This window comes from Amblyomma americanum, chromosome 9 (assembly GCF_052857255.1).
Source record: "Amblyomma americanum isolate KBUSLIRL-KWMA chromosome 9, ASM5285725v1, whole genome shotgun sequence".
Taxonomy (NCBI): domain Eukaryota; kingdom Metazoa; phylum Arthropoda; class Arachnida; order Ixodida; family Ixodidae; genus Amblyomma; species Amblyomma americanum.
The window spans coordinates 152,026,782-152,087,738 of NC_135505.1; the positions used below are offsets into that span (position 1 = coordinate 152,026,782).

At 46.7% G+C, this 60,957-nt stretch overlaps 1 protein-coding gene across 1 annotated transcript; it reads left to right on the forward strand.

Moving 5' to 3' along the window:
- Window positions 1-3,086: 3,086 nt before the first annotated feature.
- On the forward strand, window positions 3,087-49,247 carry LOC144104895 (ADP-dependent glucokinase). Its single transcript, XM_077638128.1, has 5 exons — window positions 3,087-3,531; window positions 13,214-13,501; window positions 32,698-32,834; window positions 39,297-39,567; window positions 43,232-49,247. The coding sequence occupies exons 1-5, from the start codon at window positions 3,197-3,199 to the stop codon at window positions 43,650-43,652; spliced, it is 1,452 nt and encodes a 483-aa protein (XP_077494254.1). The 5' UTR covers window positions 3,087-3,196; the 3' UTR covers window positions 43,653-49,247.
- Window positions 49,248-60,957: the final 11,710 nt, after the last annotated feature.

Consider the following 60,957-nt stretch of genomic DNA (forward strand, 5'->3'; position numbering starts at 1 on the left):
CGACATCGTAGTGTGAACAAAGCTTCAAGATATCGAAACCGAACCTGGTTGTCTGATTTCAGCGTCGTCTGGTAGCCCAATACACTTTTTAAAGCATTGATTGCACTGTAGAATTATTAAAAACATAATGCCCGTTTCTAAAACCGTAAACGTTGCCACGAACTAGAAACTTAGCATAGACATTAAGCAGCTTTATCAAAAGGTGCCAAAAAACGCTCTCAGATTTCAAAACCGAAAGTGTTGGCTTTCATTTAGCAGCAGCGGAGGGTTATACAGTGTTGTTCGTTTTTATCGCTTGCACATTCAAAAATTTCCCCGCCTCAACCGCTTGCTCATTTTTGGTGAAACTGCACACAGAGCTTGCGTAATATGGTAACTTTTGTATCGTAGCAAGTTTGACAATGGTACTTACTTAGTTCAGGCGCACATGATGCGAAAACGTAAGCGTCTACGAGAGATCGGCGAGCCAAAACCCGCAGACGACGCTTTTTCGCTGAAGGGCGGCAGCGGCGCCATCTGTTTGCGGTAGCGGAAAGCGTCACGACTAGGCCGCCGAGGCGAGCGTTGCAAGGAGCGCGGGCTCGCCTCTTTAAATCAGTTGTTTTGATATTTTTCCGCTGAATTAGCCGAAAATGTTGTAAGCGCTTCAGTTGAAGCAGACGCAAATGCTGAACGGCATATTCAACGGGCCCGCGCTTCGCAGCACAGCGCTTCGCATTCGCAGCACGAATGGCAGACATAGCGAGAATGTTTTGCAGGTTTGATTGTAGAAACGTAGCATTGCTTCGTGTGCACAAGACTTGGAATCTATAGGCTGGTTCGCAGCAACGCGGTGTGCAGCGACTCCGCTCGCTACATTCAGTAGTAACACGTCACTTTCAGCAGACAGAGATGACAAGTTAAGCTAGCTAAACGAACAGATACGTACTACTCAATCAAAATTGCCGTTTGGGCGAGTTGGTTTTATATGTTTCCAATAGACCGGCGTGGAAACAGACAGGGACACGAGAAAAAAAAACACTGACGACAGGACGAGCGCTGTTTTTTTTTTCGTCCTGTCGTCAGTGTTTTTTCTTCTCGTGTCCCTGTCTGTTTCCACGCTGGTCTTTTCGAATCAAGTTTACCTACTCACCTAGGTGAAAAACGGCACTTCGGCCGTTGGCACCCTCAGCACGGATCTTGGGCTGGACCGCTTGTCAAGCAATTACACCCTCTTATTGATTTGCATGGTTTAATTCCTTGGCCTGTCGGCAAACTTACGCCGTGCACAAGGCGGGGCTCAATATCGGTGAATTCAACGCACAGCCGCAGTCTTGTAGCACGTCGCACACCGCGCCGGCGCCTCTACGTACATTCCTATACGGGTCGACATTTCCACAAAGTGTAACCTTTTCAGCGTTCCTACTCTTTTCTGTTTCGCGCAGTCCACGGCGTATCCACTCAGTCACACGGTGTTACGGGTCGTACAGAAATGATCGGCGGCGAGACGCTAAATACACTCACATTTCACACATAACAAGCTAGGTAAATGCTACGGCTGCTGCACGCGCGACCACCAACATGGCGAATGCCGCGACGGCCGCTAGCGCCCCTTGCGGATGACGTCAAGTGAATACCTCCTGTATGCTCCCGCAGGGAGCAAAGTTGCGCGACTGTTTTCCCCGCGCCACTCGTAACACTATTCGCGGAGCGGCGATCACGTGTTCACGCTGACGTATTTTGTTCCAAACCGTGTCTGCTCATGTCCAACACATGAGCGGGAGGGGGACAGCCGCTCCCATCTTGAACACAGCCTCCTTTGTTATCCGGCTGAGGGGGTATTGTGAAGCCCCCACTGGGAGGATGATGGGGTCCGATGTTCCCCGTCTTGAGCGCAGTCTGCTTTGTTATCCGACTGAAGGGGTATTGTGAAGCCCCCACAGAGATAAGGAGGGGTGCTTCTAAAGGGCCGTCTCGTGAGGCTCCTGCCACACGAGAAGCAGCTTTCCCGCAGAGCTTGGAACAAAATGGCGGACCTTCGCGCAGCTCTGCTCCCTGCGAGAGCATATTAAGACGACCAGGTTCAGTTTAGATATCTGAAAGCTTTGTCGATCGCTGTTCGATGTCGCTTTTTCATTTTTTTATAATTTCAACCTCTAATTATTTGTTTTAAACAGCGAGTATGTTCCTGAACACCTTACATTGCACCAAAAGCTCGAAAAGAGATATATGGCCCACTGAAATCTGAAAGCGTTTTGTAGGCTCCTTTTGATAATGCTGCCTGATCTCTATACCGAGCTACAGCGAGCCTACGTCGGCATGTAGAACCATAGCCTGCACGCGGCTTACCTTTCGGGATTGACACGCACCGATCTCTCAATGGTGGTGTACAATGATCCGATGTCGCAACACAAATAAACTAGTGAACATACCATGCTAACATATGCGCGGTGACTTCAATCTTTAACGTAACAGTCAAAGAGTTGTAGAAAATTGGGACCGGAAACAGCTGGCAGATTATATTTCTCGATCATGACTTCGGAACCGCACCTCATGTGCACGCATATTGCTGTAATACGTACGGCCGCAGTTACCAATATATTTAATGTGCAGCACGGTGAATGAATGAAATTTTCAGGGAACCTCACGGTCGTGGCGCAGCAATTAGCAGGGCCTCTCAGCCGGCTCTCGATCAGCACCGGATCCGAGACCGTGGAGAGAATTTTGTGGTAAGCTAGCTGATGCCGGATAATCAGTCTTTGCTTATCCGGGTCGTGGCTCCGGATCAGATCTTCCCACGTGGCAAGGTCTGGGATGCTTTGTGAATTAGCCTCGGGAGAATCCTGCCACTCCCGAATTAAGTGATTTTGCGAAGTCATTCTAGCTGTGACAGCTACTGCATGCAGAGCTTAGGCTCCCCAGTGTCTGTCTTCCGGATAGGTCACTCACTCCAAACGAGTGCAGGGTCTTGAGGAGGCTTCAGGTCAACAATGTACAGCGGTACTAAAATTCTCTATTAACGGTCGAACTGCCTGCTTTAACACGAATGGCAAAAAAGAAACCGAAACTGCCTCTTGCCGCACTATTTTCTGCTCGCGACGTCGTCGTGTTAGCATCACGTGATCCGACATGGCGGCCTGTGGCTGCTAGCTCCTCCAAATCTCGCTTATTTTTCCGCACCTAAAATTGGGCCCGACTCCCGCCATCTGCCCGCATCATGACGTCCAAGTGGACCGTCTCCGTAAGCACCCTGATATCCGCGCTAGTCATTTTCTACGCCGTATACTATAAGAAACAAGCCAACGATGTTCTGCGCGAGCGGCTGCAGCTAATACTCGACGGACTGTTGAAGGCGGAGAGGCAAGTCTCCGTTGCCCCCAAGACTCGCATCGCCATTGGTTTCGGCTCCTGTCAAGACTTGATCGTCCAAAGCTCCGAAGTGTTCGCCCACATAGAGCCGCCGGACGACCCGCAGCACATCGACGTCATCGACACAGAGCGCGATCTTCAGCGCGTCTTCGCCTACTACTTCCGCCACGGAGCTGCGGCTGAGTAAGTTTGTTGTTTGCCTCGTCCACTGCATTTCCATTGCCGCTGTGCCTCGGTCGGGATAAGGTGACAGCGCCGGCATGCCAAAACAAGCGTGTTGATACTCAGTTTACTTAAGAAAACACAGTTGGTGCTGGTTATTGACCTCTGTTTTCAGCTTGGAATTTGAAATCATTGGCTCGTGTGCTACGTGGACACTTGTTGTTGGCCGCGTACAAATGACGCATATCGTTTTTTTCTTTACATTCTAATCTGCACCGTCGGCCTTCGAAAGCTGAAAGCACCGTTGCAAACACTCCGAACTGAAGGCCGATGCAGCGTTTTCACAAACGGTCCCATTTCGACGTTTTGTGATCGGTCCGTATGTTTTGTGTCAGCGCCGGCGTGCTGTGGAGTTGGTCCACATCTAAATTGCAATGAAAGGGAGGTGTGTCGAAATGCCCCTCATGAAGGTGACATGCGTGCGCTTGTCTTTATCCTTATCGTTTCGACGGACGGGGTCAACCATTGTTTTCTGCGGGTTTGACGCCTGCTGGTTGGGGATGCACCTGTCGCGTTATCAGCGGTCAGTCAGTCCGGCCGTCGAGGCGGATCAGCACAAGGCCTGACGACCACAGTGCGTGGCGTCAGTTATCGCTGGAGTGGCGGTTGGTGTTATCAGCTTTTTGGCAGAGTAAAAGCTGTTCTCACCGCGCTTTCGTTGTTGGCGTTTTTTTTTTTTTTGCGCGTGGCGATAGGATGCAATCAATCCCCCAAGTTCACTGCATCGTCAGGTACGAGATTTATACGCATATTAACACTGCGGCTTAATTTAGATGCGGCGTGGGCAGTCATTGAAACATCATGCTACGCGAGATTTTTGCCACGGTTTTAATGGCATATTCCAGGCTAACGATGGAATCATCACAGTGTATCACTGACTTGCTGCTGGTTTTGATATGTGGACAAAATGCCATTTGATGGTCTGTAGCTGCATTTTTAATTGTTGCGCACAACAGCAGCAGTTGTGTTGTTCTGCTGGCCGCCCACAACGCGTGCCGGTCTTGGAGGTCGCTTTAGACTGTAAAAATACATGGATAACAGGTGCATGCTAGCGACAAGAGCAGTCAGTCACACTCCCCCCCGGCCTTTTCTTTCCGAATGGCATTCTATTGTGTGAAGAGGTCGGATAAAATTCAGCTGCTGATTGCAGCCATCTCACAAGCGAAGTGAGGCAAAAGATATGCCCAAGTTGAAGTATTTCAGCAGCTGCTACAACACCAGCTCTGAATCCTACCCCAGTTCCTGCTTTCCTTTGTTGGCATAGCCCTGCAAAAAAAAAAAAAGACGCACACTGATGCAAATTGTTTGCGTTCAGAAAAAGAGTTCTGGGTGCAGCTGCGGGCAAAGCATTATGCGTTTTTCCCTCAACCTTTGTTATACATGACCAGATTGTATCAGATACATTAAAGTGCTCTCGAATTAGTGACTTGGTGTACAGGGTGTTTTTGAATGGTGCACCTACCTCAGTGCTTGTGGTGCTGAGCATAATTCATGGCTGACGCGTTTCAGTAGAGGCGACTGTGCGATGTCGGTGCACGGGAAAAAAGCCCAGGTGGTCGAAATTTTCGGAGCCCTCCCATCCCTCGGAGCTCGTTTCTTGTATTAGAACTTTACACTCCATATATCATTGCAACCCTTGTCACACAGGCACCACAGAGGCCTATGAGAGTCATGTCCAAAGGTGTGCACCTGCACACACAGATATTGCACCTTTGCTGCTAAGGGCCTTGGAGACTAATGTGCCCATCTGAACCCTTTCAAGCCCAAAGGCATGGCCTTCGAGAATCTGCCATCCAACATCAAAAAGTAAAAGCAAAGAAAAAATCTAAGCAGCAACCTATGTTTGAAAATATCTGATGCATATTTTATTTATTAATTAATTTATTTATTATACCGTCAGGGCCACTATGGCATTATAGAGGGGAGTGGTTACAAAAAAGTGAAATAAATTTAACAAACTGGAGTTAATGAAACAGACAAGGTACAAACATGACTTCTACATATACATTGTTAGCCAAGGCGTTGTGGAGAAAATAAAGATACCACAATATAAAATGCATCCTAGTTATACAATGTTAGCCAGAACGTTCTTGAATAATTGATGATCGGTGATGGTGGCCGTCGAAGAAGAACGGTGATTCCACTCATTTGATGTGCGTGGTACGAATGACTAAAAAAAAATTTTTGTTCTGCAGAAAGGGATGCCAACCTTATGAATGTCGTCAAGTCTCGGCGATACATACTCAGGTGGTGAGATAAGTTTGGTACGAAACTGCGGGTGACAGAATAATTTGTGAAAAAGGCACAGACGAAAAATTTTGCGACGTGATGACAAGGATGATAAGTTAAGGCTAGATCTCATGGCACTGATACTTGCTGTTCTGGTATAGTTAGAAAGAATGAAGCGAGTAGAATTATTTTGAACCATTTCCAATGCCTGTGTTAGGTTTGTTTGACCTGGATCCCAAATTGACGCGGCGTATTCGAGCTTGGGCCGTATTAGATTTTTATAAAGGACTAATTTTAAAGAGGAAGGTGCTTTGGAAAGGTTGTCGTAAGTATCCGAGCATCCGGTGAGTGCTGGATGTTATATGCGTGATGTGAATGTTCCAAGTTAGATCAGAGGTGATGTGAAGGCCGAGATACTTGTAAGTAGTTACCGGATCTAACGGTGCTTTGTTAAGAGAATACACACGAAATTCGTTAGCGTTTCTTGACACCCGCATAAATTTGCATTTATTAACATTCAGTTCCATTAACCATAATTTACACCATGTAGAAACAGCATTAAGGTCTGATTGGAGCCTGGTTATGTCATCATCACAAGTTATTTCGGTGAAAATTACACAGTCATCAGCAAATAAGTGAATGTGTGAGGAGACGCAGGAAGGTAAGTCGTTAATATAAATGAGAAATAAAAGAGGCCCAAGCACAGAGCCTTGTGGTACACCCGATTGCACTGGACATTTCCTTGAGGTTACGTCATTAACTGAGACAAACTGTGAGCGGTTAGTAAGGAAAACCTCAAGCCAGTACAGAATTTTGGTATCAAGTTTTAGCTGATGCAGTTTGTAGATTAATAAACTATGACACACCTTATCAAATGCTTTTGAAAAATCTAAAAAGATTAAGTCAGGTACTGTGGAGTGATCAAGCATTAGGTGCAGTTTATGTGTGAACGATACTAGTTGGGTTTCACATGAGTATGTTTTGCGAAAGCCGTGCTGAAATTGTGAAAAAAAAAAATGAGTTCGCTTCTAAGAAGTTGGCAATCTGAGAAAAGAGAATATGTTCAAAAATTTTGCATGGTATACTGGTTAAAGAAATGGGCCGATAGTTAAGTGGGCAGTGTTTTGTACCTGATTTGTGAAGTGGAATCACCTTTTCAACCTTCCATTCAGCAGGCAGTGAACCTTTGTCAAGTGATTGCTGAAAAATCGTTGACAGTATAACAGAACAATATGGGTTATTGTTCTTCAGTAACTTTGGATTAACTAGGTCACAGCCTGGAGCAGATGAAAGTTTCAGTGATGTGATTACTTTTTCTACGCCAACTGGTTCAATGGGTAAATGGATAAAGTCATAAGAATGTGTAGTTGGATTAGTGGCATGGGCATGTTTCGAAAAGTTGCGTGTAAAAACTTCATTAAAGATGGATGCAGAATCGGCCAGCGGGATGACGTTTTCATCGTCATCGACAAGGGTTATTATGTTCTCATGCTTTGGGTTTATGGTGCGCCAAAACTTTTTCGTGTTAGTAGGTAGCATAGATGGCAATGTGTTTCTTAAGAATTTATCTTTTGCATCCTTAAGGGCTGTGATGTAGTCGTTAGATGCACGTTTGTAGGCTGCCCATTTTGCACTGTTAGCAGATGTTTTAGCTAATTTATATAAGCGTTTTTTTTCTGTTAGATAAGCGCTTGATGTGAGTGTTGTACCAGGGAGCATGACCGTTAGAGGAAAGAGTGTATGTAGGGATAAAATTTTCTGTTAATTCACTGGTTTTAGCAACAAACATGTCCCAGTTCGCTTGCACACTGCGGTCGTCGAAATCTGTGAGGAAAGTGTCAAGAAATATACACAGCTCTTTGTTAATGGAATCAAAATCTGCTTTCTTGTAGTTCCGAATGGTCTTGGTTTTCTTTCTGATTTTTGGCTTTGAAATATTTATGTTGAAATTAATAAGAGAATGGTCGCTCAGGGGAGGTAAATAACTAATGTTGGAAATAAATTCGCTCCGAGTTGTAAGCAGTAGGTCAAGAGTATCAGCATCTTGTGTGGTTCTGGTAGGCTGTGTTATGAGTTGACTGAAAGAGAATAATGCACACAAGTCGAGAAAATCTTTTGCCAATGTAGAAAAAGGGTGTATGATAATGGGTTCGTTATCCATGCGATGTTTGGAATATTGAAACCGCCAAGCAAAAACGGGCAAAAAAGGATGGCGTGTTAAGACGATGTTGATCGCATCTTGTAATTCGTCAGCAAAGGAGGCAGAGTGAGTAGGAGAACGATAGCATGCGCCAATAATTGTTTGAAAATTCATTTCAATTCTTTTATTGTGGGGTCGCAGCGATAAACAGAGAAGTGATGAGCAGTTAAAAAAATTTCGTGGTCATGAACATGCGCATGCAGCCAAGTTTCAGTAAGTACAATGATATCTGGGTTACAGGTGTCTATTGCAGAAGTGAACGAGTCGTGTTTGTTTTTAATGCTTCGAATGTTAGTAAACAGGACAGATACGGGGGATGAACGACTACCATTGCCCCTCGCGCCTCGCTGCGCACTGTCAGGGGATGAAGTGCACTGTTGCGCATCAACATGTATTGTTTGAGAGGAACATTCTGTTACGCTATCGTTCACATAGTCGTACATATACAGTTTCTTGTTCACGGATAATTTGTTGTAGCGCAGATGAAAGAAGGGTGTTCCCGGCAAACTCTTTGCAAAGGCTATCCATTTACTTCGAGCATGTCGGGTGGCAGATGAGTAGTCATCAGGTATTGCTATGTCTTGTCCTTTTAGTTCATTACGTATGGAAAACACTTTTTCATTTAATTTGTAGTGGCTGAATTTTGCAATGATGGGGCGGCATTTGTTAGGCAAGTACGAAACGAGACGATGAGCGCGTTCTATTGCCATATCAGGTAAGTTGACGTGAAGACTTGTTAGCATGTTGGCGATAAGGGATTCAGATTCCTCCCATGATTCCCGAGAATCAGGGAAACCGTGAAAAATTACATTATTTCTTTGCGATCTGTCCTCCAGGTCATTAAAGCGAGATTTCACAGAATCAAGCTGAGCGTTGCAGGATTCCAAAGATTTCTGGAAACCTGCAACCTGCTCTTCGAAGTCATCAAAACACTTTGTTTTTTCTTCAAGGACGCCAAGTCTTTCTTGGATGCAGCCAATCTTAGTTTTGATGTTGTTTTGGCTAGCCTTGATTGCTTTAACATCGGCAACCAATTCTGTTTGACACTTGGGGGACTGAACAAATCGCATTTGAATATCCTTGAGAAGTTTGAAAAGAACGGCCATCTGTTCCGAGGGTTCATCAGGTAATGTCAGTGTTTCAAGGTGAAATTCTGAGCGGGTGTTGGGTCTAGGATTGGATTCGATGTCGCCACAGCAAAGTAAGAGCACGGACATATGAAAACACTCGCAAATAATTTCAGAAAACACTTGTGGTCACGGGAGCAGCAACAAGAAGATATTAACGCTTCTCTTAGCGTACAAGGAAAAGGGCTTACACACCTGTGAAGTGCAGAGAGACGGAATGTAGGCCATGTTGCTGTTGCTACTCCGGTGCCCACTGAAGACGGTGTCGCACGGCCAGGAATTTAAATAGGCGCTGGGTGTCAACGTCATCGTAGGTGACGTATATGCGCCGTAGGATGGACGCATCTGTCTGGGTGGATTTAGCGGGGCGTAGATATCGGGACCGGCGGGGTGATTCGGCGATGCCACACAATCTGAACGGCTTGGTGAAGGGGCGGTAGCAAGCGCTGACCAGAGCAGAAAAGACGTCAGGAACGCCTGCGAAGTGCAGAGAGACGGAATGTAGGCCGTGTTGTTGTTGCTACTCCGGTTTGTCTTGTTTTTGCATTTTTTATGGGTGTTATGCTCAGATTTCAAGACAGCAAAATTATTGGAGCAACACAGAGTGCCCTTGGTGATGAATGCAATCAACAAGACCCGCTGCTGCTGATGAGAGTAGCTGTTGATAGTTATTTTAAGGAGGCAATAAAAATAAAAAAATGTCTCAGCCCAATGAAGAGGACACCTCGTGCACACCTGCAGGAAGGACTCTTTCACTTTTGGGCTGCAGCGCCTTTGGTGAAAAGAGGCACCTTTCCTAGAAAGGCCTCCAAGGAATGCTATGTGACAGGAATATTATTCGGTGCTGCTTAAATAGAATAATTTGAAAGCTTGTTACCTAACATGCACAAATGTGGTGAAGTGAAGTAGCGCTTTGCAGCTATTACATCATCTGTATTGTTATAGTGTCTGTATAATAGCATCTATTGTAGCAAAAAGATTAACACTTTAAATAAAATGAAGCAACATGTATATTAAGCAGCCAGACATGTATTTACATTAGTTTGCAGGTGTTTGTGTCATTTGTGATAAATCTAAATCTGAAGAACCTCTTTTAGCAGTTATTCTGTGGCATCAAATTTTTTTTTTTTTTGGCTGCTCAATAATAATTGGAATTTTTTTTTTTTGGCAGTGTAGTTTTAGCTCGGACATTCACTTTATCTGAATTGGGCCTTTTGCACTGGCACAGCCATGTACCATTCTGTTGCTTAACATTGTTGTTTCCAAGATAGTTTAAAGCAGCTCTGAAGTTTGAATTTCTGGAGCTTTCTTTTTTTACATGTTTTCCCCCACACACATAGGGAGGGAATAGGATGTGCCCTTGTAAACATTCCTCTACTCCAAGCACCCTGTATCATTAGTGGAAGTGGCACGCTCAATTTCAGCATGTTATTTTGCATAAAGTGTGGAACTTGCAGTAACAAATCATCGGTGAATTGGGATTTTTTTTAAACCTAACCCATTTTTTTACCTTGTGTTCATGTTCGTCTGCCCCAGTATATATGCGTACCTCTATCCACTGATTGCCTGCTCTGGATCCGGTGTCGTGCCCCGCCTCCCTTGCTGACTCGTTGACTCCTGTTGCCAAGCACGAGATGGTGGCTTTGTTTTCTGCCCTTACTAGCTGTGCTTGGGGGGAAGTGAAGTGCAAAAACAGTTTTGTAATAGCTTAGTCGACCTTAAAAAATCTGAGGCCCTCCACTACATTGTCTTCCATAGTGGTGGTGGTAGTGGTTTATTTAAAATAACATAAAAGGAAGGTAAAAGATTTTTGCTAGCCCGGCATCTGCTATCACATGCTGCGGCACCTGAGCTGGGGCAGTGGAAAGAAAGGATAGCAGGCAGGTGGGAGAAATGAAATAAAAGAGGTGAGGGGACAGAAGAAAGACATGGGGGGAGGTAAATAGTACACTACATAAAATAGATATACACTGCATAAAAACATTAAAAGTGAACACTATAAATGCAAAATAAATATACTATATACATTATTTACACAAACAGTCAAAAAGTCAGTTGTCTTCGCGGCGCGCGTGTGCTGATGACGGGAAACTCGGCAGTCAATGGTCACACGCGCGCCGCACTTTGCACGCAACAGCTGGTGTGGGGCGCCCAGCTGTTAGAGCGTCCGAGGTAGCACACACGAAGCGTCATGGCACAGTTCTGGGAAGTAAAATAGAATCTAAAATGTCCTGCCCATCTCTCTTGTAAACGACACTGTCAGTGCAGTATTTTCCAGCAGGGCTTTGCTCTTCACGGGGGATTCCTACTGAAGAAACCTTTAGTCATTTCCATGCTGACGCTTGACTAGACTACTGCATTCGATGCTGCGGGTTGCTGACTTCCTTCACAGCCAATGGCTGCCCAATCCTTGGGCAGTCGAGAGTGTGCTCTTTTCTGCCATCTTTTTCTTCTAATTCGTCCCTCATTTTTTTTCCTTCTTCATGCCCATGTATAAAATTGTGGGTGCTCCTTTTCTTTTCTTATACCCACTGGAGCCTGTAATTGCATTTGTGCCTGGATGTGCATGGGATGAGCACTGAGGGCAATTCTGCCCGATGTTTGTTCTTGATGAAAACCCATTCTACGGTTATTTGTGGGCATGTTGACATTTGTCTGGCTGCAGAACACGCATTTTATATCTGACAAAAATGCATTTTCCCGCTACTTGCTTCCAACTCATGATCAAAAAGGGCATGGCTCTGCAGCCTCGCCTGCTTTCCTCACCACTTATGGAAAAGGCCGCCTGTGTTGACCTTCGCAGTGTTGGCGGTAACGCGTTACTTTTTTCGGTAACTTGGTAACATACTCGTTACCATTTGGGAACTGTAACGGGTAACATACTTACGTTAACATTTTTGGTAACGTGAGGTGTCACGTTACTAGTTACTTTTTGTTCCAGTTGTCCCCCACTCCGCCCCCTTTTTTTAGAAAAAAAAAAGCGCAGAACACCTAAAGTGATGTTGAAAATAAACAAACCGGTGCTGTCGAAGACGTTTTTGCGGCTCGCACGCATGCCAGGAAACACCTGCCCTTCACGACGCACCCAACTAAAAAAAAAGACAGAATAGCCATAAAGCACAAAACACGTGCACGAACACGCATTCGCACTCTTGCCTTTGCCTAGCTCCCCTTCCCGAACCACACACACACAACGCTGTACAGGCCACCGTGGTGGCTCAGTTGTTATGGCACTCGGCTGCTGACCCGAAAGACGCGGGTTTGATCCCTGCCGCAGCGGTTGAATTTCGATGGAGACGAAATTCTAGAGGCCTGTGTACTGTGCGATGTCAGTGCACGTTAAAAAAACCCAGGTAGTCGAAATTTCCGGAGCCCTTCACTGCGGCGTCTCTCTCTCATAGCCAGAGTCGCTTTGGGACGTTAAACCCCATAAGAAAAAAAAAAACGCTCTGCAGAGCAGAAGCATGCCGAGCATTTTGGAACATTACATTTTTCAGAATTACTTGAAATTTGTTGAGAGTTTAGCGATGTTTTCTTTGTGAAGTGTCATTTTGTGTTATATGTCACATCCAGAAAATGGCTTCACCATGTGCCACAGAGTTAGAATTTTACACATGTAACTCTACAGGCAACTTTAGGTTACTCTAACAGTGCTAAGCTCCTGCACATTTGTGCAAAGTATTCTCGTTCAATCAGGATATCGCATAGAATGGTTGTTTGGGCTAGAAGTTTTATGTGAAATATGAGCTTTATAAAATTGTTATCGTGAGTTCTTAAGGCGAAGATGCACTAATTAAATTTATGGCCATGTAGTAACGGCAAAGTAACGTGTGGTACTTTTTGTCGGTAACGCATAACTTTTTTTAATAGGTAACATAGGGTGGTAACGCGTTCCTTTTTTCTTAATGTAACGAGTAATGTATTTAGTTACTTTTTTTCGGTAACGTTTACAACACTGGACCTTCGTGACATTTTAACAGCACAGTTTTTAGTGAAAGTAGTGTCTTTGTCATACAGAGTTTAGTTCGTGCTCACCATCTCTTCAAAAAATGTGTTCCTGCATTAAAAGTCATTCGTCACTGCACAGGCGCTATGTGTCAAATGCGACTCTCTTCGCCGAGCTGGTCAAGGTGGCGAAGAGTGCCAACAGTGCAGAGTACCACATCGGGGGAAACGCACCACTCATGGCCCGGCGATTCGCCCTTGAGGGCTGCGAGGTGCTGCTGGGCGCACACATGTCACAGAAATTGCGCGCTGAGCTGCCAGAGGGCATCACGGTAGCGGGCCCGGAGGTGGCCGACGACGACATCCACCTGCTACTAGAGTACCCAGCCGGCGAGCGATGGGGTCACCTTCACTCACCACGGGCCAACAGGTAGGCAGACAGCATATCGTTTTACACGTTCTCATTTCTGGGTCCTTCAGCAGGATGGTAAAGCTGGGCCGCTTCATGCAGACTAAACGCGTGGTGTACAGTATCATAGGAAGACGTTGCACGAAAAATGCTGTTGCATCTGCACATTTTTTTTCTAACCCAGTGCCCACTGACTCCGGAGTTCTAAAACTTGGTTACCCTTGAGTTCCTCAGAGTGCTTTAACAACGATAGCTGTAAATGGCACCAACCCCTGGATCCTTAGCTGTCGTCACAACAAAGGAGTGTGAGGGGAGAAGGGGTACTTTAGCCAATAACAAAGGACGGCATGGGTGCAGGGGAATGAACCTGGTGCTTTATTCCATGCTAGACTTATAGGCAAGGAGGGTGACCTCTCCCAGCGAAGCTGATTGTGTGCGCATGTCCCAACGATGATTCAGCTACCGATACAGCACTGTGCAGCGTCGCTTCCTTTTGCTGACATTGTTTTCATTTCGCATGTAACAGTGTAGCTGCAGTTGCTGGGTTCCCCAAGCATCTAAGCCCGTGCCTGCCTCTACTCCCACCTTTCTTTCACACCCAATTTATTTTGGGACTGACCACACTGATCTGTGACAGAAGCAAGATGCAGTGACTTTGCTCTCGCCGACTGGGGTTAAGCTGGTGTTACGCCCCATAGAAATAGATGTAAACAAGAGTTTTGAAGTAAGTTTTCTGATTTCACAGTCAACCTACAAGGCCGCCCATTCATGAGCAAAACCTGAGTACGTCTTAGAATGGAACATGAAGGTATGAAAGGTCATTTGAAAGGTATTTTTAAAACTCTGCGGTACATGTGCATGGGTTTGCTTTCCCACTGGGGATATAGGGAGGGAACACGACCCAAAGAAACACATGGAATTTTCCGAAATTTTTTTCTTGTTTTGCAGTGTGCCGATAGAGGTGGCCGTTCGTTGGCAGTTGGCGAGTTCTTTGAACGAGAGAGTGACAAAGTATGCTGTGTCATTTCGAAGCTATCTGTTTAAAATGTGATGATAGATATGTGCTGTGAAGCTGGGCAATACCAACAGCAGGCACTTTATCACCTGGGTGTCTCTCTGAATCGCTCAGGCTTCTCGTGGAGTCTGACATGTTGCCACTACCTTTGCTCACTAACACAGTCGTTCAAGTTGGGCAGGCTAGATAGCTGTACATGAAAAGTGGTTCTCAAACGGCACAATAAGCTAGCTAACAAAAGCAGCAGACCATACGCCATGCAGCAGATGACGGTGCAGATGACACCCCCCATGAGTGCCCTGCTTGTTTGTGAAGCCAGAGCTATGTGTCTGCGTGCCCTCTGTTGTGCTTCACGTGAGCAGGGAATTTCCAATCATGACAGGGTCCATTGCTTCTTCCCTATTTTTGCAAAAAGCCTGTGGACAAAGTCTGCTATGCCGAGTGCAATTGATGAGAGCATGTTGGATTGTTTAGATTTTTGCCTCGGCAGTAATGCTGATGAGCTATGGAATAAGTTTAAAACACTGTGCGCTCACTGCCTTGAAAACTTTGCCTTTTAAAATAAAAAAATCTCGCAAAGCCTCTCTCTGGTTCATGCGTCAAGTCCTGCAGTTGAAAAGAAAAGTAAAATGTTTGAAACGAGCAGGCTCCATTATTCAGTCTTTTCAACCAACTCTTAGTGCAGCTGTGAGCTCTGCTAAATGTCATTATTTTGAAAATAAACTGCCGAATTTCATTCAAACTTCAGCTGAAAAAATTTGGAACCACAAAGAGAAAACCTACTGACCGAATAATGCATTGTGTCACGCCCCTCACAGTTTAACCACTACTTCCACAGTGTCTTCGCTAATGCAAGTGGTGAACCTTGTTGTGCTATGCCGTCTAATATGAAAGCAAGACCTGGCATTGTTGAATTACTCTTAAATCTGAAAACCAAAGAGTAGCCAGGCCCTGATAAAATTCCCAACGCTTTCTTGCGCCAGTATGCTAAAAAGCTTCTTGAGTTTCTGGTTGTCATTTTTCGCACATTTTTGTCATCAGCTGTCATTCCTTCAGAGTGGAAAAGTGCACTTGTTGTTCCTGTTCTTAAGAAGGGGGACGCCTCACTGATATCGCATTATTGTCCCATTTCTCTCACTGTTGCAATTTGCTGGAGCACATCATCGCCAAGTACATCATCGGTTTTCTTGACAACAAAATCCTTTCCAACGTTCAACACGGGTTTAGGAAGGCCTATTCTACGATAACACAACTAACATCGGTTGTTCTTAGTTTCCAATCTGTATTTGATAAACCCAGCCAGGTTGATATTATTTTAGTAAAGCATTTCACCTCGTCTCCCATTCTAAATTAATTGACAAGCTTAAACAAGTCGGTCTTCCTAACTTTATAGTTAACTGTTTCAGCTTACTTATCTAACCGAGAGCAGTTTGTTAGTATTGATGGTCATTATTCAACTAGCCTTCCTGTCTCTTGTGGTGTCCCCCAAGGAAGCGTCTTTAGTCCTGTGTTTTTAGGCGGAAAATCTCCAAGCGCCGACCAATCGTTAGAAAGATGACGTTTCGGCCCCGGCTTACGGGGGCCTTGTTCACAATCTGAACATACCCGACCATGAACATACCCGACCAGACGGGTTTCCGTCGAGCCCTGGATTTCTTCGTGTTGTAAAAACAACACGAATACAGTCAAGCCCGCATATATCGAACTCGCAAAAAAAAAAAAAACGGAATTAGTTCGATATATCGTGTAATTCGATATAGAACGTTTAAAGAAATTGACAATGTACAAAACGCACTTCATCAAGAAGTGTTCTTTAATTCCTAAAGACATGTACTGCGTGCATATTAGCGCGAGAAATAGTAGCCGATCGTCTTCTGCTTTTTCGCTTTCAAAGAATTGTTTAGCATGCACTTTTCAATGTTGTCGAGTGACTGGGAACAGCCGAGTCCACAGCATTCTATGGACGTGCAGTGGCGATGAACAACGCTCAGCGCATGAAGTGCTTCAGAACATGTGGGCGGATTGGAACTCGTTGGGTCCTCGCAGTTATCATCGCTGGCGAGATCCCTGGCCAGATCGGCAACAATATCTTCGTCAGCGAGCTCTCCGGTAGTCGCAACATCGTCGTCAACGGAGACAAAGTCTGTAGCTGCAGTCCCATCACAAACGGCACCTGGGAACTCGTGACAGCTGTGTTAACAAATCGTCAAGTTCCTCGAGTGGTTCATCGATGTCGAGGGGTTCATCGCAACTTTCAGTTGAGCTGGCGCCAGCTTCACCGGAAGCAGAGAGTCCACAGTGACGGAAACAGTTTCTAATTGGTTGTTTTTTGACGTCGTTTCACGATGCATTCAACATCGTTATTGCGCCTAGGAGGTCAATTTTCAACTCCCGGCCAGTGCGGAGATTTAGCAATAATCGTTGCGCAAGGCGCTTTCTGTAGCCTGCCTTCAGTGCACGAATGACACCTTGATCCAAAGGCTGCAGCACCGACGTTGTGTTCGGTGGCAGGAAGCGAAGCTCTATGTTGCTGACGCTGACCTTACAATGGTGAGCAGAACAATTATCAACAAGTAAGCAGGCCTTTTTGCCTTTGCTTACCAGGTCGTCGTCCCAGGACTTCAGCCACTTGCCAAAAACTCCGCTTGTCATCCAAGCTTTTCCGTTGGACACGTAGGTCACCGGAAGAGAGAGTGCATTCTTCAGGCACCGCGGCGATTTGCTCTTGCCAATCACAAGTGATCGAAGCTTGCTCGATCCATCGACGTTGGTGGCGAGCAACACCGATATTCACGCTTTAACTTTCCCGCCGTGGGACTTATCATCACGACACGCCAGCGTTTTGTTGGGCAGCATTTACCAGAACAAGGCTGTCTCATCGGCATTAAATATATCGCGGGGATGATATCTTGCTGTGATGTCGCTCCAATTTCCGTCAAACCATTTCTGCACGCTGCTGACGTCCACCGCGCGGCTTTCACCGGTGACACCCCAGCCGACAATGCTGTGGCGCTCTTTGAAGCGCTGCAGCCAACCTGAACCGCCTTTGAAGTCGGGTCTGTTCAGCATGAAAGCGAGATCCTTCGCTTTCTGCTCAATTATGGGGCCAAAAACAGGGATGTTCCGTGACCTGACATCAAGGAACCACTTGTACACTGCTGCCTCCACGTCTTCATATGCAGCCGTGCGTACGCGGCGGGCGCCGGTAGCACCAGGCCTCTTGTCCGCCTTAGCCCTAATGTCGGTCTTATTTTTCAAGACCGTACTCAGCGTGCTTCTTGGGATGCTGTATGCTGCAGCGACATCAGACTTCTTTTCTCCAAGTGCAACTCTTTTGATAATCTCTATCTTTGCGGATTTTGTCAAGTTCTGCCGTTTCACGGCAGCCATCTCGTTAAACACAGGGGACGCGCACTATGTTCCGAGGACGCGACTTGAACTGAACTGTGTGCAGGAGCATGTGCCACGTGGCTGTGACAGAGCGAGAGATGGGTCGAACCACTTTTTCTATGGGGTGGCTGTCTGAGAGAGGGAGAGCCGCGTCACACACACGCAGTTGGGCTAAACCACTTTGGGAGGGGGGTGTCGGCAGCTGGCCCGGCTGCCGCGCGGGAAAGCCAACTTCTCGGGAAATTTTGCAGTGTTGAAGTTCGTTATATCGCGTGCGGCTGCTATTTTTGCTCGATTTAACCGTACTTTTTCCTGTATGTTCTCATTGTAACATTACGGTGTTCAGAAATTGTTCGATGTACGGGGTAATTCGATATAAACGAGTTCGATATAGTCGGGTTCGACAGTATATGTGAATGGCATTGATTAAGTAGTCACTCATCCCGTTCAAATCTGGCTGTTTGCAGATGACTGTGCTCTCTTTAATGTAATTACTTGTTGTGAAGACCAAGTCTTACTCAAATTAAACCTTAAGAATACTTTCGATTAGTGTAATCAGTGGGACATGAAACTTAACACTCAGAAAACTCCGCCACGACAGCTCGAGCTTTAATTATGAACAAAGGCGCATGTAGTGAATGCGCACCTTTCATATATTAACTCTTACTAACCAGATGTTGCCATGCTTCCGCTGCGCGTATCTTGGCCTAACAGAGCTAGGCCATCATCAATTTTTTTTTACAACACCCAGTACACAAACATAGGGGAACAGGCAGACTTATTGAGGGAGCACATTGCTACAGTTTCAAGTTCCTCACACTGTAGCCAGTCATTTCTAAAATACAAAAGCATAGCCAAAAAACACAGGCTCCCAACAAGTGGAGGTGTGAATGAAAAATACAATTGTCTAATTACACTCTAAGAAATAAATAAAGTACTGTATGCCGGCAAAACTACTCCAGGACACGACCAGATACACTACGAAATGCTTGCCCATCTTTCCCAGCCTGCCATGGAGGCACTCTTGAATTTTTTAACAAAATATTCACAGAAGGAAAAATACCTAAGGAGTGGAAGAAAGCTGTCATAGCGCCACTCCTGAAACCTGGGAAACCACCAACTTCCCTAGGTAGCTATAGGCCAATAGCTCTTACAAGCTGTCTCGCCAAATCTTTTGAAAGTGTTCTAAATATAACTTTTGTCTTTGAAACTCACAAACTTCTTGACATCCATCAATGCAGTTTTAAGAAGGGATGCTAAACAACTGACCATATAGTTCGCCTCGAAAATACAATCATAGAGGCTTTTATACATAAACAACACTGTATTGAAGTCGAGAGTGTGACGGAATCCCGTCTGGCCGGGGGGATACATTTCAAAACAAAGAGACGCCGACCAGTAAAACGAAAAAATTGTATTGACGTTTCGGCGCCCAGAACGGGGGCCTTGTTCACAATGGAAACACACCAAGAGGGTTCGTCCTTTTTAAAAGCTATAGTAATCGCCGTAAAGATCGCGCGTAAATCGGGTTAAGATTGCCCTCGTTACGATTAAGCGTGTGAGCCGTTGTCTGTATCACCAGGGACTCGAGATGAAGCCGTGATGCTGTCAGTTTCTCTTTTTCGATGATTCTTGCTTTTTCCCAATCTATTCTGTGATTTGCCGTCACCGCGTGCTCTGCCAAGGCGTTATTGCGGGTATCTTCTTTCTGCACATCACGAGCATGTTGCTGTAGGCGCTTCTTGTAACTTCCGGTTTCGCCGATGTAAACACCGTTGCAATCTGCACAAGGGATGGCGTAGACAACTCCTGGGAACTTCTCTTTTGGCAACTGATCTTTGACGTTCATCAGTTGTTGTCGCATTTTTTTGACAGGGACATGGGCAACCTGCACGTCATACTCTCGTAATACACGGGCGAGGCACTCACTTGTTTTCGGCACATAAGGAATAGCCGCACGTTTTTTGGGCGGAAGAGGGGCGTCCGGATGACGAGGCCGTGACAGCCGTCGTTCTGTGGACCTGATGAAATGGCTTGGGTAACCACAGCTAGTGAGATCTTTTCGTACCCTTGACGCGTCCGCAGCGGCGTCAGTGGTGTTTGTGCATATCTTCTTGGCCCGCTGCATTAAACTGCTCACAACGGCTCTTTTTTGGGCGGCAGGATGGACGGAACTGAAATGTAGGTAGCGGCCTGTATGTGTAGCCTTTCTATACACGCTAAACGACAACTTCTGGCCTTTCCTTGAGACGAGGACGTCCAGAAAAGGCAGACTGCCGTCCACCTCTTCTTCCAACGTAAACTGAATGGCGTCTTCCTGGCTGTTCAGGTGTGTCAGAAACTGGCTCACCGCGTCCTTGTGCAGAATGCAAAAGCAGTCGTCGATGTAACGGAAGAAGACCTTGGGGGCAGGGTGAAAGGAGGTTAACGCGCGTCGCTCCAATGACTCCATGGTGAGGTTAGCGGCCGTCACCGAAACAGAAGCACCCATGGGGGTCCCATGGACTTGCTTGTAGTAGTTTCCCCTAAAAACAAAGTAGGTATTGCTCAGGCAGAAAGCAAGCAGCCGGCGCAGGTCCCGTGCTTCTATTGGCGATCTTTCCGGTAGAGAGGCATCGCTATCGAGCGCAGCGGTGCATACGTCGACAGCAAGGTCAGTCGGTACACTCGTGAACAGGGACTTCACGTCGAAAGACACCATCAATTCACTGTCTTCGATCAGGGTGTTGCGGGTCTTCTCAACAAAGTCGTATGAGTTGCGAACGTGGCAAGTCCCATGGCCAACAAGCGGGGAAAGAACACGGTGCAAGAATTTGGAGAGGCTGTGCAGAGGGGAGCGGGTAAAATCCACGATAGGTCGCATTGAAACTCCTGGTTTATGTATCTTTGGCAAGCCATAAAACGCTGGCGCGGAACCATTGTGGCATAGTAACTTGTAGTAGAGCGGTTTTTGGCTCGGCGGGACGAACTGAAATACGTCGGCGAGAAGCTTCTGAAGTTCCCTCTCCAACTTGAGTGTAGGGTCCTTCTTGAGGCGGACGTACGTGTCACCGTCTTCCAGGAGAGACAGTATCTTGCGGTCATAGTCAGACTTGTCCAAAAGGACTGTCGCGTTGCCTTTGTCTGCTGGCAAAATTACAATATCTTTGTTGTCACGGAGGCTCTTCATAGCGGATTGTTCCTCGCGAGACAAAGCAGAACGGGAAGGCCCGCGATGAATGGCGTTGAGAACGCCCACCACCCGTGTGCGGGCCTCTTCTCGGCGAGTGTTCTCAACTTGGCTGATCGCATTTTCCACAGCGCATACCAACTTCTTCCTATTCGGTGCAGCTCCTAGGTTGAAATTCAACCCCAAATTCAGAACAGCCTCTTCAGCCCAACCGAGCTGAAGAGGCTGTTCTGAATTTGGGGTTGAATTTCAACCTAGGAGCTGCACCGAATAGGAAGAAGTTGGTATGCGCTGTGGAAAATGCGATCAGCCAAGTTGAGAACACTCGCCGAGAAGAGGCCCGCACACGGGTGGTGGGCGTTCTCAACGCCATTCATCGCGGGCCTTCCCGTTCTGCTTTGTCTCGCGAGGAACAATCCGCTATGAAGAGCCTCCGTGACAACAAAGATATTGTAATTTTGCCAGCAGACAAAGGCAACGCGACAGTCCTTTTGGACAAGTCTGACTATGACCGCAAGATACTGTCTCTCCTGGAAGACGGTGACACGTACGTCCGCCTCAAGAAGGACCCTACACTCAAGTTGGAGAGGGAACTTCAGAAGCTTCTCGCCGACGTATTTCAGTTCGTCCCGCCGAGCCAAAAACCGCTCTACTACAAGTTACTATGCCACAATGGTTCCGCGCCAGCGTTTTATGGCTTGCCAAAGATACATAAACCAGGAGTTTCAATGCGACCTATCGTGGATTTTACCCGCTCCCCTCTGCACAGCCTCTCCAAATTCTTGCACCGTGTTCTTTCCCCGCTTGTTGGCCATGGGACTTGCCACGTTTGCAACTCATACGACTTTGTTGAGAAGACCCGCAACACCCTGATCGAAGACAGTGAATTGATGGTGTCTTTCGACGTGAAGTCCCTGTTCACGAGTGTACCGACTGACCTTGCTGTCGACGTATGCACCGCTGCGCTCGATAGCGATGCCTCTCTACCGGAAAGATCGCCAATAGAAGCACGGGACCTGCGCCGGCTGCTTGCTTTCTGCCTGAGCAATACCTACTTTGTTTTTAGGGGAAACTACTACAAGCAAGTCCATGGGACCCCCATGGGTGCTTCTGTTTCGGTGACGGCCGCTAACCTCACCATGGAGTCATTGGAGCGACGCGCGTTAACCTCCTTTCACCCTGCCCCCAAGGTCTTCTTCCGTTACATCGACGACTGCTTTTGCATTCTGCACAAGGACGCGGTGAGCCAGTTTCTGACACACCTGAACAGCCAGGAAGACGCCATTCAGTTTACGTTGGAAGAAGAGGTGGACGGCAGTCTGCCTTTTCTGGACGTCCTCGTCTCAAGGAAAGGCCAGAAGTTGTCGTTTAGCGTGTATAGAAAGGCTACACATACAGGCCGCTACCTACATTTCAGTTCCGTCCATCCTGCCGCCCAAAAAAGAGCCGTTGTGAGCAGTTTAATGCAGCGGGCCAAGAAGATATGCACAAACACCACTGACGCCGCTGCGGACGCGTCAAGGGTACGAAAAGATCTCACTAGCTGTGGTTACCCAAGCCATTTCATCAGGTCCACAGAACGACGGCTGTCACGGCCTCGTCATCCGGACGCCCCTCTTCCGCCCAAAAAACGTGCGGCTATTCCTTATGTGCCGAAAACAAGTGAGTGCCTCGCCCGTGTATTACGAGAGTATGACGTGCAGGTTGCCCATGTCCCTGTCAAAAAAATGCGACAACAACTGATGAACGTCAAAGATCAGTTGCCAAAAGAGAAGTTCCCAGGAGTTGTCTACGCCATCCCTTGTGCAGATTGCAACGGTGTTTACATCGGCGAAACCGGAAGTTACAAGAAGCGCCTACAGCAACATGCTCGTGATGTGCAGAAAGAAGATACCCGCAATAACGCCTTGGCAGAGCACGCGGTGACGGCAAATCACAGAATAGATTGGGAAAAAGCAAGAATCATCGAAAAAGAGAAACTGACAACATCACGGCTTCATCTCGAGTCCCTGGTGATACAGACAACGGCTCACACGCTTAATCGTAACGAGGGCAATCTTAACCCGATTTACGCGCGATCTTTACGGCGATTACTATAGTTTTTAAAAAGGACGAACCCTCTTGGTGTGTTTCCATTGTGAACAAGGCCCCCGTTCTGGGCGCCGAAACGTCAATACAATTTTTTCGTTTTACTGGTCGGCGTCTCTTTGTTTTGAAACAACACTGTATTGCTGTTTTTTTTTTTTTATCTGGAGAAATCGTACGACACAACGTGGGAATTTGGGATTCTTCGCGACCTTGCAGAACTTGACATCCGCGGCAGGATGTTGCACTGCCTAAATTATTTCCTACCGAACTGCTCATTTCAAGCACGCCTGGGATCAACCCTTTCCAGGAACTTCATTCAAGAGAACGGGCTTCCTCAGGGGTGTATTTTAAGCACAGCACTGTTTATTGTAAAGGTGAATTCCATTAACAAAATAATCCCAAAATCCATGATGTATTCACGATGACCTTCAAATAGCTTGTACATCCTCCAATGAAGCAACATGCGAGAGACTAACACAGCTAACAATAAACAAACTAGAGACATGGGCAGACAAAAATGGATTCCAGTTCTACACGCAGTAAACGGTGGGCGTGCTGTTCTCACTAAAACGCGGTCAACAATGCTTTACCTTTGACACCACCAACCTTATCGACTTTGTGTTTCAAATTTTTTTTTGCAGCGTTTTTTGCATCTGTGTTGCATTGTATCACCCCTCCTGCTAGGGCCCAGAAGGGCCTGCAGTATTCTGTAAATAGATAATAAATAAAAGTGACAAAGCCAAGGCATGCGGGGTTCCTGAGCACACTGTTAAAGCCACGGGGATTTCCAGAGACTTAAAAAGGAAAATCTCTGTACTAAATTTTTTGATGTACATGGCCGCTGATCAGTCCTAATCCTGTTAGGTTGACTTGGACATGCACCTTTGCTCTATTGCATGTTACAATAGATCACTGTTGTTTTAGCTGTCATTCTTTCGCATTGCAGTAGCTAGCTTCTGTGGCATTGCCTGGTTCTGAAACAGTGTTTCCCCTATCAGTTCTTTACAGAAACACCTCTAGCTCACCTTGGCATGCAAGGCTCATGCCCTGTCAGCTTATTAACATCAGTTTGTCTGTCAAACCGCACTTAGCATTTATGCCACCTCGAAGCATCACTTAAAAAGGGTTTGGTTTCCAGAAGATCATTAGTTTGATGCATAATTTAAAGAGATGCTGGAGACAACTTTGTACAATTATTTGCTCTCAGTAAAAAGCACTTATTTATTCAATACTGCAGGCCAAAATATGGCTTGCACGTGGTAACGCTTGACATTGCACTGGACTGCAGGAATGAAGCAGTCGTGTAAGCACAGAAGAAGAAGCAGCAGCGAAGCAAAACATCAGAGCAAATGAACGTACTGAGGAAACTTTTAAGCTGCTTGAAGTGCATTTTCAGTTCCAAAAACAGTAGCGGGTAGATTGTTACAGTCGGTTCAGGATTTTAAGCAAAAAAACGAATGTTTGAAGCTGTTAGTACCAGCAAACAAAGGAGTTAACTTATGCAGATAGTGCTTCCTTGTGATTCTGGTCGATTATTGCTGAAAGTATGGTGAAGGGTTGAGGCAAAGCTGGCGGGGATACAAATTGAAAGTAGTTTTATTCTGGCTAGCTTTCTTCTGCACGATTCTAAGGTCTTGATGCTGTTCTGTGTCATTAGTTCAGATGCAGAATCAAGCCACTTGTTGCGATTATATGTGATATAAAACAAACTGGAAGTCTTTGTATTTTCTCTAGTTTTTTACTTAGTGTAAGGATATTAAACTTGGCATGCATATTCTAGACGACATCTGATCGATGTGTTATAAGCCGACAATTTAACGATGAGAAGAGACGACTTAACTCCATGTCTTAGTAAACCTAGCTTTCATTCAATTTTAACGATGTAGGTGACCTACTCAAGCGATTAGTGGTTGTTACTCCCAGGTATGGGAAACTGTCCGTCTGACATATCAGGGAGTGCTGTACAATGGAGTGATTTAGCGTAATTTGTAATGTGCATAAAGGCAGTTTCATCATCATGTCCCAGCAGTCCCACCTGTTGGGAATGGCATCAAGACTAGCGTTAAGTACATCCTCATCTTTGGTCGACTGAATAGACTTGGAAAGCATACGGCCGTCTGCAAATTGGCTCTTCATGGCCATATTAATGTTTTTTAAAGGCATTTTTTGTGGGGAATATGGGTTGAAAAAATGTAACACTTTTCATTCCCACCGCCACTCTATTCAAAGTTGTGATGTCAAGCCTAAAAGCAGTTTTTAATTAAAATTTCTGTTTGATTCATACTTGAATCTTAAGAGGGCAGCGCAAAATCAACATGGAGAAGAAGAAAGCCCACAAGTCTATGTTCAGTGTTGATTTTGTGCTGCCCTCTTATGATCCAAAAGTAGCGATGCCACCCTTGCACCAAGTGCACCAAACTGTGCCAAACCAGATGTGTTGTGCCATCCTGATAAAGACTTGGAATATTTTGCCAAACTGCTCGAAAATCTCTGCTTTTGAGTTGGGCGGTGCCGTGCACTGGCTACCCAGGCCGACCTAGCGTTAGTTCTCATAGCCGTTTCAGAGTGTTTAGGCCTATTGAAGCCCAAACTTGAGGGTCATGTGATGTTCTTTCCTTATGGCCTCAAGTTTGGAGTAAACGGACTTCCAAAAGCAAACGTGTCGCAACACAGGCTTCCATGGTGCACATTGTATGCCATATGTGTGAGCCACCTACGGTCCTGCAAAATTTTGGCATGGGTTTTTGAGTCCCTGCCTGTTTCTCTTTCTTAGAAAACACGAGCAGGATATGCATCGAGGTGGAAGCCAGTCAACATCTGCAGACTTGCATGTCTTTATAATGTACCTTTTGTTGGCATGATTCTGAGTGGCAGGTCTGGTATGGGTCTAACATTCAAAAGTTGCATTTTATTTTGAGGCAAATATTATTTGGTGGTATAATTCGTATGCACAGATATGTTGATTTCTGCGTATGCGGCACATCGCTGAGCGCTGATAAGCAACTTGTGGGAAGGGCCCCTGCTGACGCTGTGCACGGGTATGGCAGAGCACAATCAAATTTCTGCATCAAATAAATGAAGCTTATGTTTGCAAAAATCTCAAGGGCAGCATGGCCGATGGCAAAAATGGCTGCTAGGTACACCTCCACTGTACACTGAGAGCCATGCAGGTTTAGCGGAACCCAGTTAGAATAAATTTGTGATTGGTGTGTGTAGCTCGTGGGATATCTATAGTCCGATATAAATGAAGGCAGAAGCGGAAAATCCCTCTCGGAGGAGGCCCTCCAGCCAACTGCGTCGGCCGATTCTCATGACGCCATAGTTAATGCCTTTGTACTTGATAGACTAGTATTGAAGGGGAATTAACCGCGTCCTCATGAAAATCATTTGACCCGACTGACTGCACAGCCTCGCTTGAGGGGCATATGTCACTGCGTTCTTGAGCTGGATCCGACTGTAGTGTCACTGACAGACGAATTCGCTCCAGCGCTGAGTAATATCGCTTCGCTTCCCGGAGTTCGGTGCAGGCGCAATGATCTCTTTTATTACCAGCTGTGAGAGCATCATCCCAGCCTGGCTACACCTACTGCAGGACAAAGGCCTCTCCCATGTCTCTTAAATTAATCCTGTCCTGTGCCAGCTGCGGCCACCCTATCTCCGCAAACTTCTTAATCTCATCCGCCCACCTAACTTTCTGCCGCCCCCTGGTACGCTTGTGTACAGTCCGTTACCCTTAACAACCAGCGGTTATCTTGCCTTCGCATTACATGCCCTGCCCAAGCACATTTCGACTAGGATGCCATTAACCCGTGTTTGTTCTCTGACCCACTCTGCCCTCTTCCTGTCTCTTAACATTACACCTGTCATTTTCCTCTCCATAGCTCGTTGCACTGTCCTTAACTTAAGTTGAACACATTTTGTTAGCCTCCACGTATCTGCCCCGTAGGTAAGAGTACAGATCACAGCTCTTCTCACACCTCATAACTTTGAGGTGCACGTTGATTTGGCAGTGGATGTGAAGCAGGCGGTGAATGAACAATGAGACTTGAACTAACAGAGGAGCTGGACTTGATAGGAGCGATTCAAAAGCAGTACAGAAACAATTAGATATGCGCAGAAGAAATAGGAGCTTTGCACCCAGCTACCAAAGCTGACATAATAAATGGCACTTTGAGCATAATGCTCACACTAATCATAAATTACAAATGTCTCGTAACCTGCCCCATGTTCTAAACACATATAAACATGCAATGGAATGTACTGAAACTGAGCTCTGAAAATATTTTGTTGAAATGTGATTGCTCTGTCCACTTGTAGATTGCTGAACGTTTACTTCCTTATTGCTAATATTTATTTTGGCACATGTATGTCCGTTTCAGTTTTTGTAAGATTGTTACTGTCAGTGGGCGCATTCGTACAGTGTTCTTTTTTTTTATTGTATAACTATTGTATGTGTGACTGGTGGTTTGGAAAGTTTGTGTGCCACTCGTTGTTACTACATGTAAGGGTTTCCTGGCCACAGTCAAGCTGCACAGTGAGCTCTTAGCCAGGACCCTCCAGTTAAACCTTGAAAATAAACGTATTGACTTTTGACTCTTCATGGCTTCTCGACAGCTGGGTCCTTCAACAACCAAGAACCACCTAATTCTGTGCAGCACGCTCTTAAATAACCAGCCTCGAAACTTCTGGAAGCGTGCGGCAGTTTAGGGAAAGTGTGCCGCAGCACGCATTAATGTGTCTCCTTCCCGTCGTCTTCGCGATGGGGCAGCAACTATCTCAGACTGTCGGTTCATGTTCAAGCCAGTTATACTTAGTGGCATGGGCAGGGACACTTTATTTTTCGCTCTTTTTATCGTCCCACAATAATTTTTGTCTGTCCATGTTCGCTACTCCGCCAGAGTTGTCGAGAGAGGAGGTCCTGGGCCATGCTCTGCGATGCGCCTTGAGAGCATTAAAGAAAATTCTTTATATGGCTAACTGTATAGGCTGCTGTATAGCTAGCACCCAGCGTTAGCTATATAGCGGCTTTACAGTGTAAGAACCAGCAAGATACGCTGTTATATATATTTTGCTCTTGAGGGATATTGGTAAACAGCAATTCTTGATCTGAGAGAACCTGCCAAATGTGCTCCACCCTTATTCTTCTAGTTATTTCCCTCTCACAGTAGAAGTAGGTGGTAGGATGGTCAGACAGGATACCTGCAAGCTCTCCCGGGAGACAAAAGATTTCATTAAGAAAGGCCAAATCATGAAAGCCACTTACCCCACAGACAGATTAGAACTGGCTATTGAACAAAGCTATTCAATAAGCGTATGGAGAGAATTGAGCATGCTTTAAAAAACAGAGGTAGCCTAAATATAGTGAAGAGGAAACTAGGTGCAGGCAAAAATCAGATGTATGCATTTAAAGACAGAGGGCAATGTCATTATTTTGTGCCTGTTTACTGTAAGATGGCTTAATAAACTGAGGACTTTTCTTTGCTAGGGGATAAACAAATTTTATTTCTGGCTCGGTTACATAGGTGTAGTTACTAGGAATACAGCAATGGCTCTGCTGCGTAGCAGCTTGAGAGGTGGCACTTGCAACATGAAGCGTCATCTGCTCCGTGCCTATATAAAGGTTACAAGCAAGGTGGCGGCTGACGGCCCGTGCGTCTGGTACATTGCTCACGGCTCTTCTGATTGCCGAAGACCCGGTGCTTCACTAGTGTGGCTGGCGCAATCTATGGGAGCCTCTTGTAACAGTTATTAGCAGTCTGGATAAGGTAGTTAAAGTAGCCGAAAAGTGCTACACAAATCTGTACAGTAGCCATTGTAATCATAGCGTTAATGGGAGGAGCAGTAGCACACAGCAATAGGGCATCACGCCAGTAACGAAAGAGGAAGCAAAGAAAGCCTTAGGAGCAATGGAAAGGGGAAAAACAGCTGGGGAGGATCAGGTAACAGCAGATCTGTTGAAGGACAGAGGGGAGATTGGGCTAGAAATACTGGCCACCCTGTATACGAAATGCCTTATAACGTCGAGCATACCGGAAGCTTGGAAGAAAGCAAATGTCATCTTAATCCATAACAAAGGAGGCATCAAGGACTTGAAAAATTGAAAACTGATCACCTTTCTGTATGTTGCCTACAAGGTATTCACTAAGAGAATCCCTAATAGAGTCAGGACAACCTTAGACTTCAATCAACGAAATGATCAGGCACGCTTTCGTAAAGGATAAGCGACAGTAAACCATAGAAATGTGCAGAATATAATTGACCTTCATAGATTACTAGAAAGCATTTGACTCTGTCGAAACCTCAGCAGTCATGCAGGCCTTACGGAATCAGGGTGTAGGTTAGCCTTATGTAAAAATACTGGGAGAGCTCTATAAAGGCTGCACAGCCACTATAGTCCTCCATAAAATCGGCAGTTAACGTCCGTCAAGGGAGGGTGTCGGGCAGGGAGACGCGATGTCATCAATGCTGTTTACAGAAGATATTCAGAGGCCTGGATTGGGAACAGTTAGGGGTAAGAGTTAATGGAGAATGCCTTAGTACCCTAATCTGCATTTCACTGGTGACATTGCCTTGCCTCAGGGGATGAATTGCAAAGCATGATCAGTGACTCAGGCGGGCGGGCTAAGTAGAACAGTTGGTCTAAAAATTAATATGCGGAAAACCTAAGTAATGTCGGAAGGCAACACTAGTTTGTAATTTGTAGCGTGATGCTGGAAGTGGAAAGAGAATACTTGTACTTAGGGCTGTGAAGTAGAACGCATATTTCTCTGTTTTAAGGAGGAGAGGATAGGAAAGGACAAGCAGCGTTGACTCATCCAGGAGATTTGTAACACGGGATTCACACAAGGGAGAACTCCACCCCTTTTGAGTGGAGGTTTGTGCACAGATCACCAAAATATCGCGTCTTTGGGCGCCTGGGCAGGTCTAGTGCGGGGGCACCAACTTTCCCACGGGGCGAGGAGCTTTTGCTCAGCCGGATCACATGCTCCCAGCCTCGGCCGCGGGGGAGGCAAACGGATCAGTGGGGTTGCTGGTGAGCGAATTGAACCCATCTGTGGTAGCAGGGGCACAACTTGCCCCACTCCAAGAGTGAAATTAGCCGGGCCAGTTGGATCATGACTCGTAAATAACAGCGTGGCAGACGGGACAGTAAGGAAGAGACACCCGATAAATGATAGGCTCCGAGAACATAGCAGAGATATCAAGCACAGCACGAGGAAGAATCTGCCTGAACACGTGGCCACCTGCAAGTGCACTGCAAATCTTGGCAAGAGCAAGGTTCTCGGGAGATACAAGGAACAGCTTGTGCGCCAATTATTCGAAGCGCATGTCGTTCAAAAAAGAGGAGTGAAGTGCGTGAGCACACCTTCTATCACTTTGAAAAGAAAAGAGTTTAGTTTCCTTGATTCCTAAGAACGTGGGGAATGTTGCTGAGTGTTTTTAAAATGTTTTTTAAGTTTTTATGTTGTTACTCTGTGGGCTTGACCGTGGGGTGTAAATTGCTTCGCTGCATTAAAATTTCTTTCAGTTGCTAGTCAGCGCTCGTGTTTGTGTCTATTCCTTATTGTTCCGTCTGTGGAGCTGTTATTTATGTGTTGCCCCATTCGTTTCTCCGCCAAGGCTGCAGGGCAAAAAATTGATGTTCATGTACGTTTGCGATGGAAACCGCCAATGTGTGGCTGGTTCCTGCACGCAAGTTTAATTTTTTCCATGAAGTAAAAGTGCTGTGTGTGGCATATATAAGTCGTAACCAAAACTTCTGTGCCTGGTGGGCCCAAACTCAATTTGCATGTATCCGGCTTTCGTAAGTCCACTGCTATATCGGCCGAATATGTTTGCAAAGGAAAATTGGATGTGCACAAGGTAACGTAGCACAAGGAAGCGGGCGAGCATCATGGCGCTGACCACACCCGCAATCGATCAGTATTGCCAGCATGAGCAGCGGTAGCGGCACACAACGCTGCGCTGTCCAGCCGCCGATTTGAGCAACGTGACTATGGCGAGAAAGCACTCACCGCGTCCGTCTGTGAGCCATGTTTAGAGGGAGACTGGCGCCGGAGGGGGGTCACGGGCTCGGCAGCTGAACCCGAGCCACCGAACCCGAACAGTCTTCGTCGAGCATGCACCGCCGCCGCACTAAGGCCGCTAAGGTCGAGTTGTGCACATACTTTTTCCGGTTCAAGATTACGACGTCGTGCGCACAGGCTGCTCTGTCATCTTCGTCTTCATTGCAACCAGGCACCATGTCTGGGGTCATTCGTTCTATCCGAGACTCGGGGCCACTGCCGTAATGCAGATTTTACCTGCCACTTCCACTTGATCCGTACTGGATCAGTGTTCGTTATAAATTGTGCAGCTGCTTGGAGTTGCTGTGTTTGCTTTCCACCATTTGTTTCAGTTGTTCAGAATGGTGACCTTTGCACTTTGCCATTCATTTAAAAATAAAACATTGTACTTTGTCTAGCATTAGGGCAGGCTTGATGCACACTCCAGGCGGAACTGTCGAAGGTGATGCTTGGCCAGTACAGGGACTGATAAAAACGATTGTCCTTGCTCACAAGGAGGTGATTGGAATGATGAATTTCTTCCAAATGGGGCAGGCTCATGCAAGAAAATGTGACAGAGCTGGCTGACATAAATGAACTGAAGAGGTCATAAAGGGAAGATTTACCGAGGCCTTTAAAGCTTTCTAAAAAAAAAAGTGCAAAACCACACGTCATTACATTTGAGCCATTGTGTTCACAAGTACCTATATGCAAAATATGTGTTCAAGTAAACATTCAGTGGCATATTTTGCAATAGTGCCTCATCTTTAATTGTAGAGCGTAGAACTTTGGACCGACCTTTCAGGTGGGAGTCTGTGCTAATCATGACAAGCCTTACATCGCACCTTTACATAACACTCAACCTTTCTGATCAATGTTTGCCAACCTAAGATGTTTGGAAACTAAAAGCAACATGTTTTAGTATAGTTCTAAATTAATGTTTTATTGCTACAAAGTGCTTTAGATTGGATAATTCAGTGCTCCAGACCGGTCCTATGTAGACGTACCTTTACTCCAAAGAACTCCAGATTGGAAATTTAGGGCGTCAAAAATTGCTCGGAATCACAATTTTCCAGTAACATCAGTGTGAAAGGGACTCCACGATCGTAGTTGGGAGGTGAATAGCTGTGCAGCCCGGCCTCAGAGATCCGCGTCAAAATTGGCCTTGAGGTCATTGCAGTGGGACAGGACTAGTATGCACCATTTCTGTGCCTTCATCTTGCTTGTACAGCCACCGTCAAAAGTTTATTGGACACGACTTTTAAGAATAAATTTAATTTCAGATTTTACAGTGCACCATATACATGCGCCCAGGATTATACTGTATATATGCTCGTGACTGCGTGCAAAGACGACGCTGAAATTTTTCGGCAGTATTACGTTCCATAAACTTTTGGCTGCAAGTGTTTTGAAGGATACTTGTTTAATGATAGCCCATTAATGTAGGCACCATTGTCCTATAGGTGTCAGTCGTATGTGAAGCTGTCTTGCTTGCCTTGCTTTGCTACAGATTCATAATACACAATGACCACACCAACCCTAAGATGGCCGCCATCGAAAGCTTTGTGCCAGAACTGGAGAAGTTTAAGCCCAAGCTGCTGGTCGTGTCTGCCCTTCAGATGATGGACAATTTTCCCTTCGAGAAAGGTATGTCAACTCACAAGGGAATTTTGCATTGTTGTACTGTTAATCAGGAAAGGAAATTAAGGGGGGAATGCGGGTGCAAAAAAAGGTTGTTTTTTTTTGGAAAAATATTTTTTTGTACTTAACATACTTCAGACTATACCTTCTCAAAATATCCATGCTGAAAGTGATCCTAAAGTAAAAAAATAAAGAACCCATTTCGCGAATCGGGCAGCTGAAAAATGAAGGGCAGTTACAAAACCGCTTCCGAGCCACTGCCATTTTGCTACCATTTGAAAGCTCGTTTCACACCCTTTCATTTGACACTTTCCAAGATGGCAGCCCAGCGACCACTACAGTCGTCCCACGACTCAGTAAATGTACACAGACTTCAAACTCGCTTTATCTCCGGTCTCCATTTTACAGATACGGTCTGTGCCTTGAGGGCTTTTCTCTGTTGGTCTCGGGCAATTGAAATTATATTGGTATCAATTTATTATGAAGAAGAACTGTATGGTGATGCGGTTTTCACTGGACTGTACATTATGCATTATATTTATTCACCCTATTTACATTATTCTAAGTCGACCCAGTATTTTTAAATTTGAAAATCCGGAGGTGGGGGGGTCAACTTACAATTGAAATCAAAGGGTTGCACCATTAATAAAGGCGAGACAAATGAGATATCGGGGATGCTACAGTGTGGTTGCAGTTTTATGTTTGCGCTATGGTTCTACCCAGTAGCATTTGGATTTCTGTGCGCTTGTTCGGAAGTTTAATTTTAACTGCGCACACTGAGCTCTTAGGAGTGTCGATAGCTGATGGAAGGGCTGCTGTTCCATTTGTGGTGGCACCGCCACTCAAAACGGCAGCGCTTCCGGGGAGTGTCGGTAGATGATGGAAGAGCGTACACCGCTATCGCATAGTTTCTCTTTGGCCCTGTTTGACATATTTGACTTGTCTACCAGCCACGTTTTACTATTTTTCAGTGTAGTTCTTCATCAGTTATCTTCTGCAACGCACACAGGCGGCAATCAAGCCAATCAAGCTAAAGATACAGACGTACAGCGCCAGCGGAGAGACTAATGAGGGGCCTCCATGAGCGTCAGTGCAGCCACCTCTTGGCCCCCACGGAAGGCCTGCTTCACAGAGCGTGGCGTCTGCGATCGGCACCGGCGGCGGCGCAGTTGATCGCGGAGGCCACGCGCGGATTTGCAAGAGAATGAGGAAAGGGAAGCAGAGTTGCGAGGAGGGGCGGGAGGGCGATCTTGGAAGGCACGTCGGCGGGGAAAGGGTAGCTCGCTTGAGAGCGGCACGAAACGGGGCGGGCAGTTCGCCGGCGATGAGGCTCGGGAAAACATACCGCGCGCCAGGCGCACAAAGGGGTTGGAGGCAGGTTATCTTGCATCGCGGCGCCGGGTTTACGCTGTCCGTTTGCTGTAACCAATCAGCAGGGCTTAATGACATTTGTTATACGTGTGATTTTGTGCCGTTGAAAAAATGTATATTTTGACGGTCGCACAGGTCTCGTCCGTTATAAGCGAAAGTTCGTCTTAAGTGGGGCCGTTATACATGGGCTCGACTAAGTTTTAAGGAAAAACTAATAACTGCACGCGAGGACTATATTCCACCGCATAGGAAGAGAGGATGTGTTTCGGCTTTGTAGCTTCTGCTCCATTTCCAGAAAAGGTTGTCACAGAATGTAGTGTTTTTTTAAATGTGGTGAGCCATTGTGAACTATTGGTTTGTTATGTGTAGTGCTGGTACATTGACTGGATTTGTTCAGAGAATTAACTTTTCTGTTGCTACAGCACTGTGCATCAATCACCGGTGATCGACAGATTCAAAGTGCAATTTCAGTGCGACCAGGGGACTTGTTGAGGCATGTGATGGGTTGTTTCGACGTTATACTTTCATTTCTTGTGTTGTTCATATTTTTCCACGAGGCAGCAATTTTTGAAACGCCCTTGAATTTTAGGTTCCGGCATTATGCATGCGTGGGATGGCAGAAAAAACCCACTTCATGCTACTGTGCTGCATCTGCAGCGGATTTTTTCCATGCGTCAAGCAGCAGTGACACTGACGATGATGTTGGCATTATCGAATTTTGATACCGATGAAGAAACTACGTAACCTAGGCACGAAGCATGGGCATTTGTCCGCCTGTAGGTTTAATTTTAGCTTCCTGATTGTTTGTTCATTCCTGGAGCCAGTTTATGAATTGCATTGATGTAATGAATCATATATTTGGTATCTGTTGTGTCTCAACATCATATGGACAAGATTTACTTCCGTCTGCCCAAAAAGAATACACTTAGGCCCAGTAGAAATTGGGACACCAACCTCGGAATGACGCTCCGTTGTAGCCCAAAGCTGTTCACAAAAGCTGTGGATGTCTTCCGACTGGTCCTAAACCGTCCGAAACGTCTTCCAAAATACGCTGTTGTAAACGCAATGCATTGCATTATAGGGCATTTTCAAGCAAGTTACAGTCAGACCTCATTATGACGAACATAGATATTACAAATTATTGGCTATATCGAACTGCTCCTAGATACTTTGACAAAGCACATGCATTTCTTACTTTATATATAGCTTTCGTCCTGGCATCTGATTTTTGGCGCAACACTGCTGTAGTGCGAGGAAGCCACCCTAGCCAGCGTTTAACCTGCCACCGCCGTGCGCTGCAGTGCTTTGCGAGGAAGCCTACCTAACTGATGTTTTCCGCTCAGTATTTGCAGCCTCTGCAATCACCACGAGCAGCTTCAAAACAGCTCTAAAAATACAAAAAAGGTCTCTTCCAGTCGTCCTTCTTTTGCTAATTAAATTTTTCTTCTCTATGTGGCTATGTTGAACTATTTTATGATTTTTTACCTATTCACTGTAATGACGTCTCACCGTATTACCTTTTTAATTTTCATGTGACTAGATCATCACATATAGTATGGCGGATATATTTTCTGTCTCTGTCATTTTTATTTAATGCTTCTTCAGAAACCATCATAGCTCAAACTGATAATGGCGAAAAGTACATTTATCAAACTATATTTTGGTACATTACAAGTTACTTTTAAAATTTTTTGCTTGTGCAAAATTTATATGAAGGACACTGTGAAAACTGCCTTTTTTTGGGTAGTGTCAGAAAAAAATTTCTAGCTCAGAAAGTCAGTTATAAATTCAGTGTTTTAGTGGCTAGTTTACAAATTTGAAACAATTTGTATGTTCCAGAATGTTCTTAATATTTTTTGCTCAAGAAATATTACCCTGTCGACACCATTATTATCTTAATTTTTAACTTCTCTGTGTGTTTTCCAATTTTTTCACAAAATTCACGCCAAGTATTTGCATTGAAATAAATGTTTTCAGAAAACACATTCTAGTGCCATCATTTTCATGCATACAGTAATCTCTCGTTATAACGAAATCGCTTTACTCGAAATTTCGCTTTTTTCAAAATTTCTTCCAGTCCCGACCCAAACGCATGCATCTTAAAGGGACTATGCAATAAATTGAGATTACATAAAGCAGGCGAGAGATAGGCATTTCATTACTCGTCACCCCAACGCAATTTTTAAGCTAGCATCAATAACAACGAAGATATAGACGATTAAAAATTACGCTCCTCTCCCCCCTCAACTCGTACACGTGGGGCACCAGACAAAACTGAAGAAAACAGCTCTGGGACTGGGCCCCGCCCATGAATACGGCGTCCGCTGACGTTCCTTTTGCAACTTCCAGTTGTCTCTCCTAGCACCCCAGCAGCAACGTCGGCGGTGTGATTGCGGCGTGCGTCGGGTGTCTTTGCTTGTCGTCTGTTGTAGTTAGCAGTAATGGACCCGGACCTCGAGGCGCGACTGCTCGCTCTTACGGCCACGATGGGCATCGAGCCCTATTCGTTCACGCCATACTGGCTGAACGCCAGCGACGACAGTAGCGACTCGGCGAGCCACTGTGAGTGGCCCCGCAACTCCCGACAGAAGGAGGCGGCAGAGGAAAATTGAAACCATATGCGTGAAGGCAATGCCCTGGCTCGCGCTTGCCTGAGAGGGTCGCGCGGCGGCACGAGCAGACGATTTTCACGGCTACCGGAAGTGTGCCCGTGGCGTCGTGGCTGCCGTAGCTCCAGCGAATGACAGCGTGTGGTGGCCTGCTGACGTCATGGGTATAGTGACGTCTCTTTTCACGATTTTAGTTTCAAAATCTGTCACTACGAGCACACCAATCGGCCTGCAAATTTTAAAAAACACGGTTTTTAATAATTTATAATAAATTGCCGGCTCAGTTCCGAAGACTCATACTTGGTGTGAGTGCTTCTTAGCGTCATTTCTAAGCATTGAAAACATTTACAAGCGAGTTTTTATTCATTGCATAGTCCCTTTAAGCCGCATTACTCGAAGCGCACAAAGAATTTGACCCGCTTAGAGTGAAGTGGTTAGCGGAGGCATCGGCGGCGGCGACCTTTGGAGCATGCAGTGTCAAATTAATACGGCCGACGAATTAATCTCATGCAGGCACAGAACAGGCCACAAAAGTACCAAACCTACGACTGATGGACCTAGTAACGGCTACCAAGCAAGTGCCGAGTGCCTCCAGCTGTTTACAACTGAGTAAATGAAAGCTGTCAAATTCTGTGGTGCAGCGTGCCCGAATCTCGGTCACAATCGCATCGCTGGTGTCCCCTGTGATAGAATCCACACGAAAACAAAGTTTTCCTGACACTTTGCAATGCCAGAAAAGCGTGGTCTCTCGGTTGCCGAAAAGTGGCCAGAAGACCACGGGCAGACTTGTGCCGTAGCATTCCATGGGGTGCGCTCGATGAGTGAAGTTTTACTGCTCTAAAGAGCACTTTTGGCGCTGAAACGGGCCAAAAAGCACAAATGAAGTGTCCCTCCGATTATTGGCCCATTCACACTTGCTAGTCGCAGAGGTTGTGCGACTGTTTTGGTCGTAAAGCGAGTCTCACACGGTCGCATTGGTCGTAAAGCGACAGTCGCAGGCCAGTCACTCGCTGCTCGATTTCCTAGCATTGCGACTGTGAGCCGCAAACTGCTGAACCTGTCAGCGAGCGAGCCGAGCTTTCGGCAACGATGCCGACCGCGGACGCGCCGGGCATCGAACTGAGCTGCTCCCTAGCTGCCGTAGTCGTCACTAAGCTTAACCGTTTCACATCAGCCAAAGCAGATGAATCTCTATAAAGCACATGAACAATGGCAATCCTGAAAGAAGGCGACCTGCAGGGGTCTCACTTGCAAGTGTGAACTATGGTGTTGTCGAGCTGCTGCCTGGTCACATGCCCTTTGCCATGTTCGACACGAGGAGCTACGTTATTAACAAATCGGAAAGATGACTTTAGGAAAGCTGGTCTAGAAATTTGCTCGCCGCTCACCATAATCGGCCTGCATCGCAATAAAACACCGCCCCTAGCTTCGTTGCACTTTTGATGGTGCAAATCGACCGATAACTTGCCGAAGACATGAAAAGTCAGAGCGTTGCCAGCGGCGAGTCATGCTGTCAACATGGTGTGTCAATGTAACCATGGTGTTTTCCCGGTCATGCTCGATTCGCGCCATCCGACTAGACAAACGTCTAAATGCATGGTAGGTCATTGAGCTTTGTTCCTAGACATTTATCAATGGCGTGCACGCGACGCTGCGCAAACACCGACGCTCGAACCATACAATTGGCACAGTGTCGTCGACAACGGTGCGCCGAAAAAAACTCATTTTGTAAACTTCACGGCTGCACACCTCGAGAAAAAAATCGCCCAGTAATATGCAAAGTCCCTACTGTAAAACTGTTCAGTTTTCACGATCGCGCTGCGTACCCACAACGAGCAGCTAATCGTTTTTTGAGCATAATAAACACAACCTGCAGAGTCGTGCAGCGGCATTTGCAGCGCTTTCCAGTGCGATACTCTTGTAGTCTTCCGTGCCTCGCCCCATAAAAGCAGCCACTGCCTTCGCAATTCGAAGTACATCCCGAAGGTTGAATGCATGGGCGGTGACCATGGCCTCGTGCAATGCTTGGTCAGATTAGAGCAGGGGTCTTGCGCCCAGTAAGAATTTGAAACAGCCAAAGCTCACTGCCTATTTTGCACCTGAATAAAGTTTTGCTTCACTGAATACATTGTATTTTGACTTCCTCGCTGTTGCGGCGCAATTACAGCTCGACTGCTTTAGCTTTTCTCTGGTAGTCGCATATATCGAATTACCGCTTATAATGAATTTTTTGGCCATCCCGCTGACTTCGTTATAACGAGGGATTACTGTACATATTGTGTTTTTTACACCTCACTTATTTTGCAGGAAAGAAAGCATGACTGAGACGTGTCAAAAAGATTTTTTTTTTTTTTCATGGTAACTAAAGAGTTACTTGAGCATTGCTTCTCTCGCATGCATCCACATTTAGGCTGTGTTCTTGCTGAGCTCTTGTAATGAATGCACCTCGACAGTTATGTGAATCCTCAGGGGCCCCATCTTTTTCCAGGGCAGCGAGAGAAGCACGTGCAGGAGGTGCAGGCCCTGATGAAACGCATGGACCAATCAGTGCCGCTGCACTTTGAGATGGCCTCCTACGTGGATCCCACGCTGTTGCACGAGCTTGTGGAGCACGTGCTGCCGTATTCCGACTCGCTGGGCATGAATGAGCAGGAGCTGCCCAACTTGCTGAGCATCCTCAAGTACGGCAACATCTCCTATGTCGCTGACTCCTACCCCCGCGTCGCCACCGTGCTGGATGCCATGCGTGACATCTACGAGTGAGTGCTCGGAGCTGCAGTTGCATTGCTCTTTGAAATGTCTCTGCTTTAACCAGCCATAGGCTGCAAAATAAGTGCTGAGAAGAAAAGCAGAAAAAACTATTGCCAGGTGGCCGAGCTGCAACACTAGCTGGTTGCCTAATCCCACCTCATTATGACGTTTCTGATCAGTGAGCGGCAGAGGTTAGGCAGCAGCACCGGCGGAGCAGGGTGTTATAGGGCCTGTGCTATAGAGGGTGCTGGTTGAAATTTTCTGCTTGGGTTTTTGGTTGACAAGGACTGAAAAAACTGTTGTGGACATATTCTTTCCCTGTCGAAGGGCATAAAACCTCATGCAATGTTTTTCCAAAGAACACACTGGCTGGTGTTTCTTTTGTAGTAGCGTGTGGGGTGTTGTGGTATGCTAGCAAGAACATTTGTACCTCAGCTCTAAAGTCTAGACTATTGCCTGGTCGCCCCTTTTGATGTGTGGACGTAGCAAAACGAACAAACCTCTCGGTGAGGCCGTGGGTGCTCGGACGGTACTATTGGTCCACAAAATGAGTTCTGGGAACAAGTTTGATAAGTGTTCTTCAAGGTTCAAGTTCAGACAAGTTGAGGTGCACATGTCTGGCATCATCATCAAATTCAAATTCTTTGCAACCCCAGGGACTGCTCACAGTCCAGCAGATGGATTCTTGCCCAACCTGGGTTACCTGCCATCAGCAATGCCACTTTAGGCAATGGGTGGCTCCTCTAGCTTACAGCTGCGCTACCCTATCGGGGTTCGATCCCAGCCACGGCAGTCGAATTTCGATGGAGGCGAAATTTTAGAGGCCTGTGTACTGTGCGATGTCAGTGCACGTTAAAGAACCCCAGGTGGTGGAAATTTCCAGAGCACTCCACCACAGCGTCCCTCATAGCCTCAGTCGCTTTGGGATGTTAAATCCATATAAACTGTGGGGATCTGCCCTGCAGTCCCCTGTGTAGACTTTCCCACGATGCACCGTGCAGCAGCAGCCTCGCCTCGAGGAGGAGCACATTCCCTTGTTAGTCACCTTAACTAACGAGAGAGGGCGCCAGCGTCGCAGTGCGAGAGTGCTCGCACGCTGGAGAGGGAGAAGACAGGTCGGGTGGGATCGTCGGCGTGAGCGAACGTGTCGCTCGCGGCTCCACTCTTCGCCAGCGGGGCGAGGAAGCGGCGGGAAGACTGGCTCCCGTATCTTGTCCCGTCCGGCCTCGGAGTATAGCCCTTGCAGTGTGCCAAGACACTGCTGCTCCCAGCTGCGCCTATGAGCATATGCTTAGAACGGCGATAGTGGAAGAGGCATGGTGCACTAAGTGGCACTTGTCCGCATGGCGACTGAAAGTTTGGGCCGCACCGCCGAGCTAGCCATGCCCAGACAAGACAAAAAAAATGGTGCGTGCCTCATCGGACATTTTCTGGACAATTTGATGGCGTGGGCAGCACAGGGGTGAAGTTTTGCTGTCAGCGATATATAGAACATACCTATATGTCCAGCGTTGTCCTGTGTTCTTCTTCTCCTGGTGTCTCGTGCTTTCACTGGTGAAGTTATGTCTGAAATACTCCATTCACAAGCAGCACCGACAGATCTTGACACTTGTGACGATCGGCTGTGAAGGGGAAGGGTTCCTTGGCACATGTTGAAGGCTGCTGGAGTCCCTTGAGACAAAAATATTTGAGAACCCTTGCACTAGAACACGAAAAGCGCCATACCGGCAAGAAAACACTTGTGCAGCCAAAGGTTACAGAGCTTCTGTTTTATGCCTTGAGCGTGCCGAGACCGCCACCTTCCAAAGGAAGGCATGCAAGTGCAAAGCGTACGTTCCGAGAAGAATGGTGAAAGTACAGGAAATTTGGATGGATAATAACGTAGCTGTTGGCTGTGCTTGGGTGGGTGCTAATGAGTGCTATTACAGGTCTACTTCACTATGGGGGATTCCCCTAAACACTGGACCAACACCGCTTCCACTTCAAGTTGTTAATGAATTCGCTCTTGGCCTATTCTCTGCCAGTTGTCCTGGTTAGCTCCGTTAGTAGTGACCGCCCTAGTAAGGTGGTGGTACCGGGTTCTAACCTCAGACCAGAACGAACTTTTATTCAACTACGAAGCGAAAGCTCCAGATCTTTTCTTTGCAGAACGCTGTCTATTGTACACTACCTATGTGCACGTTTACTGAACTTGCAATAATTTATTTATATGCGATGCACCTGTGGCTCGAAGGCCAAGAAAAAGGGACAAAATATCGTGCTCTTTATTCTGTTTCTTGAGTTGATTCAGAATGGTAATATTTATTGTTCATTAATAAATATTGTATTCATACCATTGCTTCTGTTCTATTTTGCTACAAATTCGGTGCCAAGATTAAATGGTATGGTAACTTATGCCTACATTTAGCTTGGATTCTGGCTCCTTTTAAAATCTGCTCAGTGACAACCCTGTTATGTACAGTCTTTGTCAAAAGTTTAATGGCTGCCAGCTTTCCTGGGGGGCTGCACATTGAAGTATGTCCCATGGAACTGCAAAGCCCCGCAAGGATGAAAAGGGAAAAGTTCTCTTCCTGTTCCCAAAAGTTCCTGTGGTCTCGTTATGTCTCGTTTTCCTTTCCTTTTTATGTGTAGTAAGGAAGCCACTGCTAGTAACAGAGTAAATGAAAATAAAATGGAATGTTGCAAATTCGGCCCCTGGTGATGCTGTGCAAGCTAAACGGATTTGAAAGGGGGGCCTGCTGGCCGTGTTGATGCACATTCTTAAGTTTGAATGCACAGCAAGCAACAGAAAAAAAAAAGAGAGATAACACTGCAACGAGTAGACGCAACGAGTAGACACAGTGTGATCCTGGTGTCCTCTTCCTAGTGTTGTTTGTTGTCCTTCCCACTTTGGGATCTCAAGAGAAGCGAACCGGGCAACCTTCAGTCTTATGGCAGTGGCTGTAGCTCTCTGTCTACCAACACCCATTTTACACAGTTCCCAGTCTAACAAACAAATTTCGGTTCTCTGGCAAGTACTCATGGGGTTCAGTGTTTTCAGTAACCCAAAATAACGAAACAAACGACCACTAAACCTGATTTAACAGTTTTTCCAAGAGTAAATGTGTAAAAAAAGGTTATTTCTCGCTCCTTTTGCCCACAGTGTCTCCCAACTTGTCAGTGTGCCAGCAGTAAAATCTAGGCACCCAAGTCACAGCCTTGGTGTTGTTTTGACAGGGATGCAGGCTGCACGGAACAAAGGACTTGCAGTCGGCAGTGCTTCCCAATTTAACGAAATAATTCATGGCTGCTCTTCACTTCATTAAACCGTATTCATTTTCACACTTTGTTTCAGACAAGATTTAACAGACCACGGTAGTCAAATAGGAGGGTGAATACATGATTGCTGAATTGCAGTTGAAGGTTCTAGGTTCAGAAGGGTAGATGCTTGGGCTTCTTGGTTGATTTCAAGGATAAAAAACGTAGAGCAAAAAAAGACAAGGACCCAGAAAGACAGACACACACAGGTTGTGCTACGAATGTTGATGATGTCAGCAGCATTTAAAATTTTGTCTTCTGTCTCGGCAAGAATGAAAACAAATTAATATTTCTGGCTTTAGTGCGACTTCCTTGTTGCGCTTCTGTGGAGACAAAAGCTAACTCGCACATGCTATACTTTTGGTGCAAACTCAGGCTGCTCAAGGCCAACGCTCCACAGAAAGGCGGCAAGCCGGGAGACAAGGACGGCCGGCGGCCACTGACCCGCCTTCACATCCACACACTCGCCTTCCAGGCTATCCTGGTCGCCAATGACTCGCCCTGGAAGAACTCTTTGGCTGCCGCTGCCAAGGCGGCCCTCACCGCCCACCGCTACACGTGCGGCTCGCATGACATCGACACAGCGCACGCACGTGTCATCATGGATGACTCGTTCACCACGAGCCGTGGCACTGGCGCCCGGCGCATCCCATTCAACAACAACCGGCCGGTCGCCTGCTGGCAGGAGCGCGACTTCGAAATTTGTGTGGCGCCCGTGCTCGTCTGCACGAGGGTCCAACACACGGGGGGAGGTGGGGACAATGTGTCAGCGGCTGGGCTGGTGCTGCAGGTCTAACGGTGGCCATGTTTAACGAGAGCTGGGCTAAATCCTGGTGCTTTTGCAACAACATTTTAAGCAGAATGAGAGCATGCAAATTAGATTCAAACTGAAAGTTGCAAGTTTTTAAGAGTCATATTTCAGGCGATCAGCTCAAAAAAAGTAGACTAGGCACGCAAGATGAGCAGTTGGCCGATTAGACTTTTCTGTTCAGCTTTTGCTCACTCAACTATGAACGCATGATAAAGTGTTAGCATTCCACTGCCCACATGCTCTCATTGCTGTTTGTTGGGTTCACTGACACCAGTTACAATGTTCCAATCTTCAAATTTGCAGACGACGGTTCAGTTGCCATTGTGTTGCGGAAAATATTGACGGCAGAATTGAAACCCCGTGCACACAGTGCTTTCAGCCTTTGACCAATTTAAAATGAACAGCAGATTTTTTTATCGCTTTGTTCGAGTGACTCCTTGGCTGTAAGTGAATACCGGGCAAACTGTCAAGATAGGCTTCACCATGGATGCATGACACCGCAGTTTCAAAACCGTGTTAGTTTTCGTGTCTGACTTGCGGGGCTTTCTCCATTGTGGAACAATACTGAGTGCTTTACCTCCTCATTTGAGCGAGGGATTTCTTGGTTGCATGTTATAGCCCAACTATTGCAGTTGTTTTCATAGATAGTGCCAGGGACCTATTCTAACCTGCTTTGCAAATCACAGTATAATGTTGTTTTTACCAATTTTTCAAGCAACAAGGAGTGTTGGTTTGGCATCTGTGACCATCATTTTTTTACCAGTTGGCAGCAGACATGCCAGTAGCGCAGTCCTGCCGGTACTTAAAAGCCGTGCACCTAACTGCACGTTGCATGGAAAGTTCCCCACTGCATTCCTGAGTGCTTGTACTGCATTTCAGGGCACCTTGCAGGTCCCTCTATAGTAAAGCTGAGGATGTTTATCATGTGAGTGCCTTTCTATATAAGTTGTTAGTGATGGTGTAGCTTGGTAATTGGTGCACTTACTGTGTTGGTGTAGAAAATAAACAAGTATAAAACACCATCCTGTTTTGGAGGGCCACTGAGGGCAAGTTGGGGTTGGCCTGTATCAATAGATTCGTGCAAGGAAAAGTGGCTGCTGTCACTGGGAAACATAAGCTGGAAAAGGCAAAAAAGCGAAATACAGTTGGTGCCACCACCAGCTCTTTTCACAAAGGAGCTGCAGTGCTTTCTTTGTGCACACCTCAGAGGCTAGGCTACTTTGCCATTCACTTGGAGCATTCACCGAGTCTTATTTTGTAAACTGACATCTCGCGTTTGAATTGAGTGGAGTGGAAACAAATGTTCTATGTTTAATACAATTTTCTAGTGAATAGGGTTCACTTAAAGGATTCTTTACTCGGGTTCCTCTGCCAAACGAACACCAACGTAGCTGCAAGGAGCAAAAATTGTAGGAAGCTGTGACCATTGAATTGGGAAAGCATCTCCTTTCCTGTAACCATTTCTTCACCACAGACAAAGGAAAACGTGCATTTGTATGTGCAGAGTGAATTGTACTCCACCGCACAGGTGCATCATACTGGCACTCACCTACGGGGGCAGAAACGTGGAGGCTAACGAAAAGGGCTCAGCTCAGGTTAAGGACAACGCAGCAAGCTACGGAAAGGAAAGTGATAGGAGTAACGTTAAGAGTTGGTCAGAGTGGGTGAGGGAACAAGCGTATGCGTGTTAAAGACATCCTAGTCGAAATCAAGAGGAAGAAATGGACTTGGGCAGGGCACGTAAGGCTAAGGCAAGATAACCGCTGGTCCTTAAGGGTAACGGAGTGGATTCCAAGGAAAGGCAAGCGTAGCAGGGGGCGGCAGAAGGTCAGGTGGGCGGATTAGATTAAGAAGTTTGCGGGGGTACGGTGGCTGCAGCTTTTGCCCTGCGGTGGGCAGAGTCAGGCTGATGCTGATGATAGGTTGCTTGCAGCACTGTGAACGCTGCAGTCATCCGAGCCAATCCCAACAACTTGCATGGCAAATGACTTCCTCCCTGCCCCTCACTCTGCGACTGGTGGCTCCATCCCTGGGAAGGAAATAACACCAGTGTCCGGCCACTGTGCGCAGGAGACTCTGACAACTCGGTAGACACCATGTTTGCGAATGGTGGCGCACCAGTTTGCAGCAGGCCTCCGCATTGCTGTGTTCATATGGGCTTTCTCTGCCAGTTTAACCAGTGAATGAGTCAATTGCTGTATGTTCAAAGCACCATCCTGAATTACCTCTTCAGTTACAGTAATAATTGTTTTAAAAATAGTCAAAACACTGCTGAGGTATTTGAGGGACTATTTGTTGTCTTCCTTGGCCCTAATTGACTTCCGACTTGTGAAATGATGTAGAGACCCACACTTTCACTTTACACTACCCACTTTTTTTTTACCAAATATAAATGAGTTTACTATAGCAGGTTCCTACTGTATCAATTGTGACTCTGCATTGGCGGCTCCTAATCGCTTGTTTGGGTGCTTAATGATTGCAAGGACACCGCAGTGCATGGCTGTCAATTCCAACATGTCGAGGCATTTGCATGCTTTGTTGTAGCCAGCTGCCTGTGCTTTGGTTTTGTTTCTATTTCCTGCTGCTGAGGGTGACTTCATATTCATTTCTAGAACCCACGAATGAAGTTGACATAGTTCAGGTTGGCATAATTCAACAGAACAGCGTAAATTCACAGAGAGTAGTGAATAGAAAGAGCTCCTACTTTAGAACCAGGCCTTTCTGAATTCACAGCATCTGGCTTGACGTACTGAAAATAGCATATATATAGCAGGGAAAAGCGGGCTAGTTGGTAGTTTGTACCTGAATGCATATTGTAGCTGCGTCCTGTCTGTTTTCATCTTCGTCCCTTTTCATTCATGCGGTTACAATATGCATTCACATAAACTGAAAAGTTGGGCCTTGACAGTTTTCAGGGTTCTTTCCCAGTATGAGGAGCATCAAGGCTTGTTCGGTTTGCCCAGTGTTTACTGTTCAGGCTTGGTCAACATTGCCCACAGGCTTGGCTTTTGAGCCGTGTAGTGGGGTGCTCGTAGCACCTCTTGAGCTCTGAATCTCGCCACCTTTCAAGACTTTCTGCTAAATAAATAGAGCTAAATAGAGTCATCTGGTTTCACCATTACAAATTCTTTTTTTTTGCCACTGTGTATTTTGCTTATAGTAGCAGCCATGCACACTGTAGAACCAGCTCATCGTCAAGAAGAATGTTTATTTTTTTATTGTTTTATCATGTTTTTATTCTCTCTCCGGGGACGGTTGTGCGCCTCTATATGGAGTTTTGTTACGACATGCACATCCACTGTCAGAAGCTTATGAAGCGCAGCTTTAAGGAAGAAATCAATTTCTTTGAATACAGGGCATGTTGCTTAAGATTTGGTGGTGCACTGTGTAATTGGCACACTAATAATTATACTGATTATATTTATCCCAGATTGCATGCTAAGGCGCCAGTGAAACGATTGTTCTTCACAAATATTGCTTCATACACTTTTGACTGCGGACGTACAAGAGTGTAATTGAATACAGTCGTGTACTTGGGCATTCTTTCTGTCGACAAATGCCCTGTGCGCATTGGTGAATGGGAGCCCTATTGAAATATTTATCAGTTTCTGCACTGCGCAACGTGCAGGCTCTGGCTGTCGCTATAAGGATTTGTATTCCTTTCTTAAAACAAGCGGGCTTTTTGTTACATGGCAGGGGAGCGTATCAGTGCCTGCTTTTACTTCTCGTTTGTGAGATTTACGAAATTTGAGGTAAATTATGCACAAGTTTTTGGGCATATAGGCAGTTTCTTCTGCAAGCTTTTGCTTTCCTCAAGTTTGCGCCCAATAATGCGAGCAGTCGATGAAAGTAGTACAAAAAACCAGCGGATGCCTTCGGAAGGCTTGGAACTTTTGTCTGGCACTTACTTACGAAGCTGTTGCTTGAGTCATGGCGTTTCCATTCTTGAGGGCATTTCACACTGGCATTTGGTGCTGTGCCTTGAAAGTATTGCAGCTGTTTTTTTTTTTTTTACTTATGCTGGGAGGTCCATGCTTTTACCACACAGCATTGTTAAAAAACACACTCTATTCAAACTTTATTGTGGTAGAACGTCGTGCTCACAATGTGCAAGAAGTAAACTTGCTGTCAGACAAGGTCAGGACTAGTATTCAAGCATGCATGTTTGGCATGGTGTTTGAATCGCCAGACTTGAGCACGTTAGCAGAGTCCTTCAATGCAGGAAGGACTCTGACGTCAGCTAGCTTTATTTGTTCACAGCAGAGAGTTGTTGGCACACCTTCTCATATGAATCTTGACCACTTTTGTGCAAGCAAGTTTTGAGCAGTGGTGGAAGCACGTAAGCGTTTGAACTTTTGCATAAGCGTTTGAACTTAATGCTTAAGTGTCCTACCCAGTTTATTTTCATGCTCAGCTCTTGAGCAGCCCTAGCTTCCATGTATGACACCTAGTATGTGTCATTGCTGTAGAATTAATTTTTTTCTGGTTGAGGTAGACTTTAAAAGTTTCCAGTAGAATTTTTGCGTCTGGAAGCGTAATTTGTTTGTAAGGTAGTTTTACATTTTATACATTCTCTCCAGACATCCCACAAAAGATTCTATCGAGTTGAGTGTATGTCATCTGTTGCCTCAAGATTTCTTTTTTTTTTTAGAGCTGTTCCTTTTGTCCCGACCTTGGCTGCCCGCATTTTTTTACCTGTGGATTTTTTTTACTTGGGGATGCATGGAAAGCTAGTCTATAACACATAAAACAAATATGTATTGCAACTACGCCAAGACTGTAGAGAATTGGAAAAGTCTGATAACACCAATAGTTAAATAGTTCTCTTCTTTTATCAGCAACATTGTTTCATATCATAAGTTCACTGTTCCATCTTGTATAAGAGAAAATAAGAACTAAATATTCAGTCACTTGATGGTTTGCAGCAGTTCCATGTGATTTCATTTGCTTATCCAAGTGCATTGTTTTGAGACTTCTTATCTGAGCATCTTCTGTGCTATGGTGTCACGGAACTTTGTTTTTATCTAAATATGCAGAACTAGTTTGATTCGTGCAGCTTCGATGCACTACTGGCTGTGTCTGCAATGCAGACTCAACATTAAAGCAATGGATTCATATTTGAATGCTCTCAAATGCAGAGCGCCATCTCGCATTTAGTGACCAGCCTTGTTGCTTTTCATGGTGTTGGCACATTTATGGGACCAGAGACAAAGGGTTCTCAAAAGGTGTTGCCAGGAAGCCAAGGCATGATCGTTGTTCCCGTTTCAAGCAGCTCAATTGAGCAGTGCAGTAGGAGATGATGTGAGGACCATTTGGAGTTTCATCTTCGCTTTCCTTTTCTTTAGGGCCCAAATATTGAGTTTCTTGAAACATTTTGAATTGTGATATGGGGGAGATGTTTTTGTAGATTTCTTTAGTGCATATACTATGGAAGCTGTGCTTTGTGGTTTTTTGGTGGGGTGGAAGCTGTGACCAAAGTAAGGCACAATTTCAGAGCTTAGAATTGTCTTCTTGGTTTGACCTCATCGTTTTGTGGTGTTTGAGCAAACTTTGGAATAAAGAAATTGTGGACATAAGTTATTTCTGAGCTCTTCGTGTCTTGACTCAACCTGGTGGTTCAGTAGTTGAGGCATTCAACTGCTGAGCCCAAGGTCGCAAAAATACCCATGTGCTGCGCTTGGTCGGTAAACAACATAGCTGTGAGTTATGGGCCACTCGGGAGACCCAGGCAGAAACACGGACACACTATAATGTGATAGCATAAGAGGTCCTGCTCTTGAGAAAAGCCAGCATCCATCCGTCCTTGTCGCAAAAATGCAGGTGGCAATGAAATTGATGACTGAGTGATAGAGGTCACATGGCCTTGTGATACGATCACAACCTGCCCATGGTGGCAGGTGCCAATGAAAGTAGTTCAAATAAATTTATTGCAGTTGCCACTTACCCATCGTGGCACTTTGCATCGGCTCATTGGTCAAGAGAGAGCCTCCCCCGAACATGTGCAGAAGTGAGCCTTACGGGAGCTCTGAAAGGGCAACCTGGGTCTCGCAAGCCCTGCTGGTGGCAGTGTTTGAAACAGCCACCTACTGGAGCAGTTGTGCATCGCATAGCCGCTGCACCATTGCGCCGGGAGTGGTACGAGGCCTCCCCGTGGCCTATGAATGTGAAGTAGAGAATGACCACTTCTACAGAACCTAGCCTGGCGAAAGAGAAGGAGTACTTGTGTGGCAGGGAGCTCGAATGTTATCGTATTATACTCTTACGGATAGGTTAAACATAGTTTTTTACTCAAGGAGGGCAATCTATGGGGAATAATGGTACAGCCTATCACAAAAAATTGATGTCTTACTATGGAGGATAGCCGTGCTGGCAGCCAGACTGCGGACTGTAGGCGTCCGGCCAGTACTGGCTAGCTGGTCTTGAAGGGCCAAGCCCCATGCAAGCGCGTCGCAGCCCAGCAATGCACTGCCACTTCGGCATTCACGCCGAACCACGCCACATTCTTCCGCTCGCCCCGCACGCGGCCGCACTTTGTCTATTGAGGCCCACACCTACACATTCACCACAATCAGGTGGTCGAAACTAATCCGGAGCCCTCCACTACGGCTTCCCTCATGAATAGGCGTGTGAAAGCATGTGTTCAGCCTGGTTGGCCGGTGGCTTTGCTCTGCTGGGTCGTCTCTGGCAAGGACAGCTTCCTCCCTTTCTTCGTGTTGCAGGGAAAGCCACACAGTGTTGCAAAGGAAGCAGACTGGAATGCAGATCGCTCACCGGAGCAGATGCCACAAGTTGGCTACAGCTCTGTACATTCTGCAACTTGCGCCAGAAATACATTTCGAACCCCGCCCTATACTCGGACATATGCCTGGGCTGTAGAAATCCCAAACACACAGCGTATCACTCCTATTGTGAGTGCCTGGAAGGCTGCCCTGACCAGCTCGGTGCAGACGGAACTGCTTTTGCTGATCCAACAGGCAAGAGCAGTCGGGAAAGGCAACAGTGCCTTGGACTGTGGGCAGTGGCCAGACCAGGCATCACGAACCCTGGGTTCCGGAAGAAACGTCCCCAGATCAAATGCCCCCAGAAAAAAACGTCCCCATTTTCAGAGGAGAAAAAAATGTGCCCAATCGGGTTTCACCAAAGCATCCCAATTCCCTGTGATTTGACCATGCGCCTCACATGCAAGAGGTAGGTGGGGGGGGTCGATCTTCATTGCCGCATAGCTCGTACCCACCGTTTTTCTAATGGGCACAAGCTTTCCCCTGGCCTGGTGCCCAGCTATATCTTGCGTTACGTGCCGTACCGGTATGCAGTGCGCTGGAAGCTAGACACTTGTCCCTGCTGGTGCTGTCCTAAACGTAATGGCTGCAGAAGTGCTTTAATTGTGGACTGTTCCCCAAGAGACTGTTGCCAGAACCTGCCCGAGAAATATTAGACTGCTTTCGTAATATATGTTTCCGGTGCCTACACATATGCGGGTAAACAGCAAAACATAGTAACCCTGAGGGGTCCGTTTTGCACTGGCTTTACGGGACAGTGCTGGAGCCACAATCATTCAAATCAGTGACAGTGGCCGACAGACCACTTTAATCCCACCTGTACATTCACACCACCGCCAACTGTGGGGCATCCATGGAAAAAGAAAAGCGATGCTAGCGGAGAGGGCGTGGCCGAGGGCAAGTGTGTCTGGATTGTTGGGCGCTTCAGCCATGTCACCGCGGAGTTGCTTTGTGGTGTGGCTTTTCTTGGCATGGCCATAGTGTGAACTGGAAAAATACTTAACGCTTCTATTCTCAAAGTCAAGGAAGAGTACAATAAAGAGGGCAATATTTTGTCAAGTAGGTTCCTAAACAATTCATTTCGTGGGTAAAATTTCACTTGGGGACTTCTTCCGGGGACATTTTTACCGCAGATGCTTTTTCTGGGGACATTTCTCCACGAATCCCTAAGCCCAATAATGTTTTTCATCATCATCAGGTAAAAGAGGGAACAGTCTGTCTACTGGAGGCAACTGGACTCTTTCCAAACCTATTTGTTCTCTATAAAGTTGACCCGAGGCACATGTCCCTGGTGCGGAGACGTACCAACACACACAACATGGGGCTCTCAGAAAATCACAGCAGTCCCATACATACAGAATCCCACACCGGAGCTGTGGAAAATCGCGCTGTCTAGGGAGCCTACTTATAAGGTGGTACATGTAGGCTCCCTAGCAGACTCCTCCCCTGACCGGACCGATTCGCCAAGAATGGCTCCCACATTCGTCTCAAGTGGGGCACTACTGCAGTACTGGCACTGATGCTGTGCGCCCCGGGTTGAATGCTGGAGTGTTCGATTGTAAATGCGTACTCTTTCGTGAATTGTCGCTCAGTGATTGATTGAAATACGGGAGTTGAGGAATACTGGCGCCAACCAACATTCTTCTAGCAAAATATTGGTTGGTGCCAGTATTCCTCAATCTTATTCACTTCAGTGTTTAAAGTGCTAAACTTGAGATCTTCTTTCACGCTTAGCTTCTGGATTTCCTTGGCTGGTTCGTGGAGGCGTGGTTGCTCTCGAAACATGCATCTGCCGATAGCGTGGCAGCGCAAAATGGGCAGTTTCGCACATCAGGACACTCCAACGGGGAGTGGACGGTGCTGGCCACGAGGAATGCGGAGTGGGTCAGTTGGTCGAATTTCTATGGAGGCGAAATTCTAGATGCCCGTGTACTGTGCGATGTCAGTGCAAGTTAAAGAAACCCAGGAGGTCAAAATTTCCGGAGCCATATCACTATAGCGTCCCACATAGCCTGAGTTGGTCTGGGGCGTACGTTGATCTCCTATAAACCAAACCAAATTCTCGTAAGCTTCATCACAGGATACTATGCCAGCGTACCATCATAATTATTGAGATGTGGTACGAAAATCCGTGTATAGATATATCTTTTCTCACGAGAGCTTGGCAGTCATACAATACGAGAGCAAGATAACCCGTGGTAATGTGCTTTTCTCGAGACTGCTCACGAAATGTGTAAGTGGTTATGAAGGATCGGGACGCGGGCTGCAGCTCCTTAGGGCGTTGTTGATCTGTACATGTGCCCTCGCTACTCCGGTCATGCGAGCACGAATGAGGCGTCCGGCGGTACGCTCGCCAAGATGGTGGAGGTGGCTCTTTGGCCCCACGGGGCTGGGACCTCTAGGAGCTCTCACCAATGTGGCGAGAGCTTCTTAATTGTCACCGGGTGTATCGGTTTCTAAACCGTCGTCGTCGTTCCGGATGACACGGTAGTTGCGACGCGTGTCTTGTCTTATTTCAATTTTTCCTCTCATATCTCTCTTAACTGTCTGCACGTGGCAGCGATTGTGGCTCAGCTTGAGCCAGTGGGCAGGCGCTTTCCTTTTCGCTCTTCCTTAGGTCGCAACAACATATCTGCACCTGGCAGCCAGCCGAACAGCACCGCCGGGCGTGGTCGAGAGGACGAGCGCATCCCTACGGGGCGACACTTCAGCTGATACTAAAGCTTAGGCCATGGCCTGTTGACCAGGGTGACCCTCTCTCTTAATTGTTCGGAAAAATTTTGGTTAAAACGGTTTTCTCAGAGAAAATTTCGCTCTTCGAAGGGACAGCTGCACCCCTCCCACTCCCGTTAAAACTGCCCCTTAAGGGATGCCCCGTCATAATTACGGCAGAGCAATTATGGAATAGAGTGCAAATCCATACTTCACTTTCTAGACTTACTGATTCTGGTGCCAAACATCTAAGGCAGAAAAGCGGAAAAGTGCAAGAAAGCAAGTAAACGTTGTTTGCGTAATCAGAAGCAGCTGTAGTAGGTATATTTTTTTAAAAAATTCCGCCGTTCTTAAGACGCGCATGCGCAGAGAGATCTTACTAAATGAGAAAGTATCGGCGCATATATATCGGTGATAAACACTCCGACTATATAGTCGGAGTGTTTATCACTCTGCGGAAGTGGAGCCTATATCTATTTATTTATTTATTGCAGATACCTGCAGCACTCGAAGGCATTATTGCAGGGGAGGGGGGCACAATAACTGCTCGTTTGGCCGAAATTACAGAGGATAACAAAAATACAATACACATATATATACAACTACAAAAAATACAAAATACAACTAATAACAGATAAGGAAAAGCATGCACTGAAGGAGAACAACAGCGCTCCATGTAAACAGTGACACTAATGAAAGGACACAGGCAACAGAACTGCGCGCCACGTCACACACCAGATAAGAACGCGCGAAATTGACCTTCCGTGCAGCACTCAGCGACGCCGGCCGGCAGCCTGTTCCACTCATTGATCGTCCGTGGAAAGTATGAGGCTTTGTAAATATCTGTCTTACATTTAATCTCTCGGATCTTCCACTGATGATCAAGTCGTCTAGAAAAAAGCGAGGTTGAAGCAGGCACGGTCTTTGTCAATGCTCAGCTTTCCAAAATAGATGCGATGCATGATTTGCAACCTCACATGTTTCCTACGGTTAGCTAAAGATCTCCAACCAAGGTGGTTTTTAAGAGACGTACGGCACTAGTTGAGAAGCTGTAATTATTGGACACAAATCTCGCAGCATTATTCTGGACGCACTGAGGATGGAGGGGTGTCTGCCGGTGCACACGGACGCGTCTCACGTCGACACCGTAGTTTTCTACTGTTTTGTGCGGTTTTTCGACTGTTATGGACTGAGAGTGCTGCAAACGGTTTGTGAAGGTGTTGTGCACCATTTTCGTCCACTTTTCGGGACTTCCAAGTCCGAAATTTGTGCTTGACACGGAGCGGCAGACGCTTCGCTGGGCTTTCATTTGAGCTAGTTGGTTGTAGCTTGACATGGTTCACGCAAAAAGCGTACAGGCGCTAAAAGACGAAGACAATTCACACTCAAGACAAGACAGGCCTCGCAGTAGACCTAGCTGGAACCTGCCGCGCCTGGGCTAGGCTAGGCCTAGCCTCACAGTGCGCACATGGCTTCACCAAACGCCGAGCCTGCTTGCAGCAGCAGGGTATACCAAGTCGGCGGAGCAGCAATCTCGCCTGAAGAATTCGTCACGGATTCTAGATGGACCAGGGCCCTCATAGCCTGCAAACTGGCGCACTCAGCACCGCTCCACGACCCGCTACCTCGAGCTCGCCTCTCAAGCCACCGGACGGGCCCGCCACACCGGTCCAGCCCAAGCAAGGCAAGTCTCTACCAACTATAAAGCGTCAGGCTTAATCCGCTACCCAAGTTACCCGCCTTGGACCTGAAAACCATTTACCGCCCGAGTGGGGGCCTAGATCTCCGCAAACACAATGGGGGCTACATCGTATACCTCGTATAGAGGCAGTACGTCAACAAGACGCCATATGCATAAATCCTCGAAACAACTCCTGCACCATCAGTACCCCATCAGAGAACAGAGCGGAATGCTACGTTAGGTTACAGTCTCTTCAAATCTCCAACATGACCTACCCATTAAAGGCCTACATCGCCCAACCAGACAACGCCATCCGAGGCGTTCTCTACAACGCTATCTACGACCAGACGCTTCAAGAGATAGTTCAGGAACTTCAGACTTTCAACAAAAGTAGTTCATATGTCATTACTGACGCCAGACGTTTGGGCAAGACTAAGTCCATATTCGTCACTTTCGTCAACACAAAGTCGGTTCCAAAGCAACTACGTTTTTACGGACCCGTATATAACTGCTATCCCTTTCTGCATGGCGAAAGCCGGGGCATGCTTCAACTGCTGGAAAGCCGGTCACAGAAGCGACGCCTGTATCCAACCCAAGCAAAATCTCTGCCAGCGCTGTGGAGAGCCTCATTCCCCAGTCGAGCCACCCACGTGCGCAGCCAAATGCATCATCTGCAATGGATCCCACTTCATGGGCTCCAAGAACTGCAAGCAGCGTTTCAGCCGAGCGGGCAACAAAAGGCCGACATCCAAGGATGATACGACACAGAACGCAACCCTCCGGGAATCCCGCCACAGGCAGCGATCAAACTCGAGAAGCCGTGCCAACTCCCGTCACCGGTCCCGGTCCGAGTCATTCCCACCCCTGACCTGACAGCCCACATCTGAGAAACAAGGAAAGACCGGACAGTCAGCATCTGACAAACAGGTGATTTGGGATCCGCGATCTCCTTCCCTTTTCCGTGAGAATAATCAACTTAAAGCACAGCTCGAACAGCAGAGGAAGCAAATCCAACATCAGAGTCAACAAATCGATAGTCTTAACAAGCAACTTCAATTGCTACTACAAAAAATCCCGCCAACAGAGAAAATGGAAATCCCTCCAGATATCCCCTCTCTCACCCCGGTAGCTAGCCCGCCGAACTCACCCACCCAAAGCACACCTGCCAAGCGCAGAGCAAAACACTACCACTGAGGACGCCATAACGTTAGGAACCCTCATCAACGCGATCACTATTCTTGAACAGAAAATGGAAAGGAAATTCGAAGCCATGGCCAAAGACATGAGCACATGGACGAGCAATCTCAGCAACAAAACGACGACGCTCGAGCAGAGATCTAGCGCCCACGACGCCATCACTGCTCAGGTGCAGAGCAAATTAAACCAGGTGTTTCTCCCCCACATAAATCAAATTCAACCCATTTGGTATCAGACCAGTGCATGATGGCAGCAAACCACAAGGAGTGTGGCAGTGGAATTGCAGAGGATATCGATCCAAGCGAAGCAATCTGCACCTCTACATTCAATCTCTCTCCGTCACAGAAGTCCCCACAGTCATCGAACTACAGGAAACTCAAGCTCCTGTCAGATTAGTCAACTACACTCCCCACACGCCAATGAACAAACCCATTCAAAGGGTAGCAACCTTAGTTCACAGAGCATACACCGCTACAGATCACCCCATAGAGGTTGAAAGCATAGATTGTCACCTAATAGAGCTCCTTCCCAAAACTAGAAATAGCACTAACCTATACATCCTCAACACATACAGCACCCTGAAAGGCAAAGCAGCTCCCCTCCTCGCAGCCATACGCAAAGCGCTCCATATCAGCGCTAAACACCCGCTTATAGTGCATGGTGACTTTAATGCCAGACACGTCAGCTGGGGGTACAAATTCAACTGCAGGAAAGGAGCACAGCTCTGGGCACTGATTCAGAACGAGGTACTCACCCTCGTCAATAAGCCGCAACAGCATACGCGCATCGGTAACAGCGTGCAACACAACACACCCGATCTCACACTCACAAAGAATATCACAAAATGTCAGTGATCGAACTCGCAGACCTCCCTAGGCAGTGACCACTACATAAATGAAACCTCACTCTTGCTAAACTCACTCGCCCCCTTTATGAAAAAGAAGCTGCAGATCACTGACTGGGACAAGTTTCGGAACCTCCGGAACGACAAAGGACGTCGCTACAGCGACATCTGAGATCCCGAGCAATCGCGAATTGGAAGCGGTCGACAGCAGACTCCTTCACATGTGGGAGGCTCACTCCAGCCTGCAGAAACGATGGCTTCGTAACAAACACAACAGATCACTCAAGTTAAGGATATCAGCCTTGATCAAGGAAATAGAGGCACACGCGGCACAACTAACCCGTCAACAATGGGGTCAGCTCTGCAACCGCATAGAGGACAACCTGGGCCTAAGAGAGACATGGAAATTTCTGCGCTGCCTCTTAGAAGCCCACAACACGAAGAGCACGCAACAGCGCAATGCAACACGCCTCATTCACAGAATAGGTATGGATTATGATGTCCTGATCCAGAAGCCCGGAAAACCGCTAGACCTGTTAAACCTCAGGCCAATCTCCCTCACCTCATGCTTGGGGAAGCTATTTGAGCACGTAATCCTGAACAGACTGCAAAATTACATGCAAACAAAAAATCTCTTTCCCCACACAATGCTAGGATTCTGAAGCCATCTATCAACACAAGACGTATGCTTTAAATCTCAGAAGAAATCATACGTCCCAGACATTGCAAGCGCACGCGAGCACTGCTAGCCTTAGACCTCACTAAGGCGTTTGACAATGTCCAACACACAGCCATACCGGACGCCTTATCCAATCTAGGAGTCGGAACTCGAACACATACGTACATAGCAGCTTTCCTACGAGACCGCACAGCGGAAATCAAACTAGGCCCTATAGAGTCCCCTCCTTTCCTCTTGGCAGCAGGGGGACACCCCATGGGTCAGTCTTATCTCCCTTACTTTTCAACATCGCTCTCATTCCCATGGCTCGCAAGCTAGAGCGCATCCCAAACCTCTCCCACTCCTGTGCAGACGACATTGCCTTATGGACCACCATGGGCAATGTTGGGACCATGGAAGAAACCCTTCAAGCAGGTGCGGACGCGGTAGTGGAGTACGCAGCCTCTGTAGGCCTCGCGTGCTCCTCTGCTAAGTCTGAACTCTTGCTACTTCATCCGACCCCGAACCGCAACAGGAAGGAAAGCACCCCTATACACGTCGAGGTCAATGGTCTACCAGTGCCAGAGGTTGAAAAGATACGCATCCTATATGCATGTTCTTACAAAACAATGGACGCAACACGGAGACCGTCTCCAAACTAACAATTACGACATATCAAACCATCCGACTGATTAGAAGAATAGCCAATAAGCGCCGAGGCATGCGTGAACTTGACCTGAGGCGGCTGGTGCAGGCATTCGTGATTAGAAGGAAGGAAGGAAGGAAGGCCTCAGACGTTGCTGGCACATACCCACTACGGGGGAGTGGCCAAGACACAGGCGGTTAATTGCTGGATACAGGAAAGTTTTGACGGGAAAAGGAGTGGATGGTTTACTCCCTTCCCTGCCTCTACCTCACAAAGGCAGAAGAGAAGAACGTAGATGCACTAATAAGACAGGCATACAAGTCAGCCTTAAATCTCCCACAACGAGCTCCCACCACCCATCTCCTACGCATGGGAGTACACAATACACAAGAACTAACTGAAGCCCATCGCACGGCTCAGATTGACAGACTCTCCTCCACAAATACAGGTAGACACATTCTCGCCTCTCTAAAGATTCTGGTAAAAGAATGCAGCGCGAAAAAAACAAGGACGAACAGAAGTGGACAGGACAGGACAGCGCCCTGTCCTGTCCACTTCTGTTCGTCCTTGTTTTTTTCGCGTTGCATTCTTTTACCATGTTCACCGACCAACAAGCCCAAACAGCCGCTTTAGTTCTAAAGATTCAGCCGACAGGTCCACCCCCCCCCCCCCCCCAACAACACACACGCCATCCCAACACACATCAGGGACAGACTCATAGCTCACCCTCTGCCCAAAAACGTACACCCAGTTCACAACCAGGCCAGATGCGAAGTTCCTGTCTAGGATTTAGACAAAGCCCATGCAAACGACAAAGACGCGGTCTACGTGGATGCGGCAGAGTACACCCACAATTCGGCCTACACCATCATTGTAGTATCGCATGACCTCAAACACATAGCCTCGTGCTCGATTAAGACAACAGCCTCACTTGAAGCCGAAGAAGCAGCCATAGCGTTTGCCATTTCCTCCTCCGCTGCCACACTCATTTTGAGTGACTCTAAAACAGCAATCACGAATTTTGCACGGAGATAGATTCATTCTACCACCCGAAAAATTCTCACTTCTTGCTCCACAGAACCCCGACCAGTTCAAATTGTTTGGGTGCCAGCCCACGCAGGCAACCCCGGCAACGAAGTGGCCCACTCTCTTGCTCGAGCGTACTTCAACCGAGCAGGGCACACCGTAGACCGGAGTAGCCCTAGGGACCGGCTCGTCACCTATCAAGAAATAACCGTTTATTACAGGGAGCAAAGGCTTGTCTATCCCCCACCACACATCTCCCTCTCGAAAAAACAACAAACTACCTGGAGGCAGCTCCAGGCTCGCACATTCCCTTCATCGTCCTTGTTAGCCCTTATCCACCGTGTCCAATGCAGACCCGAATGCTCTCTTTGTGGGGCTCCGAGAGCCAACTTTGACCACATTTTATATCTCTGCCGAGAATTCCAATCACCAATTGGCTGGAACCTCACGGACAAAAAGGGTTGGGAGATCGCGGTCTCCAGCTCAGAACCAGCCTCACAAAGGCGGCTGGTAGAGTGGGCTGGAGAGGTCGGCGCACGTCATGGACTGTTGGCCACCACCCGGGATCAAGAGCCAGACCAACCCTAAGCAGTGACTCACCCATGAGGCTCATCAATAAAGTTTTCACCTACCTACCTGGACGCGCTCGAGCATGTCGCATAGGTAAGCAAACTGGGGGTCCCATACAGGGCAGGCATATTCAAGAATTGGCCATATGTAAGTGAAATACAGGAGTTGCTTGATATTAGACTGCGCTTTATTGAAATTTCGTTTTAATATCAGTCAGCTTTTTTTTTTTTTGAAGTTGAAGTTTATTTCTCGCTCTTAGTGGTACAGGTATCACTGGGAGAGAGAGGACGCAGGGAAGAAAGCTGCTTGAATGCAGCTTGAGAGGCACCCTACGCCCGCATCGCCGAGGCAGCGTATTGCCTCAGTTTTTCACAAGACAGCTACAGGTGAGGCAGTCTGTTGTTGGGATGCAAAAGAAGTATATATTTAAATCAGCTGGGCTAAGGAGCAAATAAAATCAGTCGGCCTGTTATACGTTATTGATGTTCTACAGTCGAAGCACTTCAATTACAAACCCGGCATTAGCGCAAGCAGTTTGAGAGATCAAAACTAGGCGGGGGGGGGGGGGGGGACCACCCCCACCCTGCACTCTCTATTCCAGAGTCCCCGCTTAGTGGTCTACGAGGCGCATAATGGCGTCTCTCCTGCTACGATAGTTCGCATGTAACGAACCGTTAGTACCTGTGCTAAGCCTGCTGACGGCTGCTGAAGACTGCTTTCAAACGTAGCACAAGCTGCGGAAAGAATTTCCTTCATAGGCATTCATGCAATATGTTAAATGGTAGGCGCGTCGACCGGGCACCACGACACCAAGAAGCATGAAGCCACAAAAGAAAGACATCATTTTGTCACCTGTAGTTTCGCACTGCTTTCGCTGGTTTCCAGTGCTCGAAACAGAGCGAAGGAAGCACTTGGTTGTGGAAGTCGAGATTTTTTTACTCATCACTCTCAATATTAACGCGGCAAGAACACGCGGATTCCAACATTATTTGTGCATTTTTCGCCTTGTACGTTGTCCTGACTGCGAGTTTCGAGGCATAAGCACATTGAAAAAGTTTGGTCACCATATGAACTGTCCATAATTCGAGTTGTCCATTTAAACAAGGGTCGTATTAACGGGGCACGACTGTATATGGCAGTTTAACGTTCTGAAGCGACACATAGCCTACGAGAGACG

Bases quoted from the DNA above. Each gene is read 5' to 3' on its own strand.
- LOC144104895 (XM_077638128.1), top strand. From the start codon at position 3,197: ATGACGTCCAAGTGGACCGTCTCCGTAAGCACCCTGATATCCGCGCTA. The intron at 3,532-13,213 runs GTAAGTTTGTTG...GTCACTGCACAG, and splicing joins CGCCACGGAGCTGCGGCTGA to GCGCTATGTGTCAAATGCGA. The intron at 32,835-39,296 runs GTATGTCAACTC...ATCTTTTTCCAG, and splicing joins CAATTTTCCCTTCGAGAAAG to GGCAGCGAGAGAAGCACGTG.